Below are 62144 nucleotides of genomic sequence, written 5' to 3'. Positions count from 1 at the left end.
CGGGAGTTTCAAGATATGCCTCGTCAGCTGTCAAAGGAAGTGATCGGACCCAAGGAAGAGAAGATCAGTCAGACATGTCACATCAGAGTTGACTTGACTTGAGCTGGTGAACCCATCCATCACGAGGCTGTGTAATCTTGAGGGCTGCAAATGGAGGTTTCCGCAAGTAGTAATGGTAACGTTCAAGGCTGAGCGTGTAATGCTTATGCTTGTCAGCCGTGTATTCAAGGTTACTTTACTTTATTACTCTCACTGAACAAAGTGTCTCGTCTCATATGGGGAGATTGAAAGTTCCAGGGATGTGGTCGTGGTCGTGACATGCTCCAGTCACTATCAGGAGGACCCCTGCTCACGAAACCGATCCATGCAATCATGTCCACTCGACTATACCCCTTTCTAACACGTGCATCAAATACATTTCCAGGGTCGTGGGTTTCATGATGGAATTGGACAAAGGAGAGGCCGGCTTATGAAGGAACCCCCAAAATAGATACAAGTACAACATTAATATCAGCCAGCAAACAGAGCAAACAAAGGTCAACTAACGTTGTATTATGTTATGTTACTCTCTAAATGGAGAGCACACTCAACTCGCATGACTGACATTCATCCATATTCTACCGAGTGCAAGGGACTAAATCCTCTCATCCCATTACACGTTTCATGATTTGCGTTTCGTCAATGCCTTACGCAAAGGCTGAAAGGGAAAAATCACCCTGTCTGAAACAGCGGAGCTTTTTTATCACAACAACGCAACACGACACGACATGAGCTTTACCGTCTTTTTGCCATGTATGCGTACCCTTGCTTTACCCATTAATGAACAAAGACATACATATGCACTGAACCTAATTCAACGATATGGCTGCTTGCAGCTGCGTTGAGGTTAACGTCGTGTTTAAGCGGGTGTCCGTCTTGTGCAACACAACCCTAATATGCTGCTGTAGGGTTTGACGGTTGAATGAAGGAAGCTTTGGTCTTTTTGCCACCAGACTATCGTCTATGAAATTCACTTCATTCCATAGCTGCAGTGAAGGTCAGTGGATTGTGTCTCGGCAGCTCTCCCTAGCTCCACGATCCCTTCTCAGAGCTTGTATCCATACAGACTGTCCATATCGTGAATTCCATATCTGACAGAAGCAATGTCTCCCGTCGTCAGCGGTCTTTACTCTTGCAGGCGGGGTTCATGTCATCGGATCGACATTGCGGAGGAGGACAAGTTCGATCCATCATCCATACCCCCATGAATGTCCCATTACCAGCCGCGGCCGCCACAAGCGCCTCTTTTCTGCATTGGCTTTTCCGTGAACATCGCGTGCGTGAGTGTGAGTGTGCCTCTTGTTCCTTCAGCCAGAAAAGCTTGCTCTGTGTTCCCCCTGGGGCCTGGTTTGTTGCCCCTGGGTCTTTGCGTCTAGCGGCATACGCTAGCCAAGGCGTCTCTGCAGGTGGTGGGTGTTAGTTTGAAGACCGTCTTGAGGCTGGAGATGAGAGGGAGATTGAACGAATTTGAGGTGAGTTTTGGTGATGGGTGTAACTGTTAGAGACTGCCAATCATGCCCAGTTCTGTATATCCTCTGAACGGATAAAATACCATTGATGCCCAATAGTGAATCTGCATACCTTGTATGTATTCAGACTCAGCATGGTTGCTGGCTACCTTATACCTCGCATCTGCAGCATCACGGTCTGCGAGTATTAGAACGCCCCCTTATTCACCAAGACTCGAACTAATTCTCAGTCACTCAGACAAACGATCCGTAGTCATAGACAACGTATGCAATTCGTCAGCTCCCAATTACAAAAAAAAAAGACCCTGATCATGAGCCCTACAGTATCTTCCGACACCGCGGTTGCTGAGACGTGGGTCAATATCATTCCAAGAACATTCTTCCTGTTATAGCCGTCGTGAAGTGGCAGGCACAGCTTCGAACATATCGCATTTGCAGGAATTAGAATTCAACTTAGGCTGTAAAGCAGGTAAAATTAAAAATATCCAATCCAACCAGACCCAAGCATGTGAAGGCTGTGAACTTGTTTGTCGGAGGTTTATCAGATAACTTGGGTGAGACAAGCAACGTATTTGACGGCATATCGGCAAACAACACTCAATTCGAATCCTGTGTGAAGTTGCGTGTACATGCAGTATTAGAGATTAGCCCCTGATGTACTACCAATACCTGCTCTTCCAGCGTCAAAGCCCGACCGCTCAATTCTCTTTGACATTTCCTCTTGACAGATGGACATCCTTCATGGTGAGACGGGCTGGAGAACACTGGTCACAGCTACTAAACCCGCTCAGGCCTGGAACGGCTAACTAGGGGCCGTTTAGCGCGTTGGCCCAAGGTCCCCTCCCCTCCACGGGCGGGCTCTCCCCTTGAACATGAGCTGTAACCCCTCTCGCTGCCTTCTCTGTCCCTGCCAGGTTTAGTGGATGATCCCCTGGGCTGGTCCACTACCCACTGCCCAGGCTGCCCTGGGGCTGGGGACTCCCCTTCAGTGGCTGTTCATCCCATCCACATTGGGATCCCACCTCACTAGACGTCCGTCTCCATTCATTCCTCTCAGTCTCCTTGGGTGAACCAGGACCACGACATATCCGGATCAGATTGCTCTGCTGTCTCCTTCTTGCCTTCCATTTGTTGTGTCGTATTATCAATGTGCTGTACTTGACCTGTCCTGACCTGGAGTTTCGACGAAATCTCTTTGTCATCCCTTTCTGTTACGTCTTCTCTCTTCGCCGAATTCATCATCATCTTCATTGCTTCCATTGCCATCTTACACTTAGCTCATCAGCTCTGTCCGTTATACGCCGATCCAATCGAACAGGACACAGCCCTCCATACAACACAACGCCCATCATACATCGCTTAGCTTAGCCTCTCTCCCTCGTAGAGATTCATTCGCTTCTTTTTCCTCCTGCGTCGAATCTGCGAATACAACCTTCTGCATTGTTCATCTCCAACCTGGCCGACGTTCCTCTAGCGAATCCATCGTTAGAAGCCCCTGGTCCGTTTCTACACCCGGGCCCTTGTCCTCATCAAACCCTCCACACGCCCCCTGGCCTGGCTCCGTCGACTTCTCTCGCTGTCTGCTGGCTTGGGCTTGACCTTACCCTGACCTTTGCTGGGTTGTCCATTGCTTCCTGACTTTTTGAACCCCATTCAAAGTTCTTGTCAGTCGCCCTCATAGAAGGGGCACTACCGTGCGACAGCTATCAACAAAATATTGCTACCCGTTCCGATTCGACCGCCCGCCGACCGCCTCAACAACGTCCTTTTTACGTCGATTCTCCCACGAGTTCCTCCGCGATTCTTGGTCCAACCGACCCCTTTGCTCTCCGCTACGACATCGTCCATGACGCCTGCTCTTTAGCTGCGTCGTGTTGCTTGCTACCTTGGGCTGCAACAACCCCGTACTTGAATGCCGTATCCGCCGTGAGCACCACATTTCGATCGCTTCACCCCAAGTTCCAAGACAGATCTTTGCTGCTTCTCAACACAACTGCCCACAATGGCCGGCATCGTGGAGGATTACTTGGAGAGTCCTGGAATGGACAACGACACCGACGACGTCTTCCCCTGCAAAGGTTGCGGAGAGGTATGCTGTTCTACTCGACCTAAAGGACATTGGGGAATGGTTTGCTAACAGGTTTGGAAGATCCTCGAAGAAGGAAAAGCGTTCGAGTTAGGTACGTTACAATTTCCAGCATTAGCTGGTCTAGTGAGATGTGTCACTGTTATCCATGATGATCATCTGCGCCTCACCGCAAGATTGCAAATCATCCCGCCGTATGCTTGGGCAAGCTGACTTTTTGACAGCCGGTAACCGATGGCATCTGGACTGCTTTCGATGTAATACCTGTGGCACACTGCTCGACTCTGATGCGAACCTACTGCTTCTTGGAGATGGTTCACTCATCTGCAACAACTGCACATATAGCTGCAGCGCCTGCGGCAATAAGATTGAAGACCTAGCCATCCTGACTGGGGAGCAGGCGTTTTGTGCTACATGTTTCCGCTGTCGCAACTGCAAACGCAAAATCGAGAACCTACGATATGCCCGGACTTCACAAGGCATCTTCTGCATGGGCTGCCACGAAACGCTGATGGCACGAAGACGGAAAAAATCTAAAGCTGCAGCTGCAGCGAAAGCAAGAGAAAAAGAGCATTCACCTATGATCACGGAAAAGTCACTGCCCGCCCTTCCCGCCAACGCCATTCCACCGAATGCCTTTTCCAACGATCGGGTCGATCCTGATTCAGATACTGCTACAGAGCTTTCACCTCGTCCACGAAATCACGGTCGTAACGAGTCGTCATCTAGGAGCAGTTCCAGGCCAGCTCGTTCTCCTGAACGAAAGCCTGATGGTTTAAGTTTGCCTGCTACAACATATCGGAGCAACCGAAACTCAACCATGATGACCCGGAACGACAACGCTTCTAACGATGCCGATAGCTTCATGATTTCGGTTGCTTTAGACCCAAGCCCGCACCCAACGCCGAAATCAACCTCAGATAATCTACCAGAGTCAGGCAAGTCGAAGGACTATTTCAGCGCGGCAAAACCGGCGTCTGAGAAACGAAGCGACTCTCATACCTCTACACCACATATTGCTTTCCAGGAGAAAGGGCGTCAACCATCCTATTCGGAGCACGACGTTGCACCAAAGCTTCCTGATCGCAAGCACTCCAAGAACTCGCGAACTGATTCTAGTAAACGCTCACCCGCTACCGACGAGAAGAGCCAGAAGACAAGTGGTCGCCGCGCACCTACGGAGGACTTCAAATTACAGGAGGCTCCCAAGAGCAAGAAGCTTCTCTCAAGGAGTAGTTCACAGTCCTCGAGTTTACCTGCAGAGACGAACTCTGCGAGAACTAGCAACGGGCCTAGTAAGGGTGGCCTGCCACACACTGATAGCAACGCCACCACACCTGCGTCTCGCTCATCCCAAGAGTCGAGGTATATGGACGAGGACGAGCTTCGTGCATCTATGGACTCGTCAACAAGAACATCTTCGAGACCAGAGAACGCAAAGCCTCTTGCGCGAAAGGAAGTTCCAGCTGCCCCAGGGCGTAATGGTAAGTTTTCGCTTAAGCAGAAGTAAAACTGGTAGACTGACAAAAGGTAGTTAATGGCAACAATCGACAAAACCGACAAGATACCACTGATGACCCTACACCCACTCGCCAGACTCCCACTCAAAAGAAAACAACCGATTCTTACATGCAGCCTCGTTCAGCTCCCATCCCTCCAGCCTCTCAGAACAACAAGGGCCACCCTAGTGGCAAGGAGTCAAAGGACGACGGCACCTCACCCAAGGTCTCGCCAAAGTTACCTAGATGGAGCAGCGGCGGTGACTTTAGTATGGACGAGGACATGGCGCGTATCCTAGGTACAGACGAAGGCTCAACTTCCATCCTCCGCAGAGTTTCCAACGCTGTCAGACATGGGCGCACCAACAGCGTGGAGTCACCAAACCAGCTATCGAACAGAGCTGGTCATGCCAGAAGCATTAGCGAGACTACACGAGCGACACAGTCACCTCGCTGGCCACGAACACCAGTTGCCGACGACTATCATGCACAGGAGATCAGCAGTCCCATGTCTTTGGCGTCAGGTGACGATCCTGCGTTCCTTAAGCGGCAACTACGGAATTCGGAGCAGCGAGTTGCGGAGCTCGAGAGGCAGTTCACTACTGAGAAGGATCTCAAGAGCCTTAACAAGAAGCTGGTCGAAAAGCGAAAAACAGTTTCCGTTCTTGACACCCAGACTGAGATTATGATTCGACAGCTGGAGGTCTTGGCCGGATATGTCGAACGAGCAAAGGAGACCAAGACACCTATCGATCCCCGGGATCTTGAGGATTCAGCAATCAAGGAGTTTGTTCAGAAGCTTGACAAGGTCAAGCAGACCATGTCAGCCGCAATAGAGCAGCTACACGAAGAGCGGGATCTGTTGTTTGAAGAGAAGGATCAAGCTATCGCGGATCGAGACCGTGCCCTGCTTGAATTTGAGCAGTTGTCGTCGAAGAATGCACAGCTTGCTGATATGAATAACGATTTGACACACCAGATCCAGGAACGCTTCAAGTCACAGATTGGAGGAGATATCAAGTCTCCTGGCGGCCTGGGTATCTACGGACCAGGCAAGGGCGGCCTCAACAACTCTTCCCTTAACCTCGATGCCGCTAGTCTCTCAACGGGTGCTACTCTGGTTCCTGCTGATGAAGAGCCCATCGTCGAAGCCGGACCAACTGTGGTTCAGGTTCGAAAGGGTCAAGCCAAGAAGTTCAACTGGAAGAAGGGTTCCAAGGGATTGGCCCAAGGTGTGGCCAAGGGTGTCAATAGAGCTGTCGTCGCATTCCAGAACGACCGTGAGAGGATGCAGCAACAGGGCCAGCTGAGCGGAGAGAACATTGGAATGCCTTACAATATGACTGTGGCCCAAGTCGAAGCGCCTGCTGGGCCTCCTTCTAACGGCGTCAACTCGCATGACAAGCACAGTACAGCTGCAGCGCTAACCAAGAGACAAGAAGAGCGTGAGCGTGAACGACAAGGCTTTGGATTCTTCGGCAAGAAGAACGCCATGCCCAAGTCCGGCTCTGCAGGCACTATGAACAACGTTGACGCAGCTGAGCCTGCCACGGTTCTCTTTGGATCTGATCTCGCAGAGCGAGCCGACCATGAGCGCCGACAGATTCCTAGCGTGGTCACAAGATGTATCGAAGAGGTGGAACTAAGAGGAATGGACCAGGAGGGTATCTACCGAAAGACCGGTGGCAACTCTCAAGTCAATATGATCAAGGATGGCTTCAGTAAGGATGAGAACTTTGATATTTCAGATCCGGACCTGGATATCACTGCTGTTACCAGTGTGCTGAAGCAATACTTCCGCAAACTTCCTATCCCCTTGCTCACATTTGACGTGTATGAGCGAGTTCTCGAATCAAATGGTGAGTTTGTTCATGACTTTTCAGATAACGGACTGCTAACAGCCTACAGCTATTGTTGATGAAACGGAACGAAGCGATCACCTACGTAAGACGTTTGCTTCGATGCCTCAAAGGCATCGTGATTGTCTTGAATTCCTCATGTTCCATCTTGCACGCGTTGCTCAACGTGAACCTGAGAACTTGGTATGTTGCCTTCACTATTGCTCTCGTCTACAATCACTAACAGTTGGTTAGATGTCTCCCAAGAACTTAGCTGTTGTGTTTGCGCCTACCATCATGCGTGACACGAGCCTTGAGCGCGAGATGACGGACATGCACGCGAAGAACCTTGCGATACAGTTTGTCATTGAGAACAGTAACACGATCTTCGAGGATGCTTAGGGAGCTCGAGGTCTCTATACGGAAAGGGCTTATGAAGACTGTATCGACTTTTTAACGAGACCTCCAAGTCGTGGATTCTTGGGCTTCGCTCCCAACGAATGAACACGATCTAGGTTGTCATGAAAAGATTACTTGGGCACTGTTGGATTCTCAAGCTCCCAGGCTGGGTTCGCTTGCATGTGTCATCCAACCCACAGGGCGTTTTTTGTGCCAGGACATTTAATGATATCCAATTCTTTTTCTCTCACGCTTGTTTGCTTGTTTGCTTGCGTGCTTGCTTGGCTGTGGCTACTTCGGCAAATTTCTTGTGCATATGGTGATGGTGGTTTTGAGGATGGTTTATGGCAGGCAGGGAGGAGTATTGGTTATCTTTGTACGTTGATGAAAAGGGGTCAGAGGTTCTTTTCGGTAGGACGGCTCTTTATACTCTTCACGCTCTCTGACGAAAGTGATGGTTGTATCTCTTTCATGCCCTTGTTGATGCCAGTTTCGTCGGGTTTGTAACATATATCAACACCATATGATCCAAGATTATTGATCGTATATATTCCACGCAACTACCCCTACCTATCATGTTGAAGAGCGATGTCATACATGACTCAACTGCAGGAGAAGAGGGGAAGCAAGTATATCACTGTGTGTGTCGATGCGGCTCTTCATCTCGATGTTCCTGTCAAGGCGGCATGGTATGATGTATTTCTTTACAAGCTGAAATGGGCTACGATGACTCTATTTGCACCCGAAATCGCTCTGTATATGGCAGCAGATCAGTTACAACAGGCCTGGAACTTGAGTTCCAAACTCCGTTCTTTATAGGAAACTACTCCTACGGATCCAGAAGTTATAAACCCAGGAGACTTCAAGAGAGGGATAGCCCTTCTTGTGCAACGTCCATTCTATCACAATATGTTCCCCCTCAAACACATCCAGATTAGCCGCCTCCTACAAGGAAGGGCAGCTTGATATAGCTAGACTGGGCCACACCAAAACCTTGCAGAACATACTTTCATGATGTTTCGAGGGTATAAGAGATGCAGCTTCTTGAAGAAACCCCTGGGTCATCCTCTCGAGAGTGGATAGGTTGGTCTTGGATGCGAAACTTTGCAAGACCTCCAGCGCATGAAAGACTGCCCGATACCTGGGGAATCCACGATCAGGGCCTTGGGTAAAGCCAGAGCCAGGGCTGGAGCTGTGGCCTAGAGATATTCTACCATCTGGCTTCTTATATCACCCAGAGTTTGCACATATGCCTCTTGTACTATCAGAGCAGTCCCTTCATCGCTGGGATGCCATCTTGTCAACCTATCCCTTCCACAACCGCGAGACTTTTTGCAAAACAGCGAGTTCTGTCAAGGTGAATCATATCGCTTGGTATTTTGAGATGATAAGTCCCCAAGATGATGCTGGGCCTCAAGCTGGCCAAGATCTCTTCCTCGCTCAACTACCAGAGTTCAAACCAGTTCTCGACCCTACGCACAGAACCATGCCTTTCAGCGAAGGGAAACGAAACCTTGATATCAACTTCAGTGTATTCACAGAGAGTGAAGGCATCTTTGGTCTTTTGGGCTTCTTCCAGCAGTTCCCGTGGCTCGCTGGCCTTGCGCTGCTTCTGTCTGGCATCTATGGAGGCGTTCATCTGTCAGCATGGAACTGGACTTTCCCCAACTCTATCGAGCATTTGATGTGGAAGATAAGTTGTCTCTATATTGCGGGCGCGTTGGCGTTGTACTTTGTCATGGCAGTATTTGCTACAGCTGTAAGAACCGAAGGAACAGCGTGGCTAGTGACATACATCGCATTCTGGCTCGCCTTGTTTGTCCACATGGCTGCCAGACTTTATTTTGTGTTCGAGTCCTTCTTTAGCTGGAGGCGCTCTCTTGCTGGAGTTTATACATCACCGGCTTGAGTTCAGCTGTTTCCTCATTTCTAGTCCAATACATGTATCTATCTATATACCTCGTTGAAGTTGTACTAAATAAGCAATGGCCAATGTCTCGTGTATAAAATGTGCAAGTAATTACAAATAGCTAAATGTACAAACCGACAAGCAACCCGGGGCATTAAAAACATAGCAACTCGACTATTCAATAGCCATAACTCAAGAATGTGAAACCAAACACGTCGATTCTGCCGCCAGTGCATCATGGAAGTGAAACTTGACACCTTTTATGACTCGCCCCTGCTTTTGACATCGCCATTCCGTACCAATATGCCATACCATCCGCCCCTAATGAGATTCCGGCATCCAACGCCTGACCTATGAAATGTCCCCTGAACTCCAGCAGATGAAAGCCTAGTCACCGTGTTCCCTTCAGGCTGCAATTGTAGGAGTCTGCTCCCGCTGTCTCTTGACAATGTAGTAGGTAATCAAGCTCTTGGGGTCATCCTGAACATCCTTCAGGGCATTCCAGAAGACCTGCTCACCTACCCTTGAGTGAAGAGCAACGCAAAGCTGAACGGCGTCCATACGAACACCAGAGTCTGTAGAAACAAGGCATCGACCGGCAAGACTGGCCAGCTGACCAAGTTCAGTATCAGTAGGGACGAAGTTGGGTCTCTTGTCAAGCAGGCTTCGCAACACGTGCATTCCGGTGCTGAGCATACGGCTTCCCTCAGGAGTAGAGCTGTCAACGTTTTGAAGACGATTTGTTAGGACAACAACAATCTCAGAGCCATCACCAATGGTGACGAGTTCATCAGCCAAGACCTCAACGCCACTGACAATATGAGCACGGATATCATAAGCACTGCGTGTCTCAAGGAGCGATTCAAGACCCCTGGACACATGAGGCTGGAAGTTGTCACGTTCCTTTCGGAGGAGTAGCCTGATTGTAGCAAGGATTTGGGCTTTGATATCCTGAGCCTTTTCGGTGCTTACTCCGGACAGAGGATCCTCCAGGTATTGGAAGAGTCCAATCAACAGAGCCTCAAACTTATCATCAGTGAAGATGCCCTTGGTATCACGCAAAAGAGACTGCAACTTTCGGAATCCATGAACGTCAAGAGTCTTTGCCTTGACTCTGGTGATACCGCTTTCAAGCAGTCGTGAGCTCTGCTTTGTTCTCTCAGAGGATTCTACGTCTTGCGTCACGGGGGATTGAGCACGGGCATTGGGCAGGTTGGCCGCATCAGCGTTGACGGGTTTGTCTTCCAGCACAGGAACGTTAAAGGTCGGCTTTGGAGAAGGCTGCTCATCAGTGAACGGGTCTTCATACACTTGCAGTGTCGAACCAGGCGCTCCTGAAACAGGTTCGGCCTGCATGGTTTCCGACGGCTGGGGTGTAGGCTCAACCACAGGCTCCGAGACGGCCACGGGAGGTTCAGCAACCTCCTCCATAGGTTGATCGGCGGACTGGGTCTCGGCTTCAGCCGCTGGTTCAGGGGCCGTCTCTGGCTCTGAGACTGGCGCAGCCTCTTTAATAGCTTCTGGGACAATATGTGGTGAATCCTCAAGCACAGGAGTGGTTAATTCTGAGGGAATCTCTTGGTTAGCCTGAGGAGCCCTCTGATGAGGCTCTGGTGCAGGCTTCTGCATGGCCCTCAAATTAGCCATATTTGGAACAACAAGAGTAAAGTCCTCATTTGCTCTGGAGGGGCTGCTCATAGGCAGCATGGCAGATTGTGATTGCTTCAACTTTGTAGGACTTGTGCGAGGTGAAGCCGCGGGCTTGGTGCCTGACCTCACGGACGTAGGTGACGCAAGACTGGATTCACTAGCATGTGAAGCATGTCCAGGTCGTGGTCGAGGAGCAGTTCTCTTAGGTGTGGTCTCTCGGGGTTTGGGTGTCTTGGACCTGATACTTTCAGGACTCCCAGCATCCATGTCACGCACGGAGTAGGGGCCTGCCGTCGCAGGACGCGCTGCCATTTCCGGCCGCCTCCTTGCTGGCCGCATCGGAGCACCTGACATGCCGCCAGTTTCTGGACGAGTTCGGGTTCCTGATGGTTTGCTTGCTGCAGTTGCTGTGCTGGAAGTGGTTGTTTTCACGGGCGAAAGATGAGCCATTGCTGAGCCTGGTCGAGCTGGGAGGTTCTTTGCTGCGTTTGCCTTTCTTTGAGCCATCATAGCCTCTCGAATACTTGGCTTGCTTGTGCCCATTGTGCTCTTGGATAATCCCAATCCAGGTCGTGCAGCCGTCTCTCCCTTCTTAGGCGAATGAGGGTTGCTAGGGTCCTTGTTCAAGAGCTTCTGGGCAGTGCCGTCCAGATCGGTCATGATGCTAATTCGTGTTAGCCATAAATATGACAGAATCGGGAGCAAAGTCAACTTACGCATCTGCTTTTGCAGGCCAGATTCCCCAGAAGGCCCAATACGTTGATCGCATTTTCTCTCTTACAGCAGGGTTAGCATCAGTCAGGCCCTTCTTGATGCACTTCTCGATTAACTCCACACCACCTGTATGCTCGATATGATGCTTGTGCTGGGCCTCTTTCTTTAGAATGGTCTTGAGCCACCCTGTAGCATAAGTTCTCGGTGCAACGTTCTTGTCCTGGCAAGCCATCCAGATGTGCTGCATCAAGCGTGGAGTGTACGAAACCTTGCTCAGAATCGTATCAACCGTCACGTTGGCAAGCTGAGAGCTGATTTTCTTGGTTCCTGCAGCGAGCTTGACAAAGCATTGCATCAGCAGTTCAACCATGGGGTCCATTGCAGGACCAAACGTATTAGCCATTTCCTGGATAAGAGCACAACCCTCTTTGCAGAGACTGGTTCTCAAAGAGGTAATCGCCTTGATGATACCATCCAACATGCTCTTAACCCCAACAAGGAAGGTATCTGGGAAGTCAGACGGAACATTGCCCACGTTGAGTCGCCGCAGTTTATTGACGGAATTTTCTCGCTTCAGCCAATTCTGTTCCGACTCTTTACCCTCGAAAAACCACGCCATTTCCTTAAAAATGTCGTCCAGCTCGCGGTTTGTGTTGACGTACAGTGGCTCGAGAGTTTCTGGCTTAGTCTCGATTCCAGGAGTGATAGGACGCTCGGCTGCTGCTACTGATGAGGTACTGGCCGAAAGAGCTGGACGAGGTGCTGGGGCGGCGGCTTCGGCGGCGGGAGTCTCGGGGCGACCAGACGTCGGGGCGAGCTCCTTGACGATAGCTTGCTCAATTGCAGGTCGTACTTTGAAGTTCTTGAGTTGTCGCTTAAGATCGGATTTGGCAGCATTTGGCGCAGATCGGAAAAGTTCAATGACTGTGTTTTTGGCCGCATCTCGTACCATGCCATCGGCGTCCTCGAGAAGTTCCATGAGTACAGGGACGTAACCTCGGAATGGCAGGCCGTTCTCTTTGTGCATCTGTACTCCGTTAGCACACCCGATTGAGCGCAGCAGGTGTGGTTGTACTTACCTGTAGTAGCCAACTCATGGAGGTTTCCTTTGCTCTGGGATTCTTCCCGTTCATAGCTGAGTTTCGAACAAAACGTTCGACATCTGCCGGCGCAACGGCATATAGAGTAACGAGTGAGTGCGAAGCAAGAGAACGGAACTTGTCTTTGTGGTCGCCGAGCTTTTCGACGACAATTGGCAAAGTTCGCGCGGCTTCTTTAGATAAGAGCTTGGGGTCTTGTCGAGAGAGGCGCGTGAGGAGATGATTCAGGGCAGTGAAACCAGCGTTTACCAGAGCGGCATGCTGCGAGGTAGTAGCTGCGCGCAAACCATCGAAAAGCTGAGAGACACTAGATTCAGGGACATTGTGTTGTTTAATGCCCGATTTGATGATTGTGACATATTGGACCTTCGAGTCAAGACTTCCGTCGCCGCGCAGGATGGTGTTCAGGTCAGCGACCTGCTGGTCGGTGAGTTTTGTGTCGGCCATGAGTGTTTCTATGACGAATCTGTAAAGCAAAACGCTATTAGTCGCGATCAGGATAAAGATTCAATGAGGGGTTGAGTGAGACGCGCAGGCCACGCGAAGTGGGATAAAGTAGCTCTCCCCTCTTCTGAAGGGTATCATGGTGATGCGCTGGCCATGGTGTTGTCCGGAAATTAAACAAGGGGGGTCGGAAGCGCAAATACACATACCTGTGACTAATTGCGAGACAGTCCGTAGGCGACAGAGCGAAACAAGAAGAATCGCTTTAGTTGAGAGTGCGCATTGAGAGCGTGAGAGAGCTCTTTTTTAGTTGTTGTTGTTTGTTATGTTGATGTTATGGTTGTGGCACTAAGGATGAAGATGGGTATCCAATTTGTGTAGGTAGGTAGGTAGGTACTGTGGCCAATAGCACGGGCTGACAGAGCTGGCTCACCCCCCGATGATTGCTGTAATCTGCTGCCGAGTCCAGAAATGAATCCCAAACACTGTATTCGAATAGGACCATTGGCACCTGAAGCGTCCTCTATATAGAGAGTGATACCGAATATGCTTCCAGTTACAGTTTTTCTTAAGTGCAGTATATTTTCTTACTTAGAACTATCTATTTCTTATGGTTTCGCTGTTATCATAAATGGTTGGGTGTCAATGTCAATGTCGGGCGCAGCAGGTGCGAAGAAAAACAATCTGCCCGAACAAGGTTGCCGCAGTTGCCCCGGCGAAGAATGTGAGAGATGTCCCGCCAAGCTTTGCTGCAACTGCCTAAAAAGCTACTCCACTGTGTTGCACGGAGCTTCGCGGGGCCTTCCAGAGCTTTAGCCACTAATTTAATACCCCTGTTCAATTCTACTGAGGGGTCATCTCAGTCATGATACAACCTCATCATTGATTGTTTTACCTTGCCCATGATATCTCAGTAACACGCATGAGCCGTTCTCGTCCTCTTCTCACAGGCTCGATTATGTGATTTTTTGTGATCACATAAAGTTGCCGTTTTCATCTTCACTCAGCAAGCCTCCATTTCTAACCTAATCTAACCCCTCCGTTACATTCCATCCTCATCTAACTTCAACATCTCGCCAAACTCCAACCCCTAACATCAAAATCGTGGTTCGCCCGTCTTAAACCCTCTCCCTGATTCACCACCACGCACTTATATATGCCTCATCTTCCCCCAGTCACTCCCATTCCAACCCCCGCCTCAATCTTCTCCCCGGCCCCGATCATGACACCGGCGATCCAAGTACCCACTCCCTCCGGCCCACGGAATGGCCCCGATATTCCCGGCGCCGGCAAGTTCAAGGTCCCCAAGCTACGCCTTGAGTGTCGCGACCTCTCTCACCCCGGGGCTGCGGTTTTTCTTAGCTCTGTCAATGCCGCGGAATGCCTCGCCAAGGCGGCCCAGCATGTACTGGCGCTTCTGTATGAATCGCCCACGTGTCCTACCACAACAATCCCGACGACACGATCTGTGACGGTGATCCTGCGTAGCATGTCAGGTGTAGCTTACACCACTGGCTCTGACCTGGACAGCGATCATAAGGAGATTCACTTCTCAGTCGAGTATATTGCCAACATCCACCCCATATCTCGTCGTACAGAAGAAATCAACGGTGTGCTCACTCATGAGCTCGTTCACTGCCTTCAGTACAACGGCCATGGAACTTGTCCAGGCGGTCTGATTGAAGGCATCGCAGACTGGGTGCGACTTCACTGCCTTCTCAGTCCTCCTCACTGGAAACGCGACAGCAATGGAAAGTGGGACGCTGGCTATCAGCAAACGGCCTATTTCCTGGACTACTTGGAGGAGCGGTTTGGAAAGGGAACTATTCGCCGCCTGAATGAGAAGTTACGGATTCAGAGATATGAAGAGAAGCCGTTCTGGACCGAACTGGTTGGGCGGCCGGTTGAGCAACTCTGGGGCGATTACAAAGAGAAGCTTGAGTCGTAGTATATATACAGATACACATTGGATATAGGCGTCGACAGTGATTCACGGATGCATATAAGGCGTTCACCTACGATAGCAAGCAGAGTTAGATAAGTCGATAGATTTTGTTAAAGAAACGAGATTAGCCAGGTGCTAAGGATATAAGTTTGCTACCGCAACCTGAACTCCAACTCCAGACAAAAACAAAACCCAAGAATTCAGACCCTAAACGTCTGTATACGTCTGTTATATAACTCTCAAAACAAAATCGTGCTCCTACACTGGCTTTCCTACCTATATTCCGACTTGGTAATTTTACAACTCCCACATGACAGAGTTTATTGGTGTACAGGAATGTGGGCGTCGCTCTCGCTGATGACGCTGCCGACCTCAGACCAGCTAGCGGGTGTAGCCATGCCAGAGCTCTCGCTCATGACATCGAAGTAGCGACCAGTCTCACCCTCACGAGATGATTGCGCATCGTTAGCAATATCATCTCCGGAACCGACGAGAGATACAGAGTCGGTGGGTGTCACCATGCCGTCGTCGCTGATGATTTCAGGCTCGGACATGGGGGCGCTGGGGGTAACGGGAAGAGGAGAGTAAAACTCGGGGCTGGTGTTTTGCGCCCAGGCCTGAATTGAGGAATAAGCCTCGTCGCGGTCCTCTTGTCCGGCGGTCATGTACTCGTCGACACCGATTTCACGCTCAAGGGTGGCGGAAGAAGCTGTCTCAGAAAGGGCGGGGGTGGGGTCAGTGTCGATAAGAGCAGCGGGCTTCTCATCTCGGTCCTGGGTAGTGGCGCTGTAGATGTCGGAAATTTCGTCTTGGGCGGGAGAAAGATGGCGGCTTTGCTCAATATCGTCGTTCAGTTCGTCTTGATCAATGTTGTGTTCGTCGGCAAAAGGGTTGGTGTAGAGAGAAGAGAAGCCGCGAGAACCGTCGCCACGACGTCGCAGACCGTCATCCATTGCGCGGGTATCAGCTCCAGTGTTAAAGACATAAGCGCCTCGTTCAGCACCCTCATCCTGACGAAGGAAGTCATCAAACGAAGAGCCTCGTCGTGATGAATCCATGGTCGCAGGGTTTTTCTCGTCGGTTTCCTTGCCCTTTTGTTCCTTCTCTTGCTTCTCTAGCATGACCGAGTTCCAATAAAGCAGCTCCTCACGTTGTCGTCGGCGAGTTTCTTCATCAGCGTCAACACCAGCTTCGGCACCAGCACCACGACGGGACTCGAAGAAGCCATCGGCATCCTCAGGTCTATTAAACCTGGGCTCACGGTGGGGAGGTTCGATGCCTTCGCCCATAGAGTGGAGGGCGAAAGCTATTCTCCGGCGAACATCGTCGGCGTATCGTCGCACTTCTGGCGACTCGAAAATGGCAATAGTGGTGGCGATAGCGACCGAAACGGCGACTACGGCACCTGATGCCAGGACAACATGGTTAGGCATTGTTTCTCAAGTCTGCAGAGAGACTGCAGATGTAGGAGAGAAAGAGAAAGAGAAAGAGAGGTGTGTGAATGGATGTGATGTGATGTGATGTAAAGTGGAGTGGAGTGGGAGCTGTCAAGCGAGCAAACAGAAAGAAGACAACAAATCTCCTCTTTTCACGAGACACAAAACACAAAATGCAAAAGAGAGCTTTCCAGAAACTCGAGTGATAAAGTAAAAAGCAGAAACAACGAATAAATTGGAGGAAGTTGGAGGCAAATCAAGGGGAAGTTTGAGCTTGCGTAGGCCTCGTGCTGCTTCTGGCATCTGTATTTGCCACAGGCAGCCTCGGGGACTAGAACTGGCTGTGGCTCAGGCGACACTCTTTTGGCCTCAGCTCAGGCAGACACATGCGAGACGTGCACTATGATTCGCAAGCTTGGACGCGGGGTAATCAACATCCATGGGCTTGGCCTGAATGAGCAGTAAAGATGATGAATACAGAGATGATAATCAATGGAAGCGAAATTGGTGGATAAATCATGGGGATCATGGAGTGTGGCGCTGTGAATTGATTGATTTGCATACCTGTAGCCACCAGAGGATGAGGCATCGTCTCTCAAAAAGCGACAGAAATAATCGAGCACGTCGTACGTCAGTTAGTAGATTGCAGATCCAGCAGCTACACAAACAACGAGTGAAAGTGACAGTGGAATACAAAGAAAGGAGCTTGGGGTAGGCTCAGAAGAACAAGTAGAAGGGGTAGAAGAGAAATCGGCGTAAGAGGCGGGATAGGGAGCATTTAAACAAACCTATTAAGTTCAGTATCAATCAATTGTGATAGCGACGGCGACTACGACTACGACTCAGATTCGGACTTACTCGCACATTCTGTCCAGCTGAGAAGTGGAAGAAGTGGGCTGTGCTTATGATTCTTAGACTTTGACAGCCAAGTAACACCAAAGTATAACAATAGAATTGTTTCAGATAACAATTCTTTCTTCTGATTTCATCTCTATATATCATCAACTCTTCTTTATCTGGTCAGATCAGAATCAACATCAATTGCTCAATCGACGCTTGCGGATGGCGCGTGACGTGATGCGATGTGATGGGTGATATGCATTACAGCACCGACTAACAAGCGACCTACCATCACGCGCTTGGCTTGGCTGCACTCAAATGGAAGAAGAGAAGACTAGACATTTCGAGAAATCTTGCCTATTCTGTTCTACTGTTGACACACCAAAGTCAGTTCGCGATAAGCGTCAAAGAACAAGCCCCTGAAACTCTGCTGCCTTTGAAACGTCATTGTATTCGTGGTTAGTGCTGGATGCAAAGTATAGTAAGACGAGCCTATTACGAGTACGTGAGATTGTCCGTCTCTTATATGGACTCGTGGTAATTTGCTTGCGCGGCACCGATTGTCGGGACTTATTGCCTGTTGCTCGAGTCAGCCTGGCTCCGTTAACAGAGCCGAGCATGGTTCATCGGTTTCGGTCTGTTAGCCAGGTACGATATGACGACGCCTGGCGGGATCTTGTCGTACATGGCGTACGACTCTGGCTTTTCCCCTCAATCCTTCATTGAGCCAAAAATGTGCACGGCATTATAATGGCTAAGGGAGAAATAGCTCTAACTGTGTAGGTAAGTGAGATGAGACAATAGTTTATATATCCGAAGCTACCGGTTCAAATACTTGGTCTCTGTTGAAGCTGACGGCCCGGCCGAGTCTTCCGATCCAATCTGACGGACGTCGCATCTCACGGGCTTCCGACCGACCTCGATCGCCTTCAGCCGCCGGAACCCAAAGCCACCGACCTCCGACTCATCATCACTAGAGCCGCGTCTTGTCCGAAATCCGCTGTGGATAAGCACAACTCACTGATTCGGTCTATTGCTCCTGATCCCAGCGGCAAAAGAGGATCGATCCTGAGACGGTGGAGTAGTTTTGATCCATCCAGGTGAAAAGGCGAGACACCGAGCGAGAAACGGGGTCGGGTCCCCGTTTCTTTTTGCAGTGACCGAGTGCGACTTGGAAAAACCTTGGCATTCGGGATCTTGCAGATGAACCTGACAATTTGAATGTCTGTTTGTCATTTGATTGCTCTCACTGGGTGAAATGCCTGGCTGCCCAGAGATGAGAATGTTCCATGTCTTGGTATGGAGATGCGACCAAGCTATACGTTCATGACCTTCACGTTCACCTTCAGCGATGCACATTGAATAGTAGAGTAACAGTAAAAAGATTGTTTGATTCATGGAGACGCCAAATGTCCCTGTATAACCGTCGCTAATGCCAGATAATTGTGGTATAATAAACTCCCCCATTTTGATTGTTCGTTCTGGTCACCGTTGATCCTCTTTATGTTTTGAGGTATATCGAGGCGCCATTATCCCATACACATTTTAGTGGGAAGACTTCTCAGTCTTGGTAGACTCGTTTGAGGAGACAGAGTCGGTAGAGTTCTGGCGAGAAGCCTTGGTGCGCTCGCTGAGGGATGGTTAGTACTTTGCTTGAGGCTGAAGTCAAAGCAAGAGGGTATAACATACTAGTGAGCGCGGTCCTGAAGGACACATTGGTAACGGGCATTGCCAGTCTTGAAGGTGAACTTGATGCCCTTGTTCTCACCGAAGTGGGAAGGGGTCTGGGGAGTGACGGAGTCAGACATTGTGAGTATGGTGGTGGTTTTGGTTTTGTTTGTGTGTAAGTGAAGGAGATGGACAGTGGAAAAGTGAGATAGAGGAGAGTAAAGGTAGGTTCAGAGAAAGAGGCCGAGGTGCCCTAATATACCTTTCGCGATTGAAGATACGTATCTCGTCATCTCCACGATGTGCCTTGCCCGTTGATGCTGATGCTCCACGAAACTAAACAGAGTGAGCCATTTTCTTTCTTACAGTACTTCCCAGGACCAGGACCAGGACCAAACAACAACACCCTCAGCTTTGCCCCACGATGTGAAGCCAACTAGAGGGTGCACACACCAACTTCTGACGATAACTAACTAGCGCACCCCTGTTTCCGTCTTCTCCGTGCATGCTCCAGAGAATGGGGGTCTCCAAGGCCCGTGTAACAGTAGCAGTTGATGATTCTGAAGTTGTTGCCACTTCCATCCATGTCTTGCACCGAGACCGGCTCTTTTTTTACTCATCTCTAGTCACGTAATCTGATCCTGCAACTATTCCCGTCTTCAAATCCCATAAAAGAACCACAATAAATTCCAGTGACCGGCTAAGACGGGAAAAAGAGAGACGCTCTTCTAGAAAACCCAACTGCAGATTTCTAGGGTTTCCTATCCTGTCCATCGAACCAATCAACGACTCCGATTTCTCGCCTCACCCCAAGATTTCAGAAAAAAAGCCGCGGGATGACCTTGTCGATCGGAGCTCGCTCCAATGGGATAATTTACTCGCGCTTCAATTGGGCGCTTTGCTTTGCGGCAACGGATATCCTCGCACTCCGTGCTAACCGGGCCTCCCCCTGATTTACTTTTACTGCACTCTTGACGACTTGTCCCCGAATAGGTAGTTGGCTATCATGAGAATTTTCTAGCCTTATTTTTTTATGCTTTTTGTACGCGGAAAGATAAGGTTTTTGCGGCGCTATGTCAGATCGATGTGTCTAAACTGGAGGCTATTCCTGATATCGGCTTTACCGTTTGGTAGGACGGGTTGAACAAGAGGCTCTGCCAAGATAATATGTCTCATATCTTTTGCAACAAGACAAAGATAGCATTACAAAAAAGATGGCGTTTGCTAATCAGTCAGTATGTACAGTCACGTATACTGTACACGATAGTTGTCACTTGACTGAAGATCAAGTATTCAAGGCTACAATGGATCCTGTACCCCAGTCTCTAAACGCCTCGTTACCGGTACGCGGTTACGACTTACATCATTCCCAAGTTTCATGATACTTTGTTGTGACGTTGAGAGTAGTTCCCAACAACGCCAGTCGTGGAGGGCAGCGCTAGTTCTTCAAATCCCCCGCACTCAACTCCACGATGCCCTCGAGGCTGATTGGGGTACAAGAGGCCCACAGTCTAGTTTGTCCTCACCGCATGTCACTAACAACACGGCAAAAGCTTGCTTGATGGAGTTCTGGCAGGTTTCATGGGTGAATTGGCGGTTGATTTTAACTATGTGCGTCTGAGGGTAACCGCCTCTGCCGCTTGAGATTGTGCATCGCGGGGTGAAACGTAATAGCGTATGTTGTATATGAATTCTAGAACTATGAATTGGGTCACGACGATGTAAGAAAACGATGCCAAGTATCACTTCGGATGTACGTTGACTTGATAGAGCTGGTATTATAGACGCAATTACCAGAAACCCGGCTGGCAAAGTGTCACGCATACACATGCATGGTATATTGTTGTCGCCCACATATCTTTTTCTTCCTGCATTATTTCCTCTTCTCTCGTTGATCCCTCGTGGCTGGTTCTAGACTTTTGGAAATGGCTTATTGAATACCACCTTCAGCTCTTGATATACCACACCGTAGCAATTGACCCATTGACTTGAACCTCAGTTGTCATTTCCGTTCAGCCGGGCTGACTGTAGCCAGTGAGACTCGCGATAATGGCCTGATGCTCTCAAAAATCGACCTGGAATATGCAGAACCACAACTGCATGCACCAGCTCATTGGCCGTGTCTTGTCTGACATGCGACACGGGAAACAGTGGCGCCTGCTTCCAGGTTGCTGCATCAGGACCGATTTCGATACCGAGCACAGAGTCAAAAAGACCAAGGCACGCGATCATCTGCTGTCCATCATATCCATGAGTTGTTGCTCTTCATCAACCTCGGCAGTATCATTCCCACCTCCCACGCCCCTCCTTTGCAGCTCGATATCTATCGACTTTCGTGTAGGCATACCCACGCTTAGATCCGGCATATCTTCTTTGATCTTGCGAAGGTAGTTTTCCACGCTTCGCATTCCGACAACAAGGAACCCGAGCTCTTCTCGATCGACATCGAAAACCTCCCACCATTCACACTCTGGCATCTTCGCACCAACATCACGAGCCGCGTTGTATATAGCAGCTGTAGCTAGCGCATGGGGCTGGTGAGTAAGATACAGCATCTGAGGTGAGAGAAGAGCTGCATTCAGATACTGAATTGTGCGTAGAGAGATGATAGATTTAGGCTGCGCAAGAAAATCGAGCGTCTGAAGGTAAGTAACTGCAAGTGGATGAGGTAGCGAGACATGTGTGTCGAAAGAGAGGGTGTAAAGAATGCGAGCCTCAATAGCAAGGATGCGAGTCTGGAAGGCATGGTAGTCTGCTTCAGGTACATAGTACGACCTGGGGTCATTCTTTGGACTTTCTGGGGTCCGTAAGAACAATGAGCTCTCTGATAAGAGGTAGGCATAAACATTTGATATGTCGCGCGATGACCGGGGTTGAGGTCCCATCTTCGCGACTAGATAGAGAGCAGCAGCAGATGTGTCCTATGAGCACGGGTCAGTATGATCAGGTAGAATTGAGACATTTATTCGGGGTTTACTCTTACACTGAACTCATTGGCCATTGGAGAGTCGACAAGCCAATACCGCGCCAGAATGACGTTTGCCTGCGCAGTGACGGACTGAGGAAGTTCTAGGAGCTGACCAGCAGCTTGTGTCAGGCATTGTGAAGTGATAAAGATTGTATCTTGGAGATCCTTGGGTAAAGATGAGAATGAAGATTTGTGGTAGATCTGAGATGTTGTCGCAAGGGGGTTTAAAAGATGCGCCATGTTGGGTATATCAGATATCACAAGACAAACGCGATGGTGTTGATGATGGAAGGGTTGAAGTTTAGCAAGGCTGAGAAGCTCTAACTTGCTTGTGGGGACTTGGTTGAACAAATCAGCGGGCCTCTTACGTTGTGGAACAGCCAAAGATCCCTGCATTTACCACTCATGATAACCTCCATAATTCATCTTTTTGAGTTTATGTTGAAGAGCTTTGCTGGTGATTAAGACAGAGTTTCAACGATTGCATATAAGTCTGTTGCTTTCTCCTCCAATAGAGAGTCATTCTGCTGTCTGTAGAAGAGCTGAACATGAGGAGCTGAAGCCATCATGACTACTATTCTGAGTCTCATGAAGAAGCTTTGAGATAGGGAACGATGAGATATCCAAGTTTCAAATGAAGAGTTCTACCATATCACCATATGAATCTGTTTGAATTATACTCAATTTCCTGCTTAAAGGGCACAAAGCTACACCATTGTGTCGCGTGTGGCTCATCTTAGGTGAAGGATAATAACAACCAGTAAAGCATGGAAGAGCTTTGCCATATAATATTCAGCCATTGCATCGCAGCGCTATATGCAAACAACTAGGCCGATTTAGCAATCCTTTGGTCAGAGTATTCTATCATATAAAGCAATCTTGATCATATCATGATGCCTCATATTGATTGGGTGACTTACTCAGGCATAAGGTAAGGTAGGCACTTCACGTGGGGAACCTGCATTTTGACAGGCTGCGGTACGTACCGAACTGAGCTGAGCTTGAGCCGCTGTGGAGCTTCAGCAGGTTCCAAGTCAACAACACATCACCACCACCTGAAGACATCAAACGACGATATCGGAGTTCGGTTATAGTACAAAACACAACAAGCTGGCCGCTTCTTCTCACTATACACCACTTCAATAGTCCAGGCACTTTCACAATGACCGCCTCAATCCCTCCATCACCCGGCGAGGAAACACCAGCCTTCGACCTCAACCTCCAACACGGCCATAAAGATCTCGTCCAAGCCGTCGCATTCAACACCTACGGCGATCGCTGCGCGACTGGCTCAGTAGATGGCAAGATCCGCGTATTTAACCGTCACAAGGATGGCACATGGCGCCTTTGCGATATATGGACTGCACATGGCGGCGAGATTATAGAGGTAACGCATCCCCCTTTTACTAATAAACCCTCTTGTCTCGTAGTATTCTTTCCTCCTGTGCCATTCTATCGCACACGCGCGCTGACGTTATTCCCTCACTTTTGCAGATTCAATGGCTCCCTGCGACTGTTTACCCTAATTTGATCGCTTCCCTCGGTATTGAAGGGTGGTTCCGGTTATGGGCCGAGGATCCCTCTGCTGCGCCTGGTCGGCGATTTTGTACTGGACGAGCTGGTAATGGAAAGCCGGCGTTTGATACACGATCGAATAAAGCCCCCTACCGATCATTTTCAATGAAGCATAATGAGGAGACGAGGCATACATATCTTGCGCTCCTGGCGACGGACGGACGTTTAACAGTTTACGAAAACGATCAGCCCGAGAACCTCTCAGAATATGCATCTATCGACGAATTCAGCGTCGCTCCAAAACCAAATCGAGGAGAAGAACTCGCTTTTCGTGTGCGCTTCGACCCTAACCCAGAACCATGTTATACAGCTCTGCGCGCGGGCGTACCCTCGGATTCCTTAGGTCTCGTGGTGGCTGCAATGGACACCGTCAAAGTATATCGATCGCGGGATATTGTTGCGACTTCTATTGGCGTTCAACAGACCCAGAAAGAATTCTATCTTGCTGTTGAATTAACGGGTCATCGGGGTCTGGTGCGGGATGTCGCATGGGCTGCGGGCAATATTAGAGGTTACGATGTTATTGCGACAGCATGCCAGGATGGCTATGCGCGCGTTTTCCGAATCGAGACGCCATACTCGGAAGATGATGGCAAGTCGTGGTCTGCAGCCGATCTCCTTCGGTCAGCACCACACATGTCAACGAGAGACTCGACACCACAAGCAAGAACAAACGGAACTGCGACACCAACAGAAAAACAAGCTACCACGCCTCAGCTGCAACCATCACATAGTTACCATCAACATCAGCACCATACTTCCGGACTCAGCGCCAGTCTCGCTAAGTCAGGCTCTCATAATGATCGGCAATGGTCGGGGCAACCGGGCCAGGTTAAACACAATTTCCAAGAGATATCCAAGCTGGACAACCATCGTACCCCTGTGTGGCGTGTGGGCTTCGATGACGACGGTCACATATTGGGCAGCACAGGTGATGATGGGCGCCTGTTGTGTTATCGTCAGACGCCAAATGGGGCATGGGCCAAGAGCTCTGAATTGGCAGTACAGAAAGCACGAATGGCCACTCCATGAAGTCACCGTTGACAGCTGCTAGACTCAGCTCGCAGTGTCAAGACAAACAACGTTACAGATATTCAGCCGATGTGCTTTGCCGAGGCAGCCCGCTAGCTTTCCATCTCTTGGAACATGCCCCCCTGTCTGTGCTACATGCCGTTCCACCAACGTCGAGTCCAGAAATGTGAGGATCTTGTCAGACGCAGCATTGCGTGGCCACAAAGGGCAAAAGACGCCGGTCGCACGCCAGCATTGGGCAGGATATCTGAAAAGATGTGCCCCGAGGTCATTCGGATGGAGTCAGAGAACACCAGGCCCCTGGCTAGTCTTGTGGACAGTCCGCATCAAGCATACATGTCATGAGTTATCATGCAGCACGAACGATCTAGAGGACAACACGCTGAGCCAGTCGCAAACTGATTTGACAACTGATAGATACCTAAGCTCTGACATACAGCGAGCCACTTCCTCAAGAATTTGAAAGAAATTATGAAAGTATTCAGGGGCTTAGCAAATGGTCTGATACGTGTGTTATATAGCCAGCATTCGTCATAATGCAGCTTTAGACTACATTCCTTAGGTCACATTACATAGGTTCACTTAAATACTAAATGTCACATATAGCCAAGATAGAATTCACACAGTTGATTGGAGATTTGATATTATTCAAAAAATTGTATTTCCGAGTAGTCATACTATCTGATGAAGAACCAAGTGGTGGTTGTGCAACTCGCTGATTTCATGTTTAACCATTCTCTTTTGGTATTGTCCAAAGCCGTCAAAAGCTAAGTAGTCTCAAAACACAAAGAAACCCCCCAACGCCATTCATGAGTCGAATTTATGATTTCGCGTTAAAAACGTGCTGTGCTTTTATCTCTTCCTCCAGGGATGGGGGTGTGGCGCCCGCCTACAGTCCATGTTTTGACATGTGATCTGTGGCTGACTGTATCCCCACACCCTTTCAACGACATGTCTCTACTGACATGAAGATTTTTGTATCCTTCCACATTGCACATCGATCAATTATCCCTCCTCCTCTTCTCGTCGTTAGAAAAGATTGTACTGCTTAAGCAGCATCGGCGCTGGCAGCGGGCTGGACAATCTTGGTGACCTGAGAGCCAGCACGGATGATGCGCTGACCGGCAGAGTCGTTCATGTAGGTAATATCCTTGTTCTCGAACTGAGCACGCTTCCAGATCTCAACCTCGCAACCACCGCGGAGGACACCAACACGCATGGTAGACAGAAGGTTGTGGGCAGCGTTGGAGTGGAGATAGACACCACCGTTGAAGATAGCGGTAGCGTCCTTTCCGATGGCGGAGTTGATGAGGGCCTTGCCACCGGGGTGGTCCTTGATGAAGTCGGTAACGTCGTGGATAACACCGGCAATGGCAACGAGACCCTTTCCAGCCTTGGCCTGGGCAACGAAGTCGTCCCAGTCAACAACGGGGAGCTGCTCAAGGGGAATACCCCAGTCGAGTGTGGCACGCTTCTGGTCAAGCTTCTTCTGGAGCTGCTGGACACGACCCTTCTCAATCTCGTTGGCACGGAACTCCTTCAGCTCATAAGCAAGACCAAGCTGCTTCCAGCACCAGATGCTCCACTTGGTAGGATCATACTGCCACCACTCAATAGCGTTGCGGTAATCCGAAGGGAACTCGTGGTGGAAGTTGTGGTAACCCTCACCAAGGGTGACGAGAGCAGTGATGACGTGGTCACGGGGCGAGTTGCGGTCATCGAAAGGCTGATCACCGAGCCAGTGGGCAAGAGAGTTGACACAGAAGGTGGCCTGCTGAACGAAGCAAACACGGAGGATACCAGCGTAGACGAGTCCACCCCACCAGTCACCCCAGCCAAGACCAGCGACGAGAGCGGGGAAAGCGAGAGCCATGAAGAGAACGCACTTGATGTAGTTCTTGTGCTGCCAGACAACGACGGCGTCCTCGTTGAGATCGGTGATATCGGTACGGCCCTGTCGCTTAGGGTTCTGCTTGAGGATCATCCAGCCCATGTGGGAATACATGAGACCCTTGCGAACGGAGTAGGGGTCCTTGTCGGTATCGGTATAACGGTGGTGAACACGATGACCATATGACCACCATCGGATGGAACCCTGAACGGCGCCAGCACCGACAGCAGCGAGATAGATCTTGAGAGGGGTAGTGCCCTTGTAGGCAGAGTGGGACCAAAGTCGGTGGTAACCTGGTATTGTAAGTAATTGATCGATGGTATCCAGGTTTTGGAAACAGTGCTTCATTGGGTGTTGACTTACCAGCAGTGATGCCGAGACCAGTGTGAACATAGTAGAAGACAGCCCAAAGGGCAGTCTTGAGCTGGAGAGGAACCCAATAGGCGGAGATGAAGCCGGCCAAGGGAACGAAGATAACCAACGTGGTGTTGAGCCAGTTGATGTGCTGAGGCCAGTTGCTCCAGGTCATGGGAGTATCGGCAATATGGACCTTATTGGTATCCTTCTTGGCACCGCCAGCGCGGAGAGGAACATAGTCCTTGGTGCCATCAGGGAATGGCTGGGCATTCTTGCCCGCAGCAGTAGCTGTCGCCATATCGATTGAGTTGTCGATTATAGGTTGGCGATGGCAAGTGTCTGTCGTCGACTCGAAGATATAGGAACCCAACACAGAGAACCACCAAGTTGATAGTTACTCGGATAAGTGAAGGGAAAACTGAACCTTTTTAGGATGAAGAGTATCCTAAACAAAGGGTGAAGGGTTTATAAGAGGGGAAAGGAACTGGAGGAGGTTGGTCGAGAAGTAGTTCTGGTTGGGGCGGAGGGCTCTAAAAGGACTTTATACTATCAGAGACAGACCCGAGCCGGAGCTGGGCGCAGGAAAGAATCGATTGAATTGGATGAGGACGAGGAAGCGGTAGAGACTGGGGAGGGGGGGTGTAGTGGGCTTGGGAGGCGTGAGACCAGTGGAGGGTTGCAAGTGGAGGGTCCTAGTCTCAGGCCTTGTCCGGGCTGTTCTGCCTCCTTCTCAGCGGCGACAGAGACACCGAACAGCGCTTCTTCAGTGAGGGGGCAAAGAAAAATACAGGGCCTGAGTGGGACCTCCGATTGACAATTAACCCTTGTTGTGGCGGCGAATTCAAGGTTGGGGAAGTAAAACGAAGCCGTTTTGGTCATCAAGAGCTGGGGTTTGTGTGAATCGACTTCTCAAGCGAGGAGGTGGAGGCAAATGAAGACGATGGCATATGCCGATACAGAATCAGATGATGAATGACAACGAGGCCAGGTAAGCTCTTCCTTTCGACCAGAATTGCGTGTCAGTTTTGAGTTGGGGAAGCTCAAGACAAAGTTGGGGCAAGCTTGTATTCTGTTGACGTCTGACTGATAGGCCTTTACGATCGTGTCTAAGTCGTCATGACGCTTCGAACCTCGGCGATCTGAGATATTCTTTGCTTGTGAAGATTGATGAGGATGAAGCAAATGGAATGCTACTATCCTTTCAGACAGGCCTATGCTATCTGTGGTTGTATCGAGTTGTGAGTGAGGTTGAATCTGGCGTATTATGTCACACACGCCTGCCGTCTCCCCATCAAAGGGGAAAAAATCCATTGGGGCGGGCGGACCAAGAAAAGGCAACAGCAGCTCCCGTCGCTTCCCGGCAACCTAACCCTCTTGATCAACGGAGGCGCTTATACATCATGAATTCAGGGACTTGTCTGTACAGTACAGTGCTGAACCCTTCGCTGATATGGACAATCGTGAATTCGACCATTATCAGGAGTTTTGATATTGGGTTAAGCGAGTTGCAGGACTTGTTGGAGGTAGTTGAGCATGTTGACGTTTCAATTGGCTGAAACTGATACCAATTGGTCGTGTCATTGTCTTCTAGAAGTCAAAACTGAACCTGTCACAACTAACAGCTGCTGTAAGTGATTCACATCAACCTTTGACAAGCACTGTAATTCAGATGACCATACCTCCAACAACTTACGATGTATATCTCATCTAACTCCCCGCTCTCCATCTCGAGTTACCGAGATCTTCCTTATGCCCTGTCAGTTAGACGAAGCAATGATGCCAGTAATCAGCCCACGATAGCTAAGGTAGCGTACAATGAATAGGCGATTCATTGTGTTGAAATTCTATCGGCCTTTCTCCGCAAATACAAGATCAACTGGGCGACGTCTGCTCGGACAGATACTGGGTCTTGTAGCTGGGACGAAAGGTCGACGTCGACCTGATCGCTCCTTCCCTCAACCTTTTTTGCTTCCCCAACAACTTTTTGGCGGCTCCAATCAAGTGTGGGGCTCGGCTGGGCGCCCGGGTATCGTTTGGGTACCCCTGCTACTGACCAAGTACCTCGTCACTCATTTTTGAGTTTGAGAGTACTTCTATTTCGAGGGACGGCACATCTACATCTAGCCCTGCAAGAGGCAACGCGCCAGTGCATGTCTTCCATGCAGGGGAGCTCACACGAAAAACCCGGAGCCGCCTGAGCTTCGAGACTGAGACTGGATCTAAGTCAAGCCTCAAGAAAAAAAAAAAAGGAAAAAAAAAAAAAAAAAAAGGAAAAAAAAAAAAAAACCAGAGGAAAATATGCTGAGTCCACATCTCCACTGATTTGTTAGAGGCGATGCTATTTGCCGAAGTCGATTGTGGGATCTCGCATGGCATGATTGAAAAAGCCCCGATCTATTGGAGGTCATCGATATCCAAGGCGTTTTGTTGGTAGATGGACTTTTAGACGTTGATGACGATGAGGTTGGACAGTATCACAAACGGAACGATGCAGGCCAAGACAGGCACACGAAATTCTGTTGCATTGACAGTTGAAGTGGCGAATTGATCCCAATTGAGCTGTCGATATGTAAATCACTTCAATTCTGGTTGAGCACCGTTTGAGAACCGGGCATACCGAGGCTCGTTCCCGTCTGCTTTGACGTAGGCACACACACTCTCACTCGCAGTCACACGCTTATCTCAAAGATCTAGCATCAGTCAGTGCCAGTCAATGCACAGTTCTCACTGTACAGTGCATGCCTCGGATTGATACCCTCAAATCTTGATAGGGATCCTTGGCCAACCTCACCTCACATTTTGATATCGTAACTACAATGTCCGCCAAATCCCGAGTTATCATGCCATGTGCTCGAGCTATAGGGGTCTAATTGAGAACGTCATATGATTCTCATTCCGAGATTCATCAGATTGTGATTATTGTCAATTGTTGAATCCCAATGCAAAGAACAGCAAAATGGACCTTCAACATATCAGCCCTATCGCGACTTCAGGGTTCGTTCCTAATCCCAATACAACCTCTCTTCCCCCAGATCGAACGATACCTCGGCCCATTTAGCTGTTTACTGACATGACTTGTCCATTTGAGGGGTCTCGGTTTCTAGACTCTCTCGGTTACTCTTTTACCGTGCTCCGAGTCCGAATGGAATGGTTGTCGATTCCATTCAGAGTCAGTCCCGTTCTCCCGAGCTCCAGCTGCCCTGAGCAGGGATAGTACGTACCTTTTATACCCCTGGTTCATTCTCCCCAGTTTCCCCAACAGAAACACAAAGATCGGGATTCGCCAAGCTTAAGCGGCTCCACATTCGCCTCCAAATTCAAAGTTGCAGTTCAATGTTGGCCTTATTTCTCCGTTATCATCAATCAAAATTCAGGCAGAGGAAAATTCGACCCTCGACCCCCACAGTCATTCGTCCATCACAGATCATCTCACGTGATGTTAAACGTCAAGTTTGTTGATGGGTTCTAGAACAATTCTAAAGCTATATGCAAAACAACATACTCCTTGCAGCATAGCCCATTTATCGTACCGATTTCATACAGCGCCCTATACCTGGGTTTTCCTCCCAGGCCTCACGATGTTATCCTAAGCCTTATGATAATTCTCGTCAAATTTTCGATAAGACTCCTAAAGATTAGGATAAGATGTTTCATAGCTCATTTGTCCAGATGCGCTTTTCAAGCTGCAGCATCTTCATAAACTATACAACGAGATTGTCGCGTAGCTGGTAAGCTATTAGTAGCGCAGTCTTCTTTATTGCTACGGTCTCGATACTTCGGCATCAATGGCAGCATTAAGAAGAGAGCCATTTGTTCAGTTCCCGCTTGTTGAACTTGACCTTTTTGACAGGATGGTTTGGACAAATGGCCTGGTACTTCTCGCGCCAGGTTTCATGTGCAGATTCGAGATGAGAGATCACTTTCGTATCATCAGTGCGTTTAGCAATATTCATGAACTCTTCCATGATAGGTGGTGACCCCGGTTCATGGCCATCGACCTTGATTGCAGCGTCCATCTATCACTACCCATTGAAAGTGGCTTCGTCCATTGCGCGATACTGGGGCTAACCAGTCAGGGTCCCGTAGTTCTGGGCGGTGTTCATGTATGACATGACGATCTATGTCTCTCATCCACCGATTGTAATCTGATAGCTTGTCAGATGCTGCCTTGATGCAGTTTTTTCAGTAACTGTAGTATTGATGTCTTATAGAGACTCTGGTTGAGTCCCAGGTAGAAGGAGGGCTTCTAGCCTCTCGTTATTCTCTCTATAGAAGTCTGCTGAAGTATAGCTGATATGTGTAGTGACCGGCGCAGTGCGCTGGCGAGGTTCTAGAGTCGTTGCTACAGGAGGTTGAAGCATATAAGCCGCCAGGTTGCGTTCCCGACTTGCAATCGTGGTGAGCCCTGGGATCAAGCAGTTGGGTCGAACCCCAACGCAAATGGCTCTAGTAGTTGTGTTTTCTGCAAAAAGGCTAATGGCATGACCTGTATATTGGAAGACCGACTCCGAGCTTAGTGTTATAATGCTAGTAGAGCGTAAATCATCGCCGATGCGTCTGATGACTCGCAGTGCAATAACTGCAAGCGCAGCACGTGTAGACCACGTTCATAAGGCTTCAGGGAATGTTGCATCATTTGTTGAGATCTCGCGAAGGGTGTTAGTAGCATCTCTACTTACCCCCAGCTCGACCACTCCGTGGCGTAGGTAATCCGCGTGGTCTTCATCTTTGCGATAGCTGCTGCGATGCAGCGTCGGTGAATTGGATCCTCTAGATCGCATCGCACAAGCGGAAACATGTATATACCAGCTTCTCCTAGAAGCTGGAGTTTAGATCATCTGAAGGTGTTGTGATGACCTCATTTCAGAGCTCATTAATAGCCTCACCCTCAGTATCGACAGGCTCTGCTTCAATGAGCTTGCGCGGTATGTCCTCTCGGAGAAGCTGGTCTACTGTTTCGCGTAGTGCATATAGTGCACGTCTATACCGGGCAGGGCTCGGACTGATCAGTAGAACGGCGTGCCCATGTCCCGCGGGGCGAACGTTCTATTCTCATCTCCTAACCTCATGTAAAGATTTAGAGGGCACGATCTTAAGCTTTAGGATAAGAAGTCGAAACTTAGACTTAGATCCTCTAACGTCACCCTATTTTAGAGGATACTATCACAAGACTTCTGATGGCAAGCTCAAAGCTTAGGTTTTCTGTTGACCTCATTCTGGTTATCGATATTGGCTACGCAAACTGTGCGGTTGCTCTCTCAAATTTCGGTTGTACGAAACGGCGGCATGAGATTGTGCATGATGCGAACGCACTTGCGATGCCTGTTCAGGTATTGCTTATCTTGCTGTGTTGTAAACCCTTGGTATGAGGTGAAGTTGTTTGAGAAGCCCTCATACCAAAGAGCAGGTTCTCAGTTGATTATACTGGATATTGCGATGAACTAGAGATCTTGGGCAATTTCTATAACAGAACCGAATGTAAGAAGTGGCTCCGACGAGCGAAACTACACAATCACCACATTCTGAGCCAGCTTTTGAAACCATCCTCTATGGTCACCGGGCTACAAGTGGTAGCAAGCCAGTTGTACTTTCTCACGATAGCGATCACGACCGAGGTGGTGCTGCAGCCTCGGTGATATGTTTGTGCAGGTGACATTTCAGGGCGCCTCGTCAGCTTGAAGCTTGACTTGTCAACTAGGTCGCAGCGAAAGATGTAGCAATGCATGCGAGGTCGCTGACGTGTCGAACACCGAGGTGAACTAGATCTTCAGTCTAACCTTTTTTTCTCGTTCCAGACTCGACGTAGCAGGCGGAGAGCAACAAAGTAGAGACACAAGACAACAGAACCTGTCAAGGCGCCACCCGCAGAGCAAGCATCTCAGAGGTCAATGATCTCTGGTTCCTTCTTGGTGTTGGCTCTGCCCCAGTCGGAGAAGGTCTCGTCGTGGAGGATATGAGTCAATTTGAATTCCTGGATTAGCTTGTGTAGCAGGCACGCGTTTTTGATATCTTCGCAAACCCCTCGCACAAGACGATAGCACACATGGATAACTCGAATACAGCATTCCTACGGAACGTCCGCCGTATTGGGCTGTTTGTGTCGATAACTCGGAGGTCCTCGAAATCGAGAATCTGTCTCTCTCTGGTCGGTTGTAGCCGGATATCACTTCTCATGACATGATTGGTGTCTGAAGCATGCTTACGGCTCCTCGCGGGTGATTAAGTGGTTAGGCGGACTTTTGAGAGCGTGCCTTTCGTTTCGGCGACTGTGGAGGAGAACGAGTGTACGTAAAGAACAGTAGAGTTGTGAGAAAATGAAGTTGGGGGATGAGACCGGAAAGATTAGTATAGAAAGAATATGCTTAGAAAAGCTAAACAGAAATCGATTATTATGCTATGCACACGTAGGAAGGTAATTGTACCAGAACTGAGTATAGATTTCGATCAACAGTATTTATATTTGCGCCCTATTATGCAAAATGCCTGCCTATATCCCGCTAAAAACATATGAAATAAACATAGTAAAGTATAGCATAGTCGATACAAATGGATTCAAACTCAACCTTCATCAAACCATGTCGTTCATAGACATTCATTAGAGTCCGGACGGACAGTTCGCGCCCTTGGACACGTCGTCAGTCATATTCTCTTCTTTCGTCGGTTCGTCGTGAGTCAATAAGTGTGAGATCTGAATCTCCGGTACAGATTTAGTGCCTTCGACACCCCCCTCGGTCACCTTTCCATTCTCTCGGTTGTCTGCTTTCCCTGCTATCATCTCTTTCTCCTTTGTAGCTTGATCGGTTCCAGGTACTGTGGACCCTTGCTTTTCTGCCGCGTTTTGTTCCGCATCCAGTTCTGCTTTTGTGTTTGGCTCCTCAGAGACGTCCCTCTCGTTTGCAGACGTCGTCTGATGATCCTCTGTTTTGCCCCCTTCTTGTAGCATTTGAGTCTCTTGGCTGTCGTTCTTCTTGGGTAGTCCCTCCAATGTGTTTCCTGTTTCCTGATACAAGGCTTGCGCCTCTTTGGTTTCTTCACCTCCAACATCTTCTCCTTTTTCTGCTGACAAAAGACTTTTTTCTCCGTTCGCCCTTTCTCCCGGTGCATCCTCCTTGGTGTCTTGCGCGCCATCCCGTATCACTGTGCCGTTGTCTCCAGGAGTGACATTCCCCGACTGTGTTGAGCCGGGTGCTGATTCGTTGTACGTTATTCCTGTATTATCCTCGTTGCCGCTGCTCGCGAATTCTCCTTGGCCTGCATGAACCTTGTCAACTTTCGCGATGGCAATGGCATGCAAATCATCTCCTAAATCCACACCTCGGGTCGGGCTTGGAGTTGAAGTCGAAGTAGCTGGGGTCTCATGCCTTTCCAAAGCCGAGTCGGGAGCCGTGAGTGCATCCGAGCCGATGAGTCCTGACTTGTTGGCAGTAGGCGTTTCGTCAAGTGGTGTTCCTTCAGGTCCCACATCACTGTAAGATGAAGGTATATTCCGATTCGCTGCCCAGGCAGCAATGTCGTATAGGCCGCGGGGCGAATTGTATTCATCACAATTACTCGGCAACGGGCTCGGGGGAGAGCGTCCGCGCGTGTAGTAATATGGTTCGTATCTGACAGGACTTGTTTCCGCACCGGGTTGATTCACGTACGACCAGTCGTTAGGGGGTTCGACCGTCCTGATTTGTGGAAGGTTGTCTGGATGATATCCATCAACGAGATATTGATGCAAGGTGTAGCCTTCGTCAATTATCGACTCGGGGGGGTTCAGTTGTCCAGTCTCTTCGCTTTCCCTTTGCCGAGGGAACATCTCTAACAGAGCAGACGCCTGAAGTCGCATGCGCGGGTCATTGCTCAAACAGACTTCTGCCATTTGTCGATACCAGTCCGGGATATTTACTTCGGGGCCAAGTATCAGCGGTCGCCCCTGTGCTTCTGGCTCATCTTCCTGCGTTGCTAAAGCCCACAACACCATTCCAAGTTGGTATAGATCCGATTTGACGCCGATGTACATGGTGATGCGCTGGTTACTCTCAATGAGAGGTGTTGCTTCCGGAGGTTCCCAGCCTACTGGACATCCCCTTCTGTTGATGTCGATGATCTTCGCGTCGCCATAACCATCTATAACGATGTTCGATAGTGTGAAGTCTCCTTGCACAAATCCTGACTCGTGAATGTCAGACAGCCCTTCCACGATCTGTCGGGCCCATCTTTCTCTCGTCGCCCAAGGCAGATCGTAGTCACCATCTTTGCAATGCTCGTAGATGACGTCGATAAGAGCTCCTTGATCCGCATAGTTGATAAGAAGACCCTTGACATTCTGATCTTGATCATCCACAACCACACCGTAGAAGTGAATGACATTGCGTGAGGATCTTAAAGCATTGAGGGCATTGATTTCATACAGAAATTCGTCTATGGTATCAGGACTTGGAATCTCCTTTTTGATGAGCGTGTGACCGTTGACATTGACTTTATAAACGAATCCTGACATGTGGGATTCAAAAGTGATGTCTCTTTCTCGAATGCGGCGGCAACCCAAATGCTTGATTTGGGCAACAGTGGGATATTGTATAATTTCCTGTATATCATTAGCTTGGTCTTAGTAAGTCTATCGTAAATACCGACATTGCCATCCTCAACTACGTGTACATGAAGCCTTCCATCTGTTGTTTGAAGCTTCAAATTTGTTACAGTGTCATAAAATTGAATGTCCCTCAAGCTTTCCCTGATCGCCTCATAAATTTTTGCACTCTTCTCTCGTTGGTAATGCGTGTTGATCAAATCCATTTCCAGGGAGTTTGGTGGCGCATCTCGATAATCAAGCGAGATCGTTACACGCCGCCAAAGGTGATCACGCTCACGATACGTAACGAAGAACTTTTCCCTCTTTGACCGGTCTCGGAAGTGCATACTGAGATTCAGTATCCATGTCTTCTCGAGCTCTTCGTGGATTATAGCGTCGTACTGGGATGCTGTTATCGAACGAGTGTCAGACAAGGTGTCTTGTGCTGGACACTCGTCCGCAAGGGTCATCTCCTCATCCGGGTGCAGTATTCCATCAGCAGGTTCCCTAGGCGGCTCATCTGTAACATCATTGACGGATATAGAGGGGACAAATCGGGGTATTTCGTCCTGGGGGGAGCCGAGAAAACTTGGGGCGCTGACACGAGGGTTGGTTGCGGGCTGCGAAGCTGACGGTGATCGTGGTCTGTAAGAGCGTCGGTCCATAGACACAGCTCGTCTTTCATCTGGAGTTGGCTCAATAGGCGACAGGTTAGTCCTCCTTTCTGACACTTGGCGCTTGAATGTCTGCGCCCGAGGTAGTCCAGGCACAACCCTTCGAGACATTCGGCGAATCAACCCGCCTTTATCAAGGTCAGCCGAGTCGACCTCATGCTGAGGGCTCTTTGGCTGCTCTGTAGGTTTACATGGCGTATTACTGCCACTCTGTCTACCAAAGAGCTTTCGAAAAAATCCCTGAGTACCGGACAATGCATTTGTTTGTGAGCGAAGCGTTTGCGGTGGCTCGGACGCTATTACGCCGGCCTGAGCCATGGCCGTGGCACTGCAACCTGCTGCGTACTGCTGTGTTCAGGCACAATAAGAATCGATATCAATAGTTAGCCACGTTGAAATGGCTTAACACTTAATGATTTGGCGATTGCTTAGTGGCGAAAACGCAATTGTAAGTCGATACTTGTGATACTGCATACACCACGCTCTGTATCGTTTCACAACTTTTGCCTGTTATAAAAACAAAACCTGGAGATGCATATGGATAAATAGCAGCCGCGCAGGTAGGAAACGTATATAATTGCAAAAATAGAATGTGCAAGCCAGCGAAACGGCAACGGGGTGAAAGCCCGCCAAGTAACCACACAGACACAACCAACTTATCAATTGAAAAAGAGGTTTTTGAAGTGAGTAACAGGATAGAGGAAATCTTTGCTTGACTCATTCAAGAGAAAGCAAAGAAAAAACGTTGCTGTGGTCGGTAATATCGCCCGAGGAGGTTGGGATAATAATGCAACGGTCGGTGAAGAGCGGGTCTTGAACAAGCGGTCGAAGTCGCGGGGAACGAAGCCGGAGGCGCAATGAATATCAGTGCATCAGGAGCTTTCAAAAATATGGTATTATCGTGATGAAATGGGTAAGACTTTTCGGGTGAGATATATCAAAAAAGACCTGAGGCATCAGAATGTCATTGGAAATGGAGCTGCGATGAACGCCCTGCTAATATCAATGGTAAAGATGAGGTCCAAAGCCTAAAACGGGCAGCCAACGGCAATAATGGTGGATATGGATTGTGACTGGACAAGAGTGTGTGTGGGCTGAGTGGATAGTTGGCTCTTAGTCGCGGCGGGACGACAAGGGGGACGGGCGGAGCGGGCGGCGGAGGCGCTGGGCTTCTGACGTTTAGGCTTTCATTATTTTGGGCCTCTCTGGCAGCCTGAGCCACACTAAAGACGTGGGATTCGTGATGACGCTGTAGCTGGACCGCCCTACAAAGGGGCTGGATGCCATGAATTGCAACGCAAGGCAGGTGTGCGACTGCTCACTTCGCTGCAAAGCCACCACTGCCCAAGCCTAACTAAACCCAAGCCTAGGCCTAGGCCCAGATGTCAGCGCAGGGCTGTGGTTGTACTTTGCCCCAGACTTGCCGAAGAGCGTCAGGGGTCGTTGCTTGACTTGACGACAGTTGTGCATGGTTTTAGGCGTGGGTGTCGCGACTGTGGTCCATTCATCCCACCATGCCGGAACCTTCATTCTTTGAAGCCAGCCAAAGGACCCTGCCAGGCGAGCGATTTCGACCATGACAAGCAAGCTGTGGCCTGGTCTGCTGCGTGCGTCTGCTGCTGCAGGGTCATACTTTCAAGAGAGACGGTGACGCTGGACGGCTTGCGGTGGGGAACCATCGATGAGCTGGCCCCTTTCAGACGCCCTTGTCTCGTCCCATTCTGTCGACGCTAAACACGAGTTTGCGTCTCTTTGAGCGCAGGGGAAGGCGGTGATGCATCATTAGGCACGGAGAAAGATTTTGGTCAGGCATAAAGAGCTGCGAACGGATATCGAAAATAGCTGGCGTCGTTTTCTTTTGGTGATGGACGTGAGGGTGTAAGAGTGCACGGTTCTTTGAGTTGGTGTGATTTAGCATCACAATTCTGTATCACGAGAACATGACTGACATGGAAAGGAACAGGCAAGTGCTCTTTGAAACCTTCCCTTGCTAGAAAGAAAAGGAGTCGGGAGAGAGGAAAGACCCAAGTTCAGTCAACGGAAGGTACCAGCATGAATTCGCGAATAGGAAACCCCGATTACTCTACAGATAGGCAACTTCCCAAAACGAAGCAGGGTAGGCACAATAGCACTGTAGGCAGGCGTATCAGAAGCATCATTAATATCAAAACACCAACTTCCATTCTCACAGAATCACCAGAAAGAATCATTGTCTCACCTAATGACATCAGTCTCCCCCAACACTCGGCAATCAGCGCGGTCTGCTCAAAATAGAGATCATGACAGCTTCACCCATGGGATATGTCACATCCTTGACAATAACCCACAAGTAAGCCACCATTCATTGAAAAAAAAAAACTGTGAAGTCACTCAGGCAAGGCACGCGTATCTTGCCGAAGATTACACTCATCACTCATGTAGGCGCGTGTCATCCTGAGCTGCTGACCTCAAGACTCGAACCATAAGACGGATGATCTAGATGTCCTGTAGGCTCCAGTCCAACTGCATACGCAAGCGACGGCGCCGTCTAAGCCAGGTAATCTCAGCTTGGCTGACCGCCCTGTTCAACCTTCTACTCGCTGTCTGGTTTCACGGTGTCCTCGGGAGGTTCTCGAAGTTTTGTCAGAGCAGGGCGAATTCAATCAATGGCTAGCTCGTGATAACCCGGCACTCAAAGTGCCAAGATCTTATGTCGCATATTCGGAAAATAGCGAGCTTGAGGCACTGGACTCCATGCATTAAGCAACATGCCAATGCAAATGCAAACTCTGAGGCGTACGCATAGAAAGCAATGCTCGGATCTAGAGGAGTTGGTAATGGCATGCATCATGGTACTAGACAATTCATATGCCATTGTCGTATCAAAATTCGCTTCTGATCTTTTACCAGACCTCAGCAAACGTCACAGTCTTCTCGCACCAATGGTGATATGATATGCAATATCTCCAAATCAGGAGCAAATGGGTGCCAGTGCCCAATGCGACTTTACTATGATGGGCTCAATTTTATCCAATTCGCGCACACCCTGAAGCACCTCCCTCGATGAGGCAATACCTAAGCTTGCCGACACCTTAGTTGGTTCAATTCGCTCGTCTTCTTCCCTCTCGTCTCAATTTTCGAGCTGGTCACGTCACACAAGCACTTCAGGAGCTTTCAGCTTCACAGGAAACTGTCCTGCGGCCGAGTCTGAGGCCCGATCCACCAGCCAAGATCCCATAAGAGCCTCGCGTGGGGTCAGGCATGAGTGCAGCACAAGAACGGCCCGCTAGAACAACGCTCAAGTGAGGCTACCTGCACTTGACAGGTTGTCGGTTCGCCATGCAAGCGATGGGGCCGCAACACACCACTAGCCCTTATGTACGAACGGGCTTCCAGACGTCTTATAGGCTTCGGTTGGGTGTCAATCAAATTCTTATGCGATGGCTATACCGGCATGTTTAGCTCGCTTAGTTGATTAACATGAAGCTTTACAGGACTCAACAATCTCGTGAGATAGTGTCAAACGGTGCGATATGACAAGAAGGCGAGATACGACTTTAGATTACAATCCATTGTCGTTATCAAACTTCCCCTCGGCTAGGCTCGTCCCGTGCCTGGCTCCACAGACCCCGCGCCACGGTTAAGATGAGATCTCTCAGAGCCTTGGCCTAGCTAAGGTACAAACCGGGATCAGCTTTCTGGGGAACCATCTGGCGATATCCGGACACCCTACTGCGTCAATGAGGTTGAAGATACCATGGACCTTGTCAATCCATTGGACCAGAGACAATTTCAGACCTATGACAAAAGGCCCTACCAGAACTCCTGGCATACTCTATGCTTCAAGGTTGTCACCACACCGCAGGCCTCGAACTCTACCAAAGCAGTGTTCTTCCACACCTACCATTACGCATTGCGGCTGGAATCATAAACACTTACCAAGTTTATGAACAGATTCTTGTTATGCCTGTGATATAACGATCAGTATCACTGACTCAGGCAGCACCTTGCGATCATAACATCATGCGCCCGGGCTGGGTAGTGAAGTAGAATGACGTCGCTTTCCTATACATACAATTATACATGAAGGCGTCAACTACACGCTGCCTTGTGACACCCCAAACAAACCACTAATGCATGCTTCTAATAGTACAATTTCCTCATTTTGGGAATAACAAGAGTAGGAGTCTTTATATCGTTCATCTAAATTTCTCGCCCATGCCCAAACGCCCTTCAAATCATGCCCTGCAACGTTCATGAACATCAACCTTCTTTCGGTTGGTGCTAGATGATGGTTGCAAGGCTAGAATGCATCAATGCCTCGTTCGGTATTTTAGTCCTCCTCTTCAGCTGACTCGGAGTCGTTCTTCTTCTGCTGAGCCTTCCACTCGCAGATCTTGCACGTGTTGGCCTTCTCCTTATCAATGTTGGGGAAGACAAGGTCAAAGACCTCAGGGTACCAGGCCACAGCATGACCTTCAAGACCCTCCTTGATGTTCTAGAAGTACTCGTTAGTAACCGAAAATTAAATACCGGATAAGATGGGGAAACATACCTCAGGTAGCTCTAGCCAGTCAGACATGTTGTCCTTGGGGAAGATGATGGTCTTGCAGCCAGCTCGTCGAGCAGCAACAGTCTTCTCACGAAGACCACCAATGCGTAGTACCTTTCCAGTGAGTGTGATCTCACCAGTCATGGCAACTGTAGGATCAACGGGGGCATCGAGAGCAAGAGAAAGGAGGGAAGTAGCCATTGTGATACCAGCTGAAGGACCATCCTTGGAGACGGCACCATCTGGAACGTGCAGATGCATCTTTGCCTTGTCGAAGAAGTGGTTGTCAGGGAATTGCTTAACCATGAAAGACTTGGCGAAAGAGTAGGCGATGGTGGTAGATTCCTTCATGACGTTCTTGAGGTTACCGGTGATCTCAAGGTGAGGTCGTGTAGATGGTCGGAGGGGAGCCTGGAGGATAGATTCGATGTACATGGCAGCACCGCCGAGTTGTGTCCAGGCGAGGCCCATGGAAACACCAGGAGGGTTGACCTCGTAGAGACGGTCAGAGGTGAAGACAGGAGGTCCAACGTAGTCAGTGAGATTGTCCTTGCCGATAACAACATGGACAGAGTCAGGGACGTTGAGTGGCTTGCGGGGTTTCTCCGTGGTCGCGCCAGTTTCGTTAGAGGTGGACTCCTTACCCTCGGTAACCTCCTCGGTTTTGCTCTTCTTCTCAGCCTCCTCAAGAGCAGACTTACCCTCCTCGGTGAGGGCCTCCTCTTCAGGCAAAACTTCCTCACCGAGCTCCTGAACGATCTTGAGGGCGGACTTTCGGTAGACCTTCTCGATCTGCTTCTTGAGGTTTCGCACACCAGACTCACGGCAGTATGACTTGATGAGCTCCTCAATTGCCTCCTCGCTCAAGTTGACATCAGCGTTCTGAAGTCCAGCAGTCTCCTTGGCAGCGGGTGCAAGATATCGTTGGGCAATGGCCATCTTCTCGTCGGCAACGTAACCAGAGAGTGTGATGAGCTCCATGCGGTCGAGCAGGGGTCGAGGAATAGTATCAGTCATGTTGGCAGTGCACACGAACAAGACCTTGGACAGATCTACAGGCACGTCCATGTAGTGATCCAAGAAAGAGCTGTTCTGCTCAGGGTCGAGCAATTCCAGCAGAGCAGAAGAGGGATCGCCCTGGTAACCTCGGCCAATTTTGTCAATCTCATCGATGAGGATGAGAGGGTTCTCAGTTTGACACTTCTTCAGCGCCTGGATCATACGACCAGGAAGGGCACCAACATAGGTTCTTCGGTGACCCTTGATCTCAGCAACATCTGTGAGACCACCGACACTGAATCGGTAGTACTCACGGTTAAGAGCTCGGGCAATCGACTTTCCAATACTTGTCTTACCCACACCAGGAGGTCCGACGAAGCAGAGAATCTTGCCCTCGACAGTGCCTCGAAGCTTACCAACAGCGATGAACTCCAGAATGCGGTCCTTGACGTCCTTGAGACCGTGGTGGTCCTCGTCCAGAATCTTGACTGCATTAGGGATGCCGAAGTTCTCGGCACTCCTCCTGCCCCAGGGAATCTGGGTGAGCCAGTCCAGGTAGTTCCTTGTGACGTTAAACTCGGAAGCAGCTGTCTCAAGATGAGCAAGCTTGTTAAGCTCCTCATCGAAGACCTTGCGAACTGCCTCAGGCATGGCAAGGCTGTTGGCCTTCTCCTTGAACTTCTCAACCAGTTTGTCCTTTCCATCGGATTCAAGGCCAAGCTCACGGCGGATGCCCTTCATCTGCTCCATAAGCCAGTACTCGCGCTGTCTCTTACTAATCTTATTTTCGACGTCCTTGCTGATCTTGGACTGTAGTTGAGCATTCATGAGCTCCTTCTTCAGCACCACAAGAGCCTTCTGCATCCTCTCCTCGACGTTAAGGCAACCAAGCACCTCTTGCAGCTCCTTTTGCTCGCCTGAAGATACGGCAGCGGCAAAGTCAGCGAGCTTAGCGGGCTCTGATGTAACATTTCCGGTTGATTGACTCATAGAGAAAGTGGAGATCTGGTCTCGGAAGAGATTGTTCATTGTGGCGACTTCCTTGAAAACGTTGACAATTTCGTTGGTGACGGCGCGAATGACAGGGCTCTTGGGGTCGTATGGCTCATCGACAAGGTTCTCGACGTTGACCAGACTGACGGGGTATCTCTTGAGGAATGATGTTGGCTCGTACTTTTCGGCTGTCTGGTCAGGCTTCTTCTCCACAGCGCTCTCTTCGAAGCTGGCAACGACATCTCCCTTCTTCTCAGGAGTAGTCTCCTCCTCTGCGGGCTTCTGGGGAATCGGTTCAGGTGTGGGCTCGGCCTTAGTATCGGTCTTCTTGGTAGTATCTTGGCCACCAGGTGGTAGTAGGCTGGATAACTTGATACGGCGATGAGGGTAGAGGATGGCAGTCAAGGCACCTTCTTGGCCGTGAATAGGGAAAGCGCTTGTGATTTGGGCGAAGACACCAACATCGTAGACGTCCTCGGGGTTCCTGATCACATCCTCATCCTCGTTCTCGTCCTTGAACAAGAATGCACCAACGTATGGTTGACCACGCTTAATCGACTCAGTGATTGCATTCGCCACCTCGGGGTCCTTAATGGTAATAGCCTTGTAGAAGCCAGGGAAGAGTGGTCGTCGAGCAATCGGGATCGCTAGGACTTGAGGGTAGACTTCGGGAACAACAGGCTTCTGAAGAGCCTTCTCAGCAGAAGGCTTTCTACCGCGACGACCTCCATCACCACCGGAGTTGTCGCCTCCGGATCCCGAACCGGCACCTCCAGCAGCACTTCCCGCCTTCCCATCATTCGATTGACCAGCATTATCGTTCTTTCCAGAGCCAGGTGAATCGGGGCCTGGATTCCTCGACTCGGCCAGTAATGGGCTATCGGCTTCCCTGCGCTTGTTCTCGATATTCGCCTTAGCCTCCTCGTCGGATAAGGGCTCCGTCAATGGCTCTATCGCAGACTCGAAGAAGCCCTTGTCGTTGCTGTCCTTCTCTTTGGTGACTCGGGCAGATGTGGAAAAGGCAGCGGCGACTAACCGCGGTTGAATGGCGGGAAGCCGACGACCGCAGATGTGATGGTTGCGGTAGGCGGGAGCAGAAGCCCATCGTGCAGCGGTTGCTTCGGAAGATACTCGTGATGCGTGGACGAGAGAGCGCTCAAGAATGAGGCGCCCTGAGAGGCGTGAACGGGGAATCATGATTGGTGATGCGATGCGATTCGATTGTAGCGAACACGGAGCTAGAGCTAGGATCCGAGGGGTTGAGAGACGAGAAGTAGAAGCTCCCCGCGATGGGCAGCTGTAGACTAGGGTAGACTAGACTCGACTAGTTGATACAATGAAGAATTAAAGAAGAAGAATAAAGTGTAAAAAGGAGACGAAATGGTCTATCATAAGCAGTTGACAAGGATAATGTAACTAGACTAGCAGCAGGCCGCAATTGTCCGCATCACCGCTTGGCTTGACCCTCGCTTTTGGTTTTGGTTGGTTTTGGTGGAGGCGACTTAATAATCGCGAACTCGGACTTTACTACATCATCCAAAATTTCGATTCCAAGACGTTCCGCGCTAGTTTAGTCAGCCACTGACCAATTAGACCCCGCTATCGGCTGTTGCGTTGGTCCGTTATCAGATTGCGATACAACTACCGTTGCTCGCGTGCCTCAACCGAAGCCTTCTCAACTTCTATAGGCCTCTCTGATTCTTGTGATTTGGTCAAGATATCTAGCTAGTTGTTCTCATCTAATCAATTTGGTATCAGTTTGATCCTCATGACCTGTCATCTCTGTCACCATCAGATCATGCTGTCATAGATAGGCAACTAGTAAGAAAGTCAATAAACCAGGAGATATAGTAAAAACACTCATTACTCGGTTCAATTATGTTATACTCAGAGCTTTACGCTATATATAATATCAAGGAAATACTATTGGGCATGTCAACAAAGCTTTGCTACTGTATATCTGCTTATACTTAGTAACCTACAGCTTCGACTAGGCATGTTGCGCTGTACCCCAGAAAATAAAGGCAAACCTTGCAATAGATCCAAGTATCATGACCTGCTTGCTCCTTATATCTCCAGTATCCAGTTGGACGTAATTAGCTTCCTAATTGGTATCAGAATAAACATCAAGTCATTTTTTCAAACATACCTACTAACACAACTCCTACTGTAAGTCATGAGCGGACTTGCAAGTTGATGATCGACAGTTGCGATTACCCTATACTTCTCCGCAACCAAGCTTGTCAACGACTAACAAGCTTCCTTCTCCAACTGCATTTCTTTGTTATTGACTTGAAGCCTGAAGGTCTTCGAACCTTTATCTATTCCATATCATACAATCATCTTCAGTGGAAACCATATTCTCTGCTCTCAACCCTTGACAAGCTTCCCCTCTCCACAATTGAGACATATTCAGTGCACTGATCTCAGCCATGTCACAAGATCAAGACGTTTCAAGCTCCCTCAAGAACCTGTCAATCGACACAAAGGACGAGCCTTCAGTGTTGTCCAAGAAGCCAGCACCCAAGAAGAAGGCCAAGAAGGTCGTCGCAGACTCATGGGAGGACTCCGACTCCGACTCTGATGCAGAGCCCGAGGTCGAGTCAGAGTCAAACAAGCCAACTCCCACCGCGACACCTGCACCGCCTCCCCCAACGCCCATGTCACCCGTCGGTGGCTTACCATGGGAGTCACCTTCAGGAAGTCCCGGCCCTCGCGCCGGAGCAGACCCGGATAAACGCCCTGAGAAGACAGATGCCGTGGCTCGTCGTATGATTGCTGCTGGACTAGGCCTTAAGGCACCGAAGCAGACGGAGGAGCAAAGGGCGTACCAGAGGAGTGTTCGTGAGCAGGAGAAGAAGAGAAGGGAGCAGGAGAAGGAGGAGGCAAAGAAACGACAGGCTGATGTTGAGAAGGCAAAGGCAGCCATTTGGGATGATTAACCGGATATCTGATTAACAAGCTTGGAAGACTGCATGGCAGACAACAAGAGCTTACAATTCACTTTTCTTCCTGGGCAACTCTCAGAGAACTCACTGAACCGAGTGACTTGGAGCCAAAGAGGAAAGATACAAGAAAGAATACCTACATAAGTTGTCAGGGTTGAGAAATACGTATGAACAAATCCCTGCTACCGATAACAAATGCTCTGTCTGGTCTGAGGTATATACTGCTTGGGTATCAGACTAAAACAGTTTACTTTACATGCGCAACGGTGCTTATTCTGGCCCATAGGATCATGTTTATACGATCATATGTACATTCAAAGACTTCACATAGTGGCTAACATGATGCAGCACAATTCGTGTATCGAGCAATCGCGGCCGAACCGCAGGTATCATTGCATTGTCATTTCTCAATCTCGGTTTGCCTAGGCAGTAGCAATGCTCTCAACTTTTCATGACCACATGCTGGAAATGCTTGTCTCTGTGCCTCCTCGATTCTCGAAGGCTTCCAGGCACAGCGTGTGATTCATGTGCCATATAGTTCCACGGCATGAAAGCTCATGCCAACCACATGACTTCCAAAACAAACCCAACTTTGACTCCGTGTATAAGTCTGAAGACAGACTTTTGATATTGTTTTCGTTGACAGTGGTATCTTTCTCGCCAAACATCCATCATGTCCCAAAATTTCATCTCAACCGGCAACCAGGGGTATTCTTCGTTTTTTTGGTCTCAGCTTTTCGTTACATGACTGGGTATAAGGAGTGGACGTCAAGTCATCAAAAGAGAACCCCCGATTCCATATAGACCAGGAAAAAGCAAAAAGTAACAGCAAGTAAAAAACAGGAAAGCACTCAAACGCAAATCAGGTAAAACAAACATGGCAAGACGTAAACCGACCGATGCACAAGTCGACGTTCCAGGGTATTTTTACGCCAGGGTATATCCAGCCGGGGTATTTGCATGTAGAGGTTCTAACACGGGGGAATCTAACGGAAAGGCCCAATAGGGGCGGGGTATCCTGAATTCATAGAATGAGAAGTGGAAGGGCGCCCGCTGTCGCCGGACGCGCGGGTGCTGTGGCGAGGTGTGACATCGCCAGGTTGAGGAATGGACAATTTGTTGTCCGTGTGAGTGCCGAAGGTTCGAGGAGCCCAAGGATTGTCGTCGTCAGGGAGGTTGACGCCGCTATCGTTCCAGGGGTTTCGGTCGGCGTTGAAGCTGCGGGTCGATTCGATCGAAATGAGCGAAGACTTAGAGACGTTGCTTGAACCCTTGAAAAAGTTACCGTTGCCAGAATGAGAGCTGTTCTTTCTGCGGTCCAAGAAAGATGAAATTGACGTCATACTGCCAGGCTTTCGGAGACGGTCGAGAATACTGCTTCGCTCGCGAGCGACTTCATCGCCAAAGCCAGTCTTGATAGGAGAATCAGTGGCGACAGGTGCAGGAGCGTGCTGTAGAAGCTTAGAGTCGAAATACTGCAGGGAATCTTCAAACGAGTCGGATTTAGGGCGAGGGAGAGCGCCCTTAACAACATTGATCTCAGCTCCGGAAGTTGCGAATTGAGACTGAATGAAGTCCATAGCATCACGGAGACCACCGGCGTTGTTGCGGGTGAACCCCCAAAGAAGAGTGACCGTAGGCTCGCCGTTCTCAGTGAGCTCGTCGGGGTTCTGCCTGACGCTGAGTTCAACCTCATGCTGGCTCTTCAGCTTGGGCACGAGGTCATGAGCAAATTCAGGCGACTCGAGGAACTTGACCAGCTCAGGAGTTCTGGCGAGGACAAGCTCATGCTTATCTGGGACCATGCCGAGAAACTCATCGACACAGTGAGGAACCTGCCACTGTGGACCGTTAACCGTAACCTCATCACTGGCTTGCTCAGTGCTGGGGAAGTTGATCTTGCAGTTGTACTTCTGCTCCAGGTCATCGATCTCAGGAAGTCTAGCAATAAGCTGACGATGATAGAGGCGGTCAACGCTGACAATCTGAGATGTGTACTCAGAATCCTATAGATTCTATTAGCATTGAGCGAGCGGTGGCATTAGGTGACACTTACGGCACGATCGACCATCTCCAAGATCTCGTTCTTGACAGCGTCCAAATTCTGGGCGTTTCGAGCTGGCGTGCGGCAGATGACATTGTCAACTTTGATATCGTCGTCTTCTCGACCCATTCCGCCTGTATCAAGGTTAGTAAGCTTATACCTGATAGTGTAGCAACGGTGACTCCGACCTCTATCCATAGCATTGGAGAACTTGACGAAGACCGAGTGCTTCTTCATGATGCGCTGGATGTGCTGACCACCAATACCGATGATGCGTTTGTGGTACTGATCCGGCACATGGAACGAAATCGATGCAGGCATTTCTTGCTCCACAAGAGTGAGGCCCTGCTTCATGGACTCATAAGTTGCTGCCATGACATCGATGTTGAAGTTGTACTCGTTGAAACCATCGAAAATGATCTGCACATTGCTCTGTCCCATTATCTTGTTGATTTTGCCGTTCTTTTTGCCACTGACGAATTCCTTGTGCTCATTGGCAAGCTCAATCTTGACCCGGATCTGGTACTGAGATTGAGAAATGAACTTCATCTCTGATATGACTTGAAGAGCTGTCTTGACAGCGTCATCAGAGCCAGTGATGGTGAAACTCAGTTTATCGAAGGAAAGATCGGCATCGGAGTTGGCGCAGATATCAACGAGCAAACTCTTGATGTCGTTGGGGTGAGGGAAATGCCTGGCATCAGCGGGCTGAATGAACCATCCCGCACTGTAGAATTGACCAGCCTGTGCCAAAGTTAGCAGGGTGTCTATTCGATTTCAGACATTACTTACCAAGGACATGATCTCTCGCACAGTTCGCTCAACGTGAAGACCTTCGCTTCCTTGAACTCGGACCATGTTACGCTGAGTAGCCAGGGGAGGGAACATGATGAAGGTGCCATTGGCCTCGAGAATCTTCCGGACCTTATCTAGACGACCCAGCAGAATACTGTCGATCTTGGCAGCAGGAATTGTTACGTCTTTAACGTACAATCTGATGCGCTGGACAGTTTCGTGAAGTTTCTGCTTTGCTAATTCAATAGCTTGGGGTGTTTCACCAGTGATAAAAATATCGTTGGGGTCACGGCGAGTCGCTTTAGGAGGACAGTAGCGGTACATTGCCGAGAACGGAGGTGGGAAGTAGATGGCAGTTCCAGTGGAAGACTCAATGAGCTTGATGTTTTTGCGATGTCGGCCACAGACAAGCTGGTGGAGGGAAGCCTCGAGTTTGGTACCATCGACAATTCGGCCAAGCTGCGTAAGTGTTAGAACAGCAGATAAATATAACTAAGCAGGAAACAGTACCAGAGTATCAATGTGGATCAGAACACGAGCCTTTGCGTGCTCGGATGATAGTATATCACCGTATATAGCAACTCTCCAGCGCTGATCCATGCGTAATTCAGCATCACCAGTCATACCGTCGACAACAGGGGTCAATTTAGGGCCAAGAAGAAAGATATCTACGCCACAGAAGGTGGAGATGTAATCGAGGGTATCAGTAACAGGCTTCTTGAGCACTCCGGCATTGAGATCGCAGACGAGTTGACCATCAATATCAATGGTGGTGCAGCGCTGTAAAAATGTTAGAGAAGAGCTTCGAATCGTACCGGGAGAGCCCAGGTGCATATGTGTAGGAACGTACAAGAGAAATTGGGGTATCATTCAAAATAGTCTCTCGGCTCTTGTGGACCAGCTCTGGAGAGCCCGAGAGACAAACAGTAGCAACCTGTTGGCCTTTTCCGCCCTTGAGCATTGTCGACAGGACATACGCCTCAACAGGAAGCGGCCCGTTGGTAATTTCCTGGCACATCCTGTGGAGGTTGTTCAGGTTCTGAACATGGACAGGCAGCTCGTGAATCTGGACGTCGTCCGGCGCGTCCTCGGGGTGTGTCCATCGTAGGACAGCGTCAGTGGTCGCGTGAAGAATGTCCTCAGTATCAGGGCCCGCAAGATCGGAAGCGAATGGGATGTTGAACGAGTAGAGAATGGTGGCATCGGCGGCTTGAGGGGAAGCCATGGGCTGACCGGGTTGAGCGGCGTTCTTGGGATGGTTGAGGGCATTCATGGGCATATTAGGACGGCCCATTACGAAATTGGGAGCCATTCTTTCCGACCAGTGACGCATATTTGCCAACTTATTCATGATGAGGATCGAGAAAGTTGCGTCGTTGGTATCGTCGTCGTCGTCCGAATCGTGGGCGGGCGGCGACGGTCGGCCAAGGTGGAGGAGGCTGAACGGAAGAGGACGCCGGGGGTGGAGAAGAGCCAAAGAGAAGAGAATACAAAGATGATGCGAGATTGATCAAGAGAAAGCGAAAACTGTATGGGTATCGAAGAAGCTGAGGTCAAGAAAGGGCCGTGAGGATGGGGGAAGGGGGTAAGGGTAGGGGAAGGGGAAAGAAAGAGAGATGGTGGTATTTGTGAGCTCTTTCCACGTCTGACGAGGGAGGGAGAGAGAGGTTAGGTTAGGTAGGTTGAGTGGAGGTTGACTGAGGTGAAGTGAGGTGAGGGAAGTGGAAGGGGAGAGGATAACTGAGGTATAGCGGAGCCAGGCGTAAAAAGCGAGGAACGTCAGGCCAAGTCAAGTCAGCAGAGACGTACCTACCTTCTGTGCCGTACCATACCGTCCGTACCTACTCGAGTACAAGACAAGCCAAAGTGGGTGACGAGCCAGGCGGCAGGTACAGCTGCTTAGTGCCCTGGTCCGCCTACCGTAACTTGCCAGGGAAGTAACTGGGGGGGAGATTTAAAAGAGGGCCCTAGCACGCTGGGACTAAACCTGAAGGCCTGTCTCTGTCTGTCTGAGATGGAATCTGAACTCAATTTTCACGATACAAGAGAAGAAATGACAACGCGAAACATCAGAATTGAAATGAAACCAGGATTCAAATAAGAGAAGCCCTAATACAACTGCATATCAAACATCCCACGCATGGTACAAGGTTTTGCGTCGAAAACCCCTCGGAATGGGTGGTCACTCTAATCATGGTCGAGGGTTTTGATAAGAACAGCCACAGTGAACACTGAACCACTAAACCCATCGATGATCCCTGACTGCCCTGGAACCAAGAGAAGTTTCAATTGCGCAGATCGTCAAAGTTGCGAACCCCAACGACCGTTCTCACCTGAGAAGTATAACTCGAAGCATAACTCGAAGCATCATACGGCTCATTCTTCACAATGACGATGTGCTGAACCAACATCAAAACTCAGCCATTGCCAACCCTCAGCTCCTCGGTTCGATCGCCTTCGAATAACAGCGTCTTAGGGCATGGATGTTTTCTGGGTAGTGGAGACCATCAGCCCAGGCTAGGAGCCTCCTCCTGCAGACCACAGTATCATCGTGGTCACTCCAACAGGTATAGGCAGTCTCCTCCCGCGGAACGCTACGCTGAACCGGTTGCGTTCCAAACACTTTAGTGGGATGTTCAAGGGCTTCGGCAAAGCATAGCAAAGCCTCCGGGTCGTCCATGGAGCGAAACTCAGTCAAGACCTGAAGTATGGATACTCGACACATCACCAAATCCACAAGCTGTCTCAAGTACCGCTGTCTCGAACACTAACACGAAGAGAGCCTGGATAGAGGGCAACAGCTGCATGAGGATGGGTCACCTCCGCCAATGACCAACCACTCAAGTCTGTTCACTGTCAAGGGCAGCTAAAGCCCATGTTTTTGCATCATAGTATCCAGATCCAAGACGATCATTTGGTCAGGCAGTCCACCGCATAAGCACAACAGATTGTAACCAGAGAAAACACCAACACACACCACACATCGCATCCATCATCAGCTGTGTTTGGCTTCGTTGCTAATGTTAGGCCAAGCTTCGATCACACGGCGTCCCCACACAAGACAAGGTCCTCGTCTGGTGTCTGTGTGACTTGTCCCAGGACGAACAAGGGAGCTGATTCGAGGACTGACCCATGCAAGCCGGCCTCTCACCAAGAGTCCGGCTACCGGCTCAGCCACTAGCAACTCGTCATTGAATATATCAGACTTTCAGGGACCTTATTTGGCTGGCACTGCAGAATGCAGAATGGCAATGTGCACACAGACTAAAAGACACAAGGATCTACAGTCTCGACTTCTGTACTGCAACATCGCGAACTCCTGCATTTATCAAGGGAGCTGGCATTCTTGGGGTCCGTTTGGATGTGGCGCAACAATTCTGGATCGCTGGGCAGACGCGCATATGCGTGTCCTAGCACCCTTTGTTGATTGCTTCACTGACTTGCCTCCTCGAATTCCAGAGGCTTACGTCGAATGCATGGTCATCACGAGCCACGCCACTCTTTTCACCCGTCAACCTTGAAGCTTATAGCCATGATATCAGTAACCTACATATTCTGTGACTAACTAACCACATCCGCCAATGGTTCAGCAGTTGGGCTAGCTGAATGTCCTCTTTGAGTAGCAGTTGATAAGCGAAGCCCAATATGTTTTTTTTGTGAACTGACTCGACAGGACATGTGAGAGCTGATAGTCAGACTCACCAGCCATGTCTCAAACGTTCATATTCGTACCTTAGGCTCGTGACATTTGCACTGACCTTTCAGGGTCCTTGCATATTCCGACTGGTCAGGAATTGGGACTCGACCTCTCAGATGTCCGTGAACTCTGCAGAGTCTTGAGAGACTGCCACGACAGCATGATTAATACCACTTGGAGCAGCATCTTCATGGTGTTTGATGAACCCCTGGGACGAGCCTATGGTCACATCTATACGACCCCTGCCTATCACCTCATTCCTTCGAACCATACCATATAGTCCTGTTTATTGATCAAGCGGTCTATCATATGACCAGCCGTATTTTGTTACAATCGGCGCTTATATCGGATATAGATTTTTATTTCACACGTTTGGTAGCACTTTCTCGCTTCTCGTTCCCTTCAAACCAGCTCTTATGGTGGGGTTCACCGTGTTGAGCTATGTTCTGTTGTGCTCAGGCGGATTCTTGCCGGCCATGATGAACTTTCATTGTCAACATAGAAACGCAAACCAATGTTTGGCCAATTGGGGTTTATTATTGCGGAGAACAGACGAGTGCTCGATCCGCTTCTCTGAACCACGGCCTCTTGATATTATAATTCCTATGCATTGAGTCCAAAGATAGTAGTTAAAGAGATAAACGTTGTTATTCAACTTGGGTGGAAGAATGGCCTTCTTACGTCATTAAATTATATTGGTAATACCGTCTGATATCAACTGGATCCGCTTCTATTTTAATACCGCTTTGGTTTGACATAGCTTAACGATAAACCTCCCTCCTCGCATCATCTGCGTAAACAATCTCCTGTGTAGCTCCTCGCGGTCTCTCAATGAAAGCAATCTCCTCCCCGCCTCTCATCGGTTGATTGTAGTACCGCTCCACCGGCCGCGTGTTGTACTCCTGTCTCACAACGCCTGGCTCTGCAGCAATGGCACCGTATTCCCGTACGTAAGGCTGTACAGCCTCACGGCGGCTCTCCGGGTGGACGCTTGTGGCATATTGACGTACGGGTGGCTCGGGTCGCACGCTCTGCACTCGGCCGTAGTCCCGGGCGACCTCATACCGAACAGCCTCTGCTGGTCGCACGCTGGTCGGCCTTGTGATATAATCTCTCGTCCCGTCTTCCATACGTCTTCGTTCTGGAGGTGCCATCACCTCAACGAATTCCCCTGAGGGACCTATTGGCCGTGTTGAATGCTCACGTGGCCTATGGTCCCTGTAATCCTGCGATACGTACTCCGGTTGTGTAACAACCCGCCTAGGCATATACGATGGTGAACGTCTCCTGTAGACTGCCCCTCCTTCTTCGTACGCCTCCATCGCTTGGGGCCTCCGAACCGGAGCTCGTTCATAAAAGACCTCGGGTTCGCCGGATCGAGCGGGAGAAGCTGCGGAGTGCCGGATGATCGTCGAACGTGGTGGCTCAATATACTCACGTCCATAAGCATCTACGATAATTCGAGTTGGCGGCGGCCTTTGAGGTGCCAGAAACACACCGCCTTCTGTTCTTAAGCCTGTAGGTGACGCTTCATGTGCTCCCGCATAGGGCCACGATGGGCGCGGATAACCGTCGTTAGGTCGAACTTGGGAGCTTGCTGTTCCCCCCATCGACAGCCTCTGGTGAGGAGGGGGAACATGTGGGGGCTGTTCAATAGGATACGGTCCACCGGAAACGTATCGATCATCGGCGTATTCTCTCCTATAGACAGCAGTTCCAGGAACAGTGGTGCTCGCTGCACGTTGTGATGAAAAGCCTACTGTGTCATAGCCTATCGGCACTCGATCATCTCGCTCTTGACGGTTATGCACAGGCACAGGTTCTGGAGGATAGAGGCCAGGGTGAGGCTCGAAACGAACTTCTTCGTAGACAGGTTCATCTGGTTGTTGCTGAGCGTACCTTTGACGTTTATTGGGACGAATATAAGAAGGGGCATTCATAGGGGAAGGAGATCTAGGTTCAGCCTTGATATAAGGCGTTGGTTCAGTCTCGGGCGCTTGCCTGTCAGCCTTTCTCTTCTTCTTCTTTGCTTTCCGCCTATCCGATGCGCCGCCTTGAGGCGAGCTTTCAGGACTAGTGACAGCGACTGGCTCGTTCCTGAGAGCAGCAACTTGAGCGGGAGTACCAGTGGACGAAGTTGATGTCGCTTCGGCAGCCTGAGGTCGTGGCCTAGTATTCATTAATGCCGAAGTCTGCGCATTCTGAGGCGATCTCTCATGTGCTCTGATCAGAGGAGAAGGGGGACGGCTGTCAATATAGTGTTCACGGGGAGGCTGTCGAGAGGCTGGTCCGTGATCAACTCTACGCCTATCGCTCTCCCCATTACTGGGACTTTGTCTGGCGCTTCTATCCTGTCTAGGTGCTGTCTTGTCTGCATTATAAGTAGCAAGGCCAGGGACCTGAACAGGTCGTGAAGTGCTGTTAACGCTCAACGAACCGACAAAAGGGTCTGGATTTGCGCAGGCTTCTTGAGGTCTAGTGTGGCTCGGTGCGTACGGTTCCGGAGGGACTTGCTCAAAACCAATCAGACGTTGTCGCGAAATAGGAGCGTTTTGGCTATTTATCTTTGGTTGCGACTCCGCGACGGGTACTTGTGCCTCTTCGGACTCGTTACGGACTCGGGAAGTCAAAACGGACGATGGAGTGTTGTGCTGCGACGAGTAGAAAGTGTTGTCATCGAAGGAATCACTTGCATTGTCAATGTTAGTAGCATCAGCAGCAGTAGTGTCGGGATCAGCATTGCTTTCCACAAGCGTCAAGGCTTTCGTCAAGACCTCGTTAAGATCGAATTCGACGATAGGCTCCCCTTGCGCCACGCTCTTAGCAGTTACTCGTCTCTGATCAACTTCGTCTCTCAAAGCACGTTCCAGCCTCTGTCTCTGCAACTTCAACTCTGCTTTGACCAAATCCTCAGATTTCTCTAGGAAGATGGGGTTGATCTCAGTAGATCCTGTCCCGTATGGCTTGCTGTTGTTGGTAGCAGACACATCTGCTTGCTTTTCGTTCGCGATGGTTTGCCGTTGAGCGTCTGCCTGATGACACGGCGTTCCATCTTGCGTGGAAATATCTATCGGACGGATGGAAGTTTGTGCGGAAGGGATAAAGTTAGAGGGGACCTTGATAGTCGGATGTTTACCAGAGAGAACAGTTGTTGAGAAGCGTACAATCTTCTCATACTGCTCGATCTGATGACGCTCCTTTTCAGCAAGACCAGCAAGCTCATTCCTACTAGCAAGAGGTCCCTGAACAGCAATCTCTTGTGCCATGATGGCGGCGAGTGAAATGTACACGTCGCGTCACCAGGTGACACCAGATTAAAATAAAAAAAGGGAGCAAGCAAGCAATAGGACCAAGTCCAAGTTAGCTCAACGAAAGTGTTGGGTAATAAGCCCGACCGACAACGCCACTCTTGACGCGATATGACGCGGACCAAAGAGATACTACTGATCAAAATGTAAATGCGCTGTTTTGGCTGTTGTTCAAGAAATGGAAGCTCTGATGTTGGAGGTCTGTGCAATTAATGGAGTGGTTTTTAGAGCCACTGGCGCCTCGACTCGGGTGGACGCGAAAGGCAAACAATTTAGGCGGTGTAAGCGGCAGAATTCTTTCACTACAGGGTCTTGAGATCCATGCCTTAACTGGTGAACTGCTGATCAGATGAAAATAGTAGCATGAAACCAAATTAATTATCAACAATTGAAATTTCTTTTGTATTCGCTCTGCAACTAAATAATCATCTGGAATTGTTTCATTAAACCTATTACAACTTTGACTTAGACGGCATTGGGTTGAATGTCATGTGTTAGTGTCATAGCTCTTACACGGACTGTCCATTGAGCCTCAATATCAAGAACACGACACTTGTGGCCATACAAATTCGATCCTTGAAGATAACAAAGACTAATATCCATGCTTTCAGGAAGTTCGACTAGTCTAAAGGCCCTGGATTTATCGTCTTGTCCTATCATTTAGTGTCCGAACCATGAGGCTCATGATGAACTCCCTGTAAGCATGGATCATGTAAACGACTGTAGTATTACGCGTGGCTCGACAGCCTCCTTTAAGCCCATGAAGCTTTATGCCATGATGATCTAGGAGTCGAAGTCCTATGACCTATTCACACGTGTTTTTAAATGGAGATTCAATCAAACAAAGGGGTTGTCTTCCATGACATTCCTCGAATGTTTGCTCAACAACAACTCATATGTTACCAAAAGCAACTTGTGACAGAATGACAGTCCCGCGATCGGAGACCGGAAGACGATCCGCGCCGAACTTTGCTCATTATTCAGCCACACCGCAAGAGTCATTGGGTGAAACGTAGCGCACCAACGGACGGATACCGACGATGACCTACGGATACTGCAGAGTTGATCCAAAGAAGCGATTGATTACTTACTAGCCTTGCGTTTTTAGCCCAGATCGCCATTCCCTATAAAATTCTATTTAAACTGTCTCTCTCCTCCTCATAGCCATTCAATGTACCAATTACGACCACGTGTCACCGCAATATCATCATTGAAGCGCTTCTCAAAACCTTTAGTTGCCTCCTCTTTATTGCTCAACTCAAATCTTACACCTCGCTATCCTCACCTTGCCAACCACAACCCCAGCCTCAATATTCAGACTCATACCAAATTCAATATGGGCAGTACTCAGGACATGAACCCGGGAAAGCCGGTCCTATTCTTGTTAGTCTTTTCGAAAATTCACCTCTTATAGGCTTTGAGCTAACTGTGCGGCAGCGATATTGACAACTGCCTCTATCCGCGGAGTAAGCTAAGACTGAAATTAGCGTTTATGATTACTTAAAACTAACAGTGAATGAAGGCGCAAAAGTCCATGACATAATGGCCAAACTCATCGATGAGTACTTCTCCAAACACCTGGAGATTCCTTGGGATGAGGCAGTGAAACTGCACAAAGAGTATTACACCAACTACGGCCTCGCCATTGAGGGGTTGGTGCGCCATCACCAAATCGATCCTCTGGATTACAACGCCAAAGTGGACGATGCTTTACCCCTCGAAGGAATCATCAAGCCCAACCCTGAGCTACGCGAACTCCTAGAGGATATCGACAAGTCCAAGGTTACTGTGTGGCTTTTCACCAACGCCTATGTGAACCACGGGAAGAGAGTTGTTCGCCTCTTGGGCATCGAGGACATCTTCGATGGTCTCACATACTGCAACTATGCGGAACAACCATTACTCTGCAAGCCAGATCCCCGCATGTACGAGAAGGCCATGCGCGAGGCAGGCGTCGAGCGTGTGGAGGACTGTTACTTTGTTGGTAAGTTCCCCCACGCTGTTACCCATAACTCCATCTAACCCCTTCTAGATGATTCTGCCTTGAACTGCACAGAAGCCAAGAAATTTGGTTGGACAGCAGCTCATCTCGTTGAGGAGGGAGTACCAGCTCCCAAAACCCCTGCTTCGCAATACCAAATCCAGCATCTGCGAGAGCTACGGAATGTCTACCCGCAGTTCTTCAAATCTACTTCAAACAAGGCATAGATTATGACATTTGAGGTTGGTTACGAAATAGAGGGGATTATAGGGCATATGATAGAATTTTTAGACGGTGGCGTTCAAGGCGCTCACTAGGCTGAGATACCTTTGTATTATGGTTTTTCAACAAAAATAATAAAATGCTCGTTTGCATGGGCTGTCAGCCTTCCATTTGGTTATTCGTACCCTGAACTCCTCGCTACGCATCAATAAACGTGTCAAAAACAGACCGAACCCGTAATTATGGTCGTCGTATGCTGCGAATAACACTGTCAAGCTCAGACAAAATCTGATCTTTCTCCTTGATTGCTTCTTGGCGTTGGGCTTCAGCAATCTTCAAATCCTCCTCCAGCTCTTTGATGTATCTCTCCTGATCCATCTCACTGTTGTCTAAGCCGGGGAGAGATGAGATGAGGACCTCGATTTGCTGCTCTTTGACAATAAGATCCTGTGACAACTCTACCATACCCGCTCGAAACTCATCTGGAGGAAGTGAATCAACTGAGGAAAGTTAGCATGTTTCCCTTCAAATGTGTTATGAGTTTGGACATGCCTTCTTTTGGAGCATCTTTCACTTCGCGAACCTTGTCATTAGGACCAAGTGTTTCAAGGTCATGGCGCTTGTTGACATAGTGAAGGCACGCAACGAACTGTGTGGCCAGCTGTAGAATTTATAAGCGGAAGATATTTATGAGATATACTCTGGTCGTACCTGATCTACAGCATCTTGTAGTTGTGTTAATCGATCACCCATGATGCTGGCTGGAAGCTCTCAAACAAAGTAGTTCTAATGATTTACAGCTTCAAGGCTCATTCACACCTCAATCTCACACTGGCTTAGCTGTCACGTGGAGATATGCCGGAGGTCGGGCAATCAACAATCCGCCCCGGAAATTCTGGAGCTCAGTGATGGAAGGAAGTGAACACCGTTGTCTCTGGGCGAGCTATGACATGATTGGCACGGCATGGTCCAAGTGGCAGCAACACCATGTTCGCTCTTTCTTAAACCTGTCAAGTCCACATCTTTTACTTCGCCTTCGTGCGCTTCTGTCTCTCTCATCCGATTCTTTAACCCAATAAACTTTTTCTCTACACTCTTTTTTACATTGACTTTTGCAGTAAAATATGTCTGAGCAACCTCCCCAGCCAGGCCCCCAGCCTGGGCAGATTCCCATGCCGCAACCTGGGCAGCGACCTACACCCGAGCAGATCCAGGCAATGCAGCGCCAACTCGCCATTGATGCTGAGAAGAACGGCATGACTGTCCCTGAATTTATCGAGCATATCAAGAGACAAGCGCAAGAGCAAATGAGAATGCGCGCACAACAGCAACAGCAAGGTCATGATCACGACCACGATCACAACGGTCATTCTCATGATCACGGTCAACCTCCCCAGCAGGGTCGCGCCCAGCCTATTACGCCGGGACCCCCCAACCCCAAGGCTATTGCTCTTGCCTCGTTCCTCCGAGGCCAGGATCTCAAGCCCAGAACTGTGATTCTGAACGGCGAGCGAAAGGACATGTTTCGAGGTAGGCCACATGGCACCAATATCTTCCACGCCAGAAGCTGACACAATCTAGTCAAGCGAGCCCTCCGAGCTCTTCAGTCCCCCGCATATGAGAAAGCCCGCAAGAAGAACCCTCTTCTCCCAGAAATCACCGACCGAGCTTCTCTCGAGAACACCTTCAAGCTGCTACCCCTGAGCATGCTTGCCCTCCGAGTTTCCAAGGTCGAGCCACAGGCAGGCCCTAACGGAAAGAAGCCCAAACGTGTTAAAGGACAGTGGACTGTCAAGATTGAGCAGCAACAAGAGGCAAAGGACGATATGTACTACTGCTGGCTGTGGGAAGGTAGCCAGCTCAAGCGCAAGATCTACGCTGGTCTTGCACTCCTTGCTATCTTCGCTATCGTCTTGTACCCTCTGTGGCCTCTGGTGTTGCGCCAGGGTGTCTACTACCTCAGTTGGGGACTCCTTGGTCTGCTCGGACTGTTCTTTTTGATGGCCATCTTTCGTGTTATCCTGTTCTGTATCACCTACTTCACTACACCACCTGGCCTATGGCTATTCCCCAACTTGTGGGAGGACGTTTCTTTCATGGACAGTTTCAGACCCGTTTGGGCTTGGCACGAGGTCAGTTGACTATGCTACGAGAGAATGAAACAAATTACTAATATGCATACAGACCGAGAAGAAGAAGAAAAAGAAGAAGTCTGCTGCCCCTGGAACCACCCCCAACCCCGCCTTCGCAGCCGCCACTGGTCAAGTTAACACGAGTGCGACTACAACTGGTACGGATACTCAGGTCAAGACTGGCGATGTGCAGCAACGGCACTACGAGGCCCCAAGAGTTGAAGAGCTCGATGACGATGAGTAGATGGCATCTAAAAGTGACCTTGGGTGATGGCGTTTTTTTGGGAGTTGTAATAGTATCGTGGATCTTCCGTGTAGTGTGGAAAGCAATCAAAGCGGTTTCTTTTTTGTATGAGATTTTTCCAATTATACAGGCATGTACAATGCCAATTTTGTCGTGAAATGTTCATATCTTGGATGGATATCTAGAAAACAAACCGAAGCACCCCGCCAGCCATAGTCCATGATAAGAACAGCAATATCGAGTCGCCTCGTTTTCCTCCAATGAAGGGAATTTTCTACAGCACTTTTGAATAGTCGATCCTTGTCAATGACAGGAGCTCGATACACTTGACCCCTCCATGATAGCTAGCTCCTCAGGACTGCAACGTTAGATGTTTCCAAAAGAAGGTACCGCCCTTGAGTTCTCCATTTGGACTTAGACCATATTTTGGGATCTGGCCAAGCTCGACATAACCAAACTTTTTATACACCTCTTCTGCTGGGCTTCCGGTCTCTGTGTCGAGAAGCTAAGCAGTTGTTAGTTATCGGGACTTACATGCCGAAGAGCTAACGTTAGTATAGTTACGATGGACATTGAACTTACCAGAATAGTTCGACCACGCTTGGTCGCTTCAGCTTCGAGGGCAGAAATCAAAGTTCTGGCACCACCTCGACCGCGAAAAGCTTTATGGACGAGAAGCTTTTCAACGACACCGCGGAATGGGCCAGTTTCTGAAGAGGGCATATTTAGCATGACAACGCCCACCACATCGGAACCGTTCGGCCGAGCTCCGGGTTCGCAGTCGTTCAGGAGAATGAATATGAGCCGTTTTCCGTCTGCCACCTCTGCAATTCGCTCTTTCCACCAAGCAAGAAGTTTCTCGTGAGATAGGGGCGGGAGGAATTCTGCGATAGTTCGGTCGTGAGTGATACAGGAGGCATGAATGGCTGCAAGATAGGGTATCAGGTGCCCATGCTGCCCTGGCGAGAAGAGGGCCACTGTTCCTGAAGCTGTCATGTTGAGAATATCTTGTTGATTGGAAGAGCTTATGTCGAGAGTCTTGAGTTTAAGTGGTTCCAAGAGAGTAAGTTGTGTCTCAGTGTACAATGCTTCCTTGTCATATAAGCATCTGCAGGATTGGAGACCATGTATCCAACCGCAATGGATATTTGAATTGATCAGTGAAATACCGGTCAACGCTGGCGTAGCAATTCTGTACAAGGCTTGACTTGTTAGGCAACCCGATGAGGGGAGATAACTTATGGGTGATCCGATTTAGGAGCTCGAACCCGGTGCAAGCTAGTAGTAGTAGTAGACTTACTTGAAGATTTTAAACTTGGGCTGATGGGCTCTCAAGTAAGCAGTTGAAGGTTAGAAAATGTAGGAATTGTAAAGACAAAGTGTTGAGAAAAACAAGCCGGAGAATTTCGGCTCAGGGAGTTAAATGGTCATGGATGTAAAAAAGACCTGAGCATCAAAACGTGACTGATTACCTGCCTTGCCTCTCCTTAGAGGTTAGGTTACTACAGTATTTAAGATGAGGTCTCTCCGTCCGTGTGAGTGTGATTCAGTGAACCAGAAAAAAAGTCGCCTTCTCCCCTGCAGCCACTGCAAGCTAAGGTAAACGCTGTGCTCGTGGATGCAAGGTTTGGGTTACAAGGTGCCCTAGCAAAGATGGAAGTTTTCCAGCTTCCAGTTCCTGAGATGGTCCCCTCCATCAGTGGAGTTGCCCTGTAGTTACCGTCCCGGCGGGTAATTGCAGCAGCCCTGAAGGTACGGCAAGTTGCCTGGGCTGCGTGTCCAGTGGATTTTAGCGTATAAGTTGACGGCTCCGCAACCCATCAAATCAACCCCCCCGGTCGACTTAGTTAGCCAGCCAAGTTGGCTCTTTTACACCCTCAGAACAACTCTGGATTGGATCGAATCCTTTCACTCTCTGCGGAAGCAATCGTGAAGAGGTTGCACGCCACGGTTGCCACAGATTGTCGGAATAAAATGGCGCATATACAAATCTGGCAGTTGAGAATTGCTTTTGCCTTTGCTGGTGGCTTCAAAACTGGTTGAGTTGACCGACGATCAAGGCTAACTAAGAGTTGAGGCCTGAAAGCTAGTGAATTCATGGATGGGTTGATGAAACGAGACGGGACGGGACGGATGGAGAACGGGAACTCTTCGTACTGT

At 49.4% G+C, this 62144-nt stretch overlaps 19 protein-coding genes across 35 annotated transcripts in view; 8 read left to right on the top strand and 11 right to left on the bottom strand.

The window, feature by feature from the left end:
• Nucleotides 1–2574: 2574 nt before the first annotated feature.
• Nucleotides 2575–8016, top strand: FOIG_08134 (uncharacterized protein). The gene is made up of 6 exons (XM_031208043.1): nucleotides 2575–3597; nucleotides 3658–3688; nucleotides 3819–5078; nucleotides 5129–6952; nucleotides 7002–7135; nucleotides 7187–8016. Exons 1-6 carry the CDS (start codon nucleotides 3511–3513, stop codon nucleotides 7331–7333), a joined length of 3483 nt encoding a protein of 1160 aa, XP_031062177.1. The 5' UTR covers nucleotides 2575–3510; the 3' UTR covers nucleotides 7334–8016.
• Nucleotides 8017–8579: 563 nt separating this feature from the next.
• FOIG_08133 (uncharacterized protein) lies at nucleotides 8580–9239 on the top strand (the record flags this gene model as incomplete). Its single annotated transcript, XM_031208042.1, has 1 exon — nucleotides 8580–9239. The coding sequence occupies one exon, from the start codon at nucleotides 8580–8582 to the stop codon at nucleotides 9237–9239; it is 660 nt and encodes a 219-aa protein (XP_031062176.1).
• On the bottom strand, nucleotides 9185–13597 carry FOIG_08132 (protein STU1). Of its 2 annotated transcripts, XM_031208040.1 has the most exons (4): nucleotides 13357–13597; nucleotides 12683–13169; nucleotides 11606–12630; nucleotides 9185–11553 (listed from the first exon to the last, which is right to left on the bottom strand). In XM_031208040.1, exons 2-4 carry the CDS (start codon nucleotides 13148–13150, stop codon nucleotides 9645–9647), a joined length of 3402 nt encoding a protein of 1133 aa, XP_031062174.1. In that variant the 5' UTR covers nucleotides 13151–13169; nucleotides 13357–13597; the 3' UTR covers nucleotides 9185–9644. The 2 variants fall into 2 exon arrangements, with proteins under 2 accessions (XP_031062174.1, XP_031062175.1); XM_031208041.1 differs by lacking the exon at nucleotides 13357–13597 and having other exon boundaries at nucleotides 12683–13243.
• Nucleotides 13598–13986: 389 nt separating this feature from the next.
• On the top strand, nucleotides 13987–15336 carry FOIG_08131 (uncharacterized protein). Its single transcript, XM_031208039.1, has one exon. The coding sequence runs from the start codon at nucleotides 14304–14306 to the stop codon at nucleotides 15093–15095; it is 792 nt and encodes a 263-aa protein (XP_031062173.1). The 5' UTR covers nucleotides 13987–14303; the 3' UTR covers nucleotides 15096–15336.
• Nucleotides 14028–18622, bottom strand: FOIG_08130 (uncharacterized protein). Of its 3 annotated transcripts, XM_031208038.1 has the most exons (3): nucleotides 17387–18622; nucleotides 17093–17316; nucleotides 15156–16497 (listed from the first exon to the last, which is right to left on the bottom strand). In XM_031208038.1, exons 2-3 carry the CDS (start codon nucleotides 17115–17117, stop codon nucleotides 15413–15415), a joined length of 1110 nt encoding a protein of 369 aa, XP_031062172.1. In that variant the 5' UTR covers nucleotides 17118–17316; nucleotides 17387–18622; the 3' UTR covers nucleotides 15156–15412. The 3 variants fall into 3 exon arrangements, with proteins under 3 accessions (XP_031062171.1, XP_031062172.1, XP_031062170.1); XM_031208037.1 differs by having other exon boundaries at nucleotides 14028–16497; nucleotides 17093–18395; XM_031208036.1 differs by having other exon boundaries at nucleotides 15156–17316; nucleotides 17387–18395.
• Nucleotides 18623–18645: 23 nt separating this feature from the next.
• FOIG_08129 (uncharacterized protein) lies at nucleotides 18646–19692 on the bottom strand. Its single transcript, XM_031208035.1, has 2 exons — nucleotides 19058–19692; nucleotides 18646–18998 (listed from the first exon to the last, which is right to left on the bottom strand). The coding sequence occupies exons 1-2, from the start codon at nucleotides 19174–19176 to the stop codon at nucleotides 18914–18916; spliced, it is 204 nt and encodes a 67-aa protein (XP_031062169.1). The 5' UTR covers nucleotides 19177–19692; the 3' UTR covers nucleotides 18646–18913.
• A 1018-nt stretch (nucleotides 19693–20710) lies between these two features.
• On the bottom strand, nucleotides 20711–22304 carry FOIG_08128 (uncharacterized protein). The gene is made up of 2 exons (XM_031208034.1): nucleotides 22020–22304; nucleotides 20711–21957 (listed from the first exon to the last, which is right to left on the bottom strand). Exons 1-2 carry the CDS (start codon nucleotides 22242–22244, stop codon nucleotides 21265–21267), a joined length of 918 nt encoding a protein of 305 aa, XP_031062168.1. The 5' UTR covers nucleotides 22245–22304; the 3' UTR covers nucleotides 20711–21264.
• A 732-nt stretch (nucleotides 22305–23036) lies between these two features.
• Nucleotides 23037–25280, top strand: FOIG_08127 (uncharacterized protein). Its single transcript, XM_031208033.1, has 2 exons — nucleotides 23037–23391; nucleotides 23499–25280. Exons 1-2 carry the CDS (start codon nucleotides 23167–23169, stop codon nucleotides 24609–24611), a joined length of 1338 nt encoding a protein of 445 aa, XP_031062167.1. The 5' UTR covers nucleotides 23037–23166; the 3' UTR covers nucleotides 24612–25280.
• FOIG_08125 (acyl-CoA desaturase) lies at nucleotides 23650–28721 on the bottom strand. The gene is made up of 2 exons (XM_031208025.1): nucleotides 26866–28721; nucleotides 23650–26795 (listed from the first exon to the last, which is right to left on the bottom strand). The coding sequence occupies exons 1-2, from the start codon at nucleotides 27155–27157 to the stop codon at nucleotides 25660–25662; spliced, it is 1428 nt and encodes a 475-aa protein (XP_031062159.1). The 5' UTR covers nucleotides 27158–28721; the 3' UTR covers nucleotides 23650–25659.
• FOIG_08126 (uncharacterized protein) lies at nucleotides 25500–28713 on the top strand. 7 transcript variants are annotated; one of them, XM_031208026.1, is made up of 3 exons: nucleotides 25500–26803; nucleotides 26872–27847; nucleotides 27950–28713. In XM_031208026.1, exons 2-3 carry the CDS (start codon nucleotides 27807–27809, stop codon nucleotides 28413–28415), a joined length of 507 nt encoding a protein of 168 aa, XP_031062160.1. In that variant the 5' UTR covers nucleotides 25500–26803; nucleotides 26872–27806; the 3' UTR covers nucleotides 28416–28713. The 7 variants fall into 7 exon arrangements, with proteins under 7 accessions (XP_031062160.1, XP_031062166.1, XP_031062161.1 ...); XM_031208032.1 differs by having other exon boundaries at nucleotides 25500–26315; nucleotides 26378–26803; nucleotides 26872–28575; XM_031208027.1 differs by having other exon boundaries at nucleotides 26887–27847; nucleotides 27950–28538.
• Nucleotides 28722–33223: 4502 nt separating the features above from the next.
• On the bottom strand, nucleotides 33224–38288 carry FOIG_08124 (serine/threonine protein kinase). Of its 2 annotated transcripts, XM_031208024.1 has the most exons (3): nucleotides 37515–38071; nucleotides 35479–37462; nucleotides 33224–35431 (listed from the first exon to the last, which is right to left on the bottom strand). In XM_031208024.1, the coding sequence occupies exons 2-3, from the start codon at nucleotides 36406–36408 to the stop codon at nucleotides 33455–33457; spliced, it is 2907 nt and encodes a 968-aa protein (XP_031062158.1). In that variant the 5' UTR covers nucleotides 36409–37462; nucleotides 37515–38071; the 3' UTR covers nucleotides 33224–33454. The 2 variants fall into 2 exon arrangements, with proteins under 2 accessions (XP_031062158.1, XP_031062157.1); XM_031208023.1 differs by having other exon boundaries at nucleotides 35479–38288.
• A 1684-nt stretch (nucleotides 38289–39972) lies between these two features.
• FOIG_08123 (lon protease like, mitochondrial) lies at nucleotides 39973–44125 on the bottom strand. Its single transcript, XM_031208022.1, has 2 exons — nucleotides 40625–44125; nucleotides 39973–40567 (listed from the first exon to the last, which is right to left on the bottom strand). Exons 1-2 carry the CDS (start codon nucleotides 43808–43810, stop codon nucleotides 40403–40405), a joined length of 3351 nt encoding a protein of 1116 aa, XP_031062156.1. The 5' UTR covers nucleotides 43811–44125; the 3' UTR covers nucleotides 39973–40402.
• A 721-nt stretch (nucleotides 44126–44846) lies between these two features.
• FOIG_08122 (uncharacterized protein) lies at nucleotides 44847–45936 on the top strand. The gene has a single exon (XM_031208021.1). It carries the CDS (start codon nucleotides 45046–45048, stop codon nucleotides 45553–45555), a length of 510 nt encoding a protein of 169 aa, XP_031062155.1. The 5' UTR covers nucleotides 44847–45045; the 3' UTR covers nucleotides 45556–45936.
• On the bottom strand, nucleotides 44871–50219 carry FOIG_08121 (uncharacterized protein). 3 transcript variants are annotated; one of them, XM_031208019.1, is made up of 6 exons: nucleotides 49251–50219; nucleotides 48911–49180; nucleotides 48398–48859; nucleotides 47794–48349; nucleotides 47618–47739; nucleotides 44871–47567 (listed from the first exon to the last, which is right to left on the bottom strand). In XM_031208019.1, exons 1-6 carry the CDS (start codon nucleotides 49749–49751, stop codon nucleotides 46548–46550), a joined length of 2931 nt encoding a protein of 976 aa, XP_031062153.1. In that variant the 5' UTR covers nucleotides 49752–50219; the 3' UTR covers nucleotides 44871–46547. The 3 variants fall into 3 exon arrangements, with proteins under 3 accessions (XP_031062153.1, XP_031062152.1, XP_031062154.1); XM_031208018.1 differs by having other exon boundaries at nucleotides 47618–48349; nucleotides 49251–50181; XM_031208020.1 differs by having other exon boundaries at nucleotides 47618–48349; nucleotides 48398–49180.
• Nucleotides 50220–52089: 1870 nt separating this feature from the next.
• FOIG_08120 (uncharacterized protein) lies at nucleotides 52090–55684 on the bottom strand. The gene has a single exon (XM_031208017.1). The coding sequence runs from the start codon at nucleotides 55361–55363 to the stop codon at nucleotides 52859–52861; it is 2505 nt and encodes an 834-aa protein (XP_031062151.1). The 5' UTR covers nucleotides 55364–55684; the 3' UTR covers nucleotides 52090–52858.
• An 83-nt stretch (nucleotides 55685–55767) lies between these two features.
• Nucleotides 55768–58010, top strand: FOIG_08119 (uncharacterized protein). Of its 2 annotated transcripts, XM_031208015.1 has the most exons (4): nucleotides 55768–56788; nucleotides 56843–56871; nucleotides 56928–57389; nucleotides 57438–58010. In XM_031208015.1, exons 1-4 carry the CDS (start codon nucleotides 56577–56579, stop codon nucleotides 57611–57613), a joined length of 879 nt encoding a protein of 292 aa, XP_031062149.1. In that variant the 5' UTR covers nucleotides 55768–56576; the 3' UTR covers nucleotides 57614–58010. The 2 variants fall into 2 exon arrangements, with proteins under 2 accessions (XP_031062149.1, XP_031062150.1); XM_031208016.1 differs by lacking the exon at nucleotides 57438–58010 and having other exon boundaries at nucleotides 56016–56788; nucleotides 56928–57428.
• On the bottom strand, nucleotides 56481–58419 carry FOIG_08118 (mediator-RNA polymerase II transcription subunit 21). The gene is made up of 3 exons (XM_031208014.1): nucleotides 58320–58419; nucleotides 58161–58269; nucleotides 56481–58108 (listed from the first exon to the last, which is right to left on the bottom strand). Exons 1-3 carry the CDS (start codon nucleotides 58359–58361, stop codon nucleotides 57849–57851), a joined length of 411 nt encoding a protein of 136 aa, XP_031062148.1. The 5' UTR covers nucleotides 58362–58419; the 3' UTR covers nucleotides 56481–57848.
• A 107-nt stretch (nucleotides 58420–58526) lies between these two features.
• FOIG_08117 (uncharacterized protein) lies at nucleotides 58527–61301 on the top strand. The gene is made up of 3 exons (XM_031208013.1): nucleotides 58527–59138; nucleotides 59190–59740; nucleotides 59793–61301. The coding sequence occupies exons 1-3, from the start codon at nucleotides 58733–58735 to the stop codon at nucleotides 59982–59984; spliced, it is 1149 nt and encodes a 382-aa protein (XP_031062147.1). The 5' UTR covers nucleotides 58527–58732; the 3' UTR covers nucleotides 59985–61301.
• Nucleotides 60060–62144, bottom strand: part of FOIG_08116 (uncharacterized protein) — a 2442-nt gene continuing 357 nt past the window's right edge. For 2 of the 4 annotated variants that reach the window (XM_031208009.1, XM_031208011.1), the window contains 3 exons: nucleotides 61285–62144; nucleotides 60567–61176; nucleotides 60060–60489 (listed from right to left, as the gene is read on the bottom strand). The exon at nucleotides 61285–62144 is cut by the window's right edge. In XM_031208009.1, coding sequence (XP_031062143.1) covers nucleotides 60337–60489; nucleotides 60567–60980 — 567 coding nt within the window. In that variant the 5' untranslated portion in view covers nucleotides 60981–61176; nucleotides 61285–62144 and the 3' untranslated portion in view covers nucleotides 60060–60336. The other 2 variants (XM_031208010.1, XM_031208012.1) reach the window with 2 other exon arrangements.

Source organism: Fusarium odoratissimum, assembly GCF_000260195.1.
Source record: "Fusarium odoratissimum NRRL 54006 unplaced genomic scaffold supercont1.12, whole genome shotgun sequence".
Classification (NCBI taxonomy): Eukaryota; Fungi; Ascomycota; class Sordariomycetes; order Hypocreales; family Nectriaceae; genus Fusarium; species Fusarium odoratissimum.
The sequence above is the reverse complement of the archived record's forward strand: the minus strand, read 5'-3'. Positions and strand labels throughout refer to the sequence as shown.

Excerpts from the sequence above, each read along its gene's own strand:
- FOIG_08129 (XM_031208035.1), bottom strand. The coding sequence starts at position 19,176 with ATGTCTGACTCCGTCACTCCCCAGACCCCTTCCCACTTCGGTGAGAAC. Across the intron at positions 18,999-19,057 it reads CTTCAGGACCGCGCTCACTA|CGAGCGCACCAAGGCTTCTC; the intron begins GTATGTTATACC and ends ACCATCCCTCAG.
- FOIG_08118 (XM_031208014.1), bottom strand. The coding sequence starts at position 58,361 with ATGGGTGATCGATTAACACAACTACAAGATGCTGTAGATCAG. Across the intron at positions 58,270-58,319 it reads TACAAGATGCTGTAGATCAG|CTGGCCACACAGTTCGTTGC; the intron begins GTACGACCAGAG and ends TAAATTCTACAG. Across the intron at positions 58,109-58,160 it reads GAAAGATGCTCCAAAAGAAG|TTGATTCACTTCCTCCAGAT; the intron begins GCATGTCCAAAC and ends AACTTTCCTCAG.
- FOIG_08117 (XM_031208013.1), top strand. The coding sequence starts at position 58,733 with ATGTCTGAGCAACCTCCCCAGCCAGGCCCCCAGCCTGGGCAGATTCCC. Across the intron at positions 59,139-59,189 it reads GCGAAAGGACATGTTTCGAG|TCAAGCGAGCCCTCCGAGCT; the intron begins GTAGGCCACATG and ends GACACAATCTAG. Across the intron at positions 59,741-59,792 it reads CCGTTTGGGCTTGGCACGAG|ACCGAGAAGAAGAAGAAAAA; the intron begins GTCAGTTGACTA and ends ATATGCATACAG.
- FOIG_08124 (XM_031208023.1), bottom strand. The coding sequence starts at position 36,408 with ATGGCTCAGGCCGGCGTAATAGCGTCCGAGCCACCGCAAACGCTTCGC. Across the intron at positions 35,432-35,478 it reads ACGTAGTTGAGGATGGCAAT|GAAATTATACAATATCCCAC; the intron begins GTCGGTATTTAC and ends AATGATATACAG.
- FOIG_08125 (XM_031208025.1), bottom strand. The coding sequence starts at position 27,157 with ATGGCGACAGCTACTGCTGCGGGCAAGAATGCCCAGCCATTCCCTGAT. Across the intron at positions 26,796-26,865 it reads TGGTCTCGGCATCACTGCTG|GTTACCACCGACTTTGGTCC; the intron begins GTAAGTCAACAC and ends TTACAATACCAG.
- FOIG_08120 (XM_031208017.1), bottom strand. The coding sequence starts at position 55,363 with ATGGCACAAGAGATTGCTGTTCAGGGACCTCTTGCTAGTAGGAATGAG.
- FOIG_08123 (XM_031208022.1), bottom strand. The coding sequence starts at position 43,810 with ATGATTCCCCGTTCACGCCTCTCAGGGCGCCTCATTCTTGAGCGCTCT. Across the intron at positions 40,568-40,624 it reads ACTGGCTAGAGCTACCTGAG|AACATCAAGGAGGGTCTTGA; the intron begins GTATGTTTCCCC and ends GAGTACTTCTAG.
- FOIG_08132 (XM_031208040.1), bottom strand. The coding sequence starts at position 13,150 with ATGGCCGACACAAAACTCACCGACCAGCAGGTCGCTGACCTGAACACC. Across the intron at positions 12,631-12,682 it reads CCATGAGTTGGCTACTACAG|ATGCACAAAGAGAACGGCCT; the intron begins GTAAGTACAACC and ends AACGGAGTACAG. Across the intron at positions 11,554-11,605 it reads TGGCCTGCAAAAGCAGATGC|CATCATGACCGATCTGGACG; the intron begins GTAAGTTGACTT and ends AACACGAATTAG.
- FOIG_08131 (XM_031208039.1), top strand. The coding sequence starts at position 14,304 with ATGCCTCATCTTCCCCCAGTCACTCCCATTCCAACCCCCGCCTCAATC.
- FOIG_08126 (XM_031208026.1), top strand. The coding sequence starts at position 27,807 with ATGCCGATACAGAATCAGATGATGAATGACAACGAGGCCAG. Across the intron at positions 27,848-27,949 it reads ATGAATGACAACGAGGCCAG|GCCTTTACGATCGTGTCTAA; the intron begins GTAAGCTCTTCC and ends TCTGACTGATAG.
- FOIG_08134 (XM_031208043.1), top strand. The coding sequence starts at position 3,511 with ATGGCCGGCATCGTGGAGGATTACTTGGAGAGTCCTGGAATGGACAAC. Across the intron at positions 3,689-3,818 it reads AGGAAAAGCGTTCGAGTTAG|CCGGTAACCGATGGCATCTG; the intron begins GTACGTTACAAT and ends ACTTTTTGACAG. Across the intron at positions 7,136-7,186 it reads AACGTGAACCTGAGAACTTG|ATGTCTCCCAAGAACTTAGC; the intron begins GTATGTTGCCTT and ends ACAGTTGGTTAG.
- FOIG_08122 (XM_031208021.1), top strand. The coding sequence starts at position 45,046 with ATGTCACAAGATCAAGACGTTTCAAGCTCCCTCAAGAACCTGTCAATC.
- FOIG_08119 (XM_031208015.1), top strand. The coding sequence starts at position 56,577 with ATGTACCAATTACGACCACGTGTCACCGCAATATCATCATTGAAGCGC. Across the intron at positions 56,789-56,842 it reads GGAAAGCCGGTCCTATTCTT|CGATATTGACAACTGCCTCT; the intron begins GTTAGTCTTTTC and ends ACTGTGCGGCAG. Across the intron at positions 56,872-56,927 it reads CAACTGCCTCTATCCGCGGA|GCGCAAAAGTCCATGACATA; the intron begins GTAAGCTAAGAC and ends CAGTGAATGAAG.
- FOIG_08121 (XM_031208018.1), bottom strand. The coding sequence starts at position 49,751 with ATGAATAAGTTGGCAAATATGCGTCACTGGTCGGAAAGAATGGCTCCC. Across the intron at positions 48,860-48,910 it reads TGATCCACATTGATACTCTG|CTTGGCCGAATTGTCGATGG; the intron begins GTACTGTTTCCT and ends ACACTTACGCAG. Across the intron at positions 47,568-47,617 it reads TGGAGATGGTCGATCGTGCC|GATTCTGAGTACACATCTCA; the intron begins GTAAGTGTCACC and ends TAGAATCTATAG.
- FOIG_08128 (XM_031208034.1), bottom strand. The coding sequence starts at position 22,244 with ATGGCGCATCTTTTAAACCCCCTTGCGACAACATCTCAGATCTACCAC. Across the intron at positions 21,958-22,019 it reads CAATGGCCAATGAGTTCAGT|GACACATCTGCTGCTGCTCT; the intron begins GTAAGAGTAAAC and ends CCGTGCTCATAG.
- FOIG_08127 (XM_031208033.1), top strand. The coding sequence starts at position 23,167 with ATGACCGCCTCAATCCCTCCATCACCCGGCGAGGAAACACCAGCCTTC. Across the intron at positions 23,392-23,498 it reads ATGGCGGCGAGATTATAGAG|ATTCAATGGCTCCCTGCGAC; the intron begins GTAACGCATCCC and ends TCACTTTTGCAG.
- FOIG_08130 (XM_031208036.1), bottom strand. The coding sequence starts at position 16,525 with ATGCCTAACCATGTTGTCCTGGCATCAGGTGCCGTAGTCGCCGTTTCG.